At 40.5% G+C, this 72,089-nt stretch overlaps 1 protein-coding gene across 1 annotated transcript; it reads right to left on the bottom strand.

The window, feature by feature from the left end:
• Positions 1 to 17,626: 17,626 nt before the first annotated feature.
• Positions 17,627 to 64,329, bottom strand: LOC148011675 (E3 ubiquitin-protein ligase RGLG1-like). Its single transcript, XM_087670559.1, has 12 exons — positions 64,238 to 64,329; positions 37,593 to 37,677; positions 20,540 to 20,683; positions 20,325 to 20,438; positions 20,150 to 20,247; positions 19,991 to 20,070; positions 19,810 to 19,915; positions 19,597 to 19,724; positions 19,344 to 19,488; positions 19,157 to 19,216; positions 18,714 to 19,067; positions 17,627 to 18,600 (listed from the first exon to the last, which is right to left on the bottom strand). The coding sequence occupies exons 1-11, from the start codon at positions 64,289 to 64,291 to the stop codon at positions 18,987 to 18,989; spliced, it is 1,095 nt and encodes a 364-aa protein (XP_087526685.1). The 5' UTR covers positions 64,292 to 64,329; the 3' UTR covers positions 17,627 to 18,600; positions 18,714 to 18,986.
• Positions 64,330 to 72,089: the final 7,760 nt, after the last annotated feature.

The following is a 72,089-nucleotide window of genomic DNA, read 5'->3' as shown; positions in this document are numbered from 1 at the left end:
CAAGATAATCTATATTACTCTACACCACAATAAACATCAACAATAAATTACTGCACAATCATCATGCGACATGCATGCTTCGGTGTCTTCATGAACTTGCAGCCAAAATGCATAAAATTGTAGTTGAGCAACACAACCTTTTTTGGGCAATATATATGCATGCATTGAAACATTGATATAACTATAAGGAACTTTTGTAGGCCACCCATCATCACCTTTCGAAAAAGGGAGGACATACGATATTGGCATATATGCTCTATGTAAGTTTGAAATAAAAACATAATGACCATCTCGAGTATAAATATGAATATCTCTACGATCAAAAGCTTCCTCTGTTGGGATAAAGTCTGGATAAGATAAGGATATGCAAACACGTGGACAAAAAAGATCTCATAGTTATCCTCATCGTAAATATCCTAGATATTTAAAATAGGAGCTCACCTACCTTATTTAATCGTAAATCAACAACTATAGTTCACTCTACTTTCCACATCATCTCCATCTATCTTTCTCTCATTGTGCACATTGTCTTCTCATCTATGTATCCTCTAGTTCTTGCTTTTCACCACATGGTATCAGAGCCCCAGGTTCTAGATCTCTACCCTATCATATCTTCTCCAAAATCACAAATAATTTATCTTCCTTTATCTCATTACTCTAGTGGCTCTCATCAATGCCACTACCTCTTACAAATGGCACATTAAGATTGACAAACTCAATGGCAACAACTATCAAGTCTAGAAGTTGAGGATGGAACTATACCTACCCTAAGCTAACCTGTGGAACATCATCAATGGCAAGGAAGAATGCCCTAAACAAGAAGGAGTAGACAAGGAAGATTGGATGCAAAGAGATGTAGCTACAAGGATGGAGATTTTTATCCATTGTGGAGATCGACAAGTACAACTAGTAAGAACAATACCCACTTCAACAATACCTATGAGCACATAGATATTGTATATCAAATGATCATGTTTAAAAAGTTAGCTATTGCCACTATGCATGAATATGAAATGCTTGTACTTCTTAGAGTAGTGGCAGTACTTGCTAGATGATACCATAATATCTGGATAATTCATCTCTAAAGAAGTACAATCTATGTTTCCTCTTTCCTCTTTGCCTATATACAGGAGAGCCTTTATCATCACTCAAACCTCTATTGATAAATTCAAGCTTCAAGCTCTTATCAATAGAATCAAACAAGAGCAAGCCATGAGGGAAACACTTTTAACTTCTTCTACTCAAGAGTCCAAAGCCCTATTTGTAATTGCCTACAACCAAAAACATCTGCACAAAAGAGCTCACACCCTTCACCCAAAGTCTAAGTTTTCTCCTCGGTCCAAATTCAAAGGAATCTTTGGTAATTCTCATTACAAACCCAACTCTCATCAATCATTTCAATCGTTATCCATTTCGAGAAATCCTCATTACCATCTCATATGTAATGTTTGTAAAAGACAAGGTCATATAGAAAAGGATTGTTGGAAAAAAAATAGGTTCAACAAACATCACTCAAGGGGGCAAGCTCACAATGAACTCCATATCTTTCTGACCTCTTCAACCACCACAAACTCTCAATCTCTTACTCTCTATCCAATTGCACCCTTTGCAACCACATCTTTAAATTCATCCCATATCGCACACACCTCTAATGCTAGATCCACAACTTCAAGTTCATCCCCTGTAACACACACATCTCATTTCGAGTCCACATCTTCAAGTTCCTCTCTTGCCACTTACATCTCCAATGCTGTCTTGCCTCTTCTCCACATATTTTCCACTTTATACAACTTTCTACCCACTTGCCACATGGGACACCACTCTAAAACCCAAATAATTTAATATCCCTGATTCAATTACTACTTGCCAAAGATTATTCCCTTCTTTCTATAGCTCACGGCCATCACGACTCCTCCCCATTATCCTATTAATTAAGCAGGTCCACTCCACAAATCAATCAAGGTCACTAATGAATTGAATTAGGAGGAGATATCACAACAGATGGTGTCAATATTTTCACACTAGTAGGCCATGATGACAACTTGTTACACTCGTGCTACCCCAAATCTCTTCGTAGCTTCTATCTCATCCACTAATCCTTCCATAAATCCCTACCAAACCAAGTCATTACATGTACCTTCTTAGTTCCCTCCATTTCAGATTGCCCAAAGATGCTCAAACGCGAGCTATATTAGTAAACAATACTCAACACATAGTCATGCCAGACTTATCCACTCCAACATCACTACCTTCAATTACCTAGAAATATCCTCTATCATCTTCCACTCCTAAGTAGCTCCATTTAACCAAAATAGGAAATCCAAGAAGAAAAGTAACCTCCAACTCTACTCCCAATCTTTGTAGATTAGTAGAATAGTTGCCATGTCTTCAACTTCTAGTAACTCACCTCTTGCTACCCTCATTGTCACTACTCTCAAACCTCCATTTCCCATCTCCTCCTCCAAGCCCATAACTCTCTTCATCTCCAACTCTGAAGATGATGAAGTCATGTCCTTACCTACTCCATGCTACACAAGAGCTTGGATGACCTCTCTGTCCAAGCTAATATTGTAGTTGGAGAAGCCAAAAATCCACCTCATGACAGCATTCTTAAGCCACCGAATTGTCCCTCCATCACTCTACGGCCATGAAGCTCCTCATTGTTGGGTGGCAAGCTGCCATGCTTGAGGAATACAAGGCTCTTTTTCAAAACTGCACTTGGACATTGGTCCTTGAAAGGTGAGAAGGATTGAAACTTGCATGCGAGAGCTATGGCAGGAGAGCAAGAGCAAGAAAGAGAGAGACAAGAAATGGAAACTCCAACAACCACAATGTGTGGCCGGGTCTTCCTTTACTCAAACTGTCACTAAAATAATAAAGAATAAGTGACTGTGACGGGCGCTCGCCACCTGCAGTGTACAGTGGTGGGTACTGTTAGTGTAGTAATACACGTGCAGCTAGGCAGAGGCGTCTTTACCCCCAACAACCTCCCGCTTAAAGGTGAATTTGCCCTAGTGAGAGAAAAAAAAGAAAAGACAATACAACATGTGCACATGTACAACAAGATGATGTAAAAGATGTCATCTCATACAATGCCCATCAATCTCCTGAGGAAGGCAAAGCGCTTGGTAGTGAGGCTTTTCATGAGCAAGTCTGTAGGATTCTGCTCAGTCAGAATCTTGACAAGGTCAACAGACTTGTCCTCAAAGACCTCGCGAATAAAGTGATACCTCACCTCAATATGTCTCATCTTCGCATGGAAGACCGGATTCTTGGCCAACTGAATGGCACTCATAGAATTCGAATGCAGTGTAGGCATAGCATCTGCCATACCAAGGTATGCAATCAAACGGCCTAACCAGATGGCCTCCTTGCAAGCCTTTGTGGTTGCAATATACTCGGCCTCTGTAGTAGAAAGGGCCGTATACTTCTGCGCCCTGGACATCTAAGAGATAACCCCTCTAGATAAGTGAACACATAGCAAGAAGTGGACTTCCTACTATTTGCATGTCCTGCATAATCAGAGTCAGTGTACCCCACGACTCCTATATCCTGGCTACTATAACAAAGACACATATCTGCTGTGCCTTTCAGGTACCTCATGATACCCTTCACGGCATCCCAATGTTTCTTGCCAAGTGTAGCCATATAACGTGCCACAACCCCAACTGCAAAAGCAATATCTGGACGGGTGGCTATTATGGCATACATAAGACTACCCACGACTGATGCATAGGGAATCTCAGCCATCTCGGCCCTCTGCTCATCTATCTGTGGACAATCGGCCTGTGAAACCTTCACATGAGACGGTAATGGATAGCCAATAGACTTAACACCCTGCATGCGGAAGCGCTCAAGGACTTTATGTACGTACTCCCTCTGTGTGATAGATAGAGGAGTCCCTGAGATCTATCGTGTGTGATGCGCATACCAAGTATATGAGAGGCCTGTCCCAGATCTTTAATCTCAAAGCTCTTCTTGAGCTGAGCCTTAAGAGCATCGAGCTCCTCATGAGTTGTCCCTGCTAAAAGCATGCCATCCACATAGAGTACCAAAATCAGTAAAGAACTGTCACGGGCTTTCTTCATGTACAAGCACAGATTCATAGCACTACGACTGTAGCCCTGTGACTACATGAATGCATCAACTTATGGTACCATTCCCTAGGCTCTTGCTTTAAGCCATATAGACTCTTCTTTAGCTTGCACACTAGGTGTTCCCTACCAGGGTCTGCAAAGCCCTTAGGCTGCTCCATGTAAATCTCATCATGCAAGTCCCCATGTAAAAAAGCCGTCTTAACATCCATCTGGTACAAGTCTAGGTTAAGTTGTGCAACCAAGGCCAAGACTAAGCGTAGGGTGGTCATCTTGACCACAGGAGAAAAGACTTCATCAAAGTCAACACCATGCTCCTGCTTAAAACCCTTAGCAACCAATTGAACCTTGTATGCCAGTTTGGGGTGTCCAGGGGTACTTTTCAGCTTGTACACCCACTTGCATGGCAAAGCTTTCTTACCTTGAGGCAAGGAAACCAAATCCCAAGTCTTATTCTTATGCAATGAGTCAAGCTTAGACTACATAGCCCTCTCCCAAGAGTGACAATCACCCTTGTGCATAGCCTCATCATAAGTAAGAGGCTCTCGTGCATTTGTAACCAATACATAATCCATAGAGGCGCAAAACGGCCAGGAGGTCATCTATCTCTAGTAGAACGCCTCAACCCATGCTCTGCTGCCTGATCAACATCCTGTCTAGCATCAACATGTCTAGCATCTGGGCCATGAGCATTAGGTGATGCTGTGCGCTGTCTAGTTGGCCGCGGAGTGGGCTGAACGGGAGCAGGGGGATCCTCCTAAAGGATAACTCTGCGTACCTCAACCACTTTTTCAGGCTGTATATGTATTTTGTCCTCATGAAAGATGACATCATGGCTGTGGATCCCATAGATGGTAACCCATCTCTCATGCAACTCCATAGCCAATGAAAATGCATTTGACACTCTTAGGATCCAGCTTATTGTGTTTATCCTTGGGCACATGGTAGAATGCCTCACAGCCAAAGACACGCAAATGATCATAAGAGGGAGGCTTGCCTGCCCATACCTCCTATGCAACCTGAAAGTCAATGCCATTGCTAGGCGACCAGTTAATGAGATGCACTGCAGTAGTAACTGCCTCAGCCCAAAAGTGCTATGGTAAGCCAGTCTGGCTAAGCATGCTATGGACCCTTTCCTGAATAGTCTTGTTCATACGCTCAACCATACCATTCTAGGGTGGGGTGTAAGGGGCAGTCAACTAATGCTTAATACCCCCGCTCATCACAAAATTTCTCAAAAGCATGTGATACATACTCACTCCCATTATCTGACCTTAGGCATTTGGGCCTTTTCCTAGACTAGTTCTCTGCCAATGCAAACAAACACTGAAATGTGTCTAAGACATCTGATTTTCTCTTTATGGGATTATCCCAAATCTTACATGAGTAATCATCTATAAAAGTAACAAAGTACTTTGCCCCACCAGGTGACTGACAGGGCATGGGCTCACATACATTTGAGTGCACAAGAGCCAAGGGCTCACCCATGCATTTCTTACCATATTTTTTATGCGTATTTCTAGTCTGCCTGCCATACAAACAATGATCACAAGAATCAAAATGCGAAGAGTCAAAAGGCGGAAGATACTACAAAGCACGTAGAATTTTCATTCCTTTAAGAGACATATGCCCGAACGAGCATGCCAAAGGGATACTTGGGGAATAGAACCCACAGACAAAACATGATCCAATGTAGCTCCTGATACAAATAAGGAATAGAGGCTGCTAGACTTGGCACCTCTTGCAAGTACAAGTCTTCCATGAGTAATCTTCCATGCAGAGTCTCCAAAAGACACAAAATACACTGCATCATCAAGCTGTCCAGCTGACATAAGGCTACATGTCAACATAGGTACATGGCGTACATCATGTAAAACAAAAGAGCTGCCAGAAGGAAACTACAGCCTAATATCTCCAATGTCCACAATATCAAGAGACTTGTCATCACCAAGGCACACAGAGCTAGACATAGTACGATAGGTATAAAACCAATCTCTACAGGGTGTCACATGAAATGACGCACCCGAATCCAAGAGCCAACATTGCGCATACATAGAGTGTATCTCAGAAGTCTGTAAGGCATTGCATGAAGAAGCTGCAAGTATATAATCGTCATCTGAATCAGTGGCCTGAGTGACATTAACCTCTTCTATCTTCACACTAGACTTTGCGGGTACTATGCTGCGCTCAGAAGACTTTTCATGCACTTTATCTTTTTCCTTTTCATTGTGCTTATCATCGCGCATTTTATGCAACTGTGGCCTAATATGTACTGCTTTCCCACAATAATGACAGGTAAGATCAGACTTCCGTCCACAGGACTTACTGCAACCACGTGACTTAGACTTGGACTTCTAAGAGTCCATGCCCTTATGATCATTATCATGCCTGCCATTTCTGTCACCTCTAATGGTCAATGCATGTGAAGAGTAGGAAGCGTCATTGTTTCTCCTATTGATTTCCTTAGTCAATAAAGCGCTCTCAACATCTTTGATTTTCATCCCATCAAGCTTGTTCATGCATATGGCAGTACGGAATACATCCCATGATTCAGGAAGGGTGCCAAGCAGAAATAACGGGTGCAAGTTATCGTTGAACTCAATACCCTGTGACAACAAATTCTTCATGATAGAATGAAACTGACTGAAATGAGATGATAGGGATGACCCCTCCTTCATGCGAAGGTCCATTAACTGCTTCAACCAATACATCTGTGATGCAAGACTCTGCTGCGCATAAAGCTCCTGAATTTTCTCCCATAAGTCCCTTGCACTCTGAGTCTCATCTTTAACAACATTATGATGGACCTCTTCTGAGAGTGACAAAATAATGGTAGACTTGTATAGCTCATCAACTTCCATCCAAACATAATCATCCATATCCTCAGGTTTGACACCCTTGAAATGCAAGGGTTTAATCTGCAACTTCTGCACCAAAACTTGCCATATTTGGGACTTCCAATACCCATAGTTGGTACCATCCAACTTGGGAATGTTAAAGAGAGTTGTGTCTTTTAGATGACCAATCATACTGTCCAAAATCAATGCAAAAATGCAAAATTGTAGGTTGCTGTAATTAGCTGTTAAATTGACTGAAAGAGTGGATTTTACCGAGAGAAGCATGTGTCCACCAAATATGACCAAGATAACATCAAATAGTAAGCATTACCCTCAGAGAAGTGCTCAAAATTTGTAGATTTCAACTTGCTATAATAAATGACAAATTTTAGTAAATGAGAGCTAACTGTGTCAAAAGCACATCCCAAGTCAATCATATACTACTAAGACCATAACCAGTATCATGTAGGCATAACATAGGCATATGACAGTCGATAAGCATGAATCCAACACCCAAACATGTCATGAAATATCTGCCAGTGAGTAGACACACCCCCCAGTCAACGGAGCAAAGTGTGCCTGCCACTACCAAGACTTGACACAAGTAGGTGTCAGCTCACAAGAAAAGGGACCCAAGTCAAAGAGTCAGCTCATAAGCACCGGAAGGAACCAAGACATATGAACCATGCATCATCCCAAAGGATAAGAAATCCCAAATAGCATAGACCGCCTACTCAATGTCTGTCAAGCATCCAAAGATGCTCCCACTAGCACAAAGACCGTAAATATCAAGCAACAAAGCTTGAACAAAGCATGTACAAGCACCACTGACAAGTGTCCAAGATCAAGCATCAATGAGACATCCCGGACATGGAGATGGTGTGACATCCATATGTAGCATCCATAGACATCAAGTATATCGCAAAATAAACACTGAAAAGCTAATAAATCTCCAAAATATACTCCAAACAATCGAATGTCAAGCCCAAGTAAAGCTCCAATAGCATCCAAGCTCAAACAATGTAACTGACATAGGTAGGTGACATGAGCATAAGTGCATGTCCAAAGCGGTTAAGCATAGACCGATAAGTGCCAAGACACATCCAAGATAAATATCCAAATGCTATGGAAAGCAGAGCTCAAGCTTAACCAATGATTAAGAAGCAATGTCGAACTCTTTTCCAATCCCCGATGGTCAATACATCAATGTACATCTCCAAGACATGACCCGAATAGCATAGGCATAAGCATACATGAGTAGAATAGCTTTAGCCCAACTGTTTACAACAGACATTCACTGCTCCAGACTGAGTATTTCAGGCCTCAAAATTAGTACCAAAATGATGGCAATCCATTAACATAGCATCTCCATACATGTAGACATCATCCGAGCATCAATATGCATCAAGTGATCAATCCCGGTAAGCATAGACTTCAAGAGATAAGTGCTGCCCTGTTTTGGCCAGATTTGGGACTGCTCAAAAAAATCAATGGCTGAGCTAAATCAGCTCCAAATGCGTCTCACATAAGAGGCATAACATCCACAAGTGATCTGGTATCAATAGACATCAGTAGAAGCATCACATAAGCCATATGCATACAAATACATGCACTCTCACACCTGAAATCTATTGCAAAATATTATGTCATCAGAATTTGGTAAATCCGACATCACCATCGCATCCAAAGAGTGCCGAAATACCAACTTAGACTCTTACCTTGCCTGAATCGGGTTCCAAATGCCCGAGATATGACAAAGAGAGTGATTTTTGAGCCATTTTTGCAAACAGGCGCAAATAAAACGTGAGCATGCTATTGTACTTGAGGGGGCAAATCAGGGTGGGTAGGGGATAGGCAAGAGCCCAATGAAGGCCTACAATAGGCCTACACAAGCCTAGGACAAGTCCAAGCAAGAGGTGAAGAGAACACGCTTCAATGACGGAAGCTATGGCTGCCTCTTCATGAAACCTTGCTGTTCATGTCAAAGAATAGCTGAGAACTGAGTGAGAAGCAAGCTCTCATACCTCGTGCAGATGTCGAGGAAGGTCGGGAAGTGCTCGCGAAGGACCTGCTCTGATACTAGTTGAAAGGTGAGAAGGATCGAAGCTTGCTGCACGCGAGAGCTATGGCGGGAGAGCAAGAACAAGAAAGAGAGAGACAAGAAATGGGAATTCGAACAACCACAAGGTGTGACTGGGCCTTCCTTTACTCAATCTTTCACTAAAAGAATAAAGAATAAGTGACTGTGACGGGCGCCCGCCACCTGTAGTGTGGAGTAGTGGGTACTGTCAGTGTAGTAATACACGGGCGACTAGGCGGAGGTGCCTTTACCTCCAACAATCCCTCTTCCTCTTGGGCAATCATCAGGGTGCTTCAACAAAAGCTCAAACTAGATGGTACCGTTGACAAGTACAAAGCCCACGTGGTAAAGGCGCCTCCACTACAAAAGTACATTCTCTCCAGTACTCTCCATGACTTCCTTACGGGTATTAGTTTTCATGGCTGCTCATTTCAAACTACTTCTACATCATGTCAATGTCAAAATTGTCTTCTTGCATGGTCACTTAGATGAAGAAATTTTAATGTCCCGCCCTCCAAATTTGTGGATCCCAAATTTCCTACCCATGTTTATCTTTTACATAAATCTCTCTATGGCTTAAAACATGCACCAAAGCAATGGTACACTCGAATTCATACTCACTTAGTGTACCATGGCTCTTTAGAAGGTTGAATACAGATCATAACATCTATGTTCTCATTCAAGGCAACACTGTCATTATCCTAGGCCTCTAAGTTGATGACATTCCTATCCTAACTAACTCTTATTGTGCAAGGTCAAATCCACTGTGGATAGAATATGTATTGTGGGTTGTAAGATGAATATCCATTGTGGATAAAGTATGTAGAATGCAAAAAAATTCTCCATATCAGGGATTAAAAATTAGAGCATTATTATCATTTAAGTCACCAATCATTGGATTTTCTAAACTTTGGTAATTTTGAGCATTGCTACCTACCATTAACAATGAAGGTTATTGTATGAGTATAGTTGGTTCAGTGTTCCTATTTTAAATTTCAAGATGAGAATACATATTTTGAATAGTAAATGGCATCATATAAATCAATCTATCATGTCTCATTAGAGCGGCGTACAATGTTATAAATACCAACTTTTGCATGAGAAGTCATATTTTGCATAGCAAAAGGCATAATGTCAAACAACCTATCATGTCTTATCAAAGAGACTCCTTTCCTATGTGGAATATTGAGAAATTGATGTTATGTTTGCAATTGAACCATTTGAGCCCTAACTCTAGCAATTTGTCTCCATCCATACCTTATAAAGTTCAGCATGTGCCTATGCATAGCACATTGTCTCTACTGGTTTTTGGATATATCAATCCCATATTTATTACAATTTAAGATAATCTAGTATCAAGAGATAATTACATAATTGAGTAAATTTTCCATTGAAATCATCTATTTATTCCAATTTAATTGGTATCAATAGATAATTGCATAAACAAGTAATTGTTCCATTGAAGTCATCTATTAATATCTATAGACTATCTAGTACTATCATTCATAGGCTTTCATTTTATACATACATACATACATACATACATACATACATACATACATACATACATACATACATACATACATACATACATACATACATACATACATACATACATACATACATACATACATACATACATACATACATACATACATACATACATACATACATACATACATACATACATACATACATACATAATCAATTTGATAAAACATGTATAGTTAAAATCTTTTCATATTTTCTATCTCTGGATAGCAAAAAGAATACAACCTAATTTTTAAAAAAGTACAACTTGATTTGAAGTTATGATTCTAGTGACTACTACTATTATCAAATTTGTCCCACTTTATTGATATATGAATATTTCTACATCCTTAAATTTCTCAATGTGTGAGACAATTATCCTTATGGCCTCTTGGGAAACAATGTGGAGAGGTACTCTAATTCCTTCCTAATCACAAATGAAACCACCACATCTTGTAGTATGTCCATCTCCAATTGTTTCTAAGAAATCTAATAAGACGAGGCATGTTTTAGTGATATCTTCCATAATAGTAGTAAGAGCCCACACTAATTCGATTGACACTAGTCATAATGGCTACTATAGGTGACTAGGTCATTTTCTTACAATTTGGATCCACTAATGCACGATGCTAATCTCTATTAATAAGCCATGCTAATCTCTAGTAATCACCCATACTAGGGATGATAAATCTCCCTAGCTTCTGTCCTCTCGATGTGGCCTCTTCACTCATTATCTTTTGGATAGTCTTTGATCACAACCCATGATCTCTTGTAGCAAGGCTTGCAAGCAAGTCTTAGATTATTGTGAAGGTAGGATAATGAGTGTCCTCTCTTTGATCACAACCTTAAGTGTCCTCTCGATGTGGCCTCCTCACTCATTATCTTTTGGATAGTCTTTGATCACAACCCATGATCCCTTGTAGCAAGGCTTGCAAGCAAGTCTTAGATTCTTGTGAAGGTAGGATAATCCATTTACAAGAAGTACATGGAAAGAGGATATGTTTACTTTGCCTCTTTAAAGTTTTTTTGTGAGGGGCTTTAGGGGTGGTGAATAATAGGAATCTGCCAACACAATTTGCACACCATAAAAGGATACACAATCCTAGCATTACATTACATGACTATATCTTCCATTTTGTCCAAAATGTATGCTATGTATCCTCTATAGAATGTGAAAAACATAGAACTAGTTGTAAATCTACATTCCCAAGAATGGGAGAAACACTTGTGAATAAAGAAAAGCATCTTTAGGTATGTTTCACAACTATGGAAAACCAAATAAGTATTTGCTTATGCTATTATGAGATCAAGAATTGGTATCCAAAATATAGTATACAAAATAATGTACTTGCAATATAAAAGGTGTAGTTAGAAAGTTGGGATAGTTGCAAAATCTCTCCCCTAAACAAGTTCAAGGTGAGCACATCATTAAATTGGTAATGTGTGCACAACTTTCTCTAATACCATGTGAAACAAAATGAATTTATGATACAATTTTATATTGAAATTATCATTGACAAACAACGATGGGAAAATAGGACAACATTGTCCCATTGATCTAAAAGGAGTAATACCACCACACAATCAAGTCATATTTTCAAAGAGAAACATGGGCACCCTCAAAAAGCATAGTAATAAATTTGGATACTCTTGAATTAATCCCAAGTCTCTCCATAGCTTTGAAGCTTTAGCTCAACAAGCAACTTATATTTCTAAGCATAAAATGCAACATCAACTCCAAGCAAAAAACTCAAGATAGATCAAAAGCCCTTATTTATCTGACAAACACATTCCCTTGGATAGATCTTGTTTGTCTGAAAAGAATTGCTCGAGTCCTTAACATCTTATATGTAGCAACCATTACAAGTGATAGAAAGGCCCCAACTTTTTAGAAAAAACCATGCAAGATGCTTTGAAATGAACTTGATAAGGCCCTCCTTGAGGAAACTAGGTTAGTCACCTCAACACATATCTTAGAAGTAGTGGATCTTAACAAGTCGAGTTACTTGAGTACTCTTGCAAGTTAGATGAAGGACTCTTCCTCAAACAAACATCTATACATGTAAGGATTGTGTCAACATGGCATACCTCTCTTTGATCTATCTTCAATGACACTAAAAAAGAGAGAAGTATCTTTAGTTGCTAACTCAAAAAAAGAGAGGAGTATCTATAGTTGCAATAGTCTAAGATCATCTATAGTTGCAATTGATAAGCCACACAACAAAATGATCTCCAAAGGCATGAACATGTGTTGAAATTTTAACGACAATGAGAACCTATAATCTATGTTTCTAAGCGTAAAATCTTGAATGGATTTGGCAAACAAATAATCGATCACATATTCAATTTGAACCTTGAACAAAATTGGTCATTTACAATGAGTTGACTTACCTTCCTAATTGAACAAGCAAGAAGAATTGGTAAATACTCACAGACACTCAAAACATTCTCCTATGGTGAACGCACTTAGACATGTTCATAAGTGTATTCAAGATATTCCAACACTAAGTAAATCATGTGAAAACAAGGAATAGCTCATGCAAGACAATGAAATATAAATCTAGGTGCAAAGATATGCTCACCAAGCAATTGTTGGCTCCAAAAACCTCCTTCTTAGGTGGGGTCTATGAGTGTTGGGATGGTCTATGCTATCCTATACCATTCCAAGGCTTCATGTCTATTGGGATTGGGATGATATACAATAGCATAGACCATCCTAGCTCTCCTAGATCACACCTAGTGTAGACCATGCATGTCTGATAAATCCCCTTTGGACCATCCCAATGCTGCTAGACCATGCCTTGGAAAGTGTTTGGCACAACAAGGTGTGGCAAGAAGAGTTTGAGAAGGAAGCAACATATTATTGGGAGGATTCGATGAAGAGTGATGGATTTGCTTCACATCATGACAAGCACGGTGATGACAGAGGTGCACCAACTAGCATGACAAGCTTCATTGCAACCTCGAAAGGTCAAAGACACACATGCACATTGAGATAGAGTTTAAATAACTTAATTTAGATCAAGCAACCTTATATAACTTTGTTTAATATGAACAATAGAAATACAAAGAGAACTTACAAAATTTACATTAGATAATAGAGAGAGAGAGAGAGAGAGAGAGAGAGAGAGAGAGAGAGAGAGAGAGAGAGAGAGAGAGAGAGAGAGAGAGAGAGAGAGAGAGAGAGAGAGAGAGAGAGAGAGAGAGAGAGAGAGAGAGAGAGAGAGAGAGAGAGAGAGAGAGAGAGAGAGAGAGAGAGAGAGAGAGAGAACCTTAAAACAACTAGCACCACTCTATCATTTACTTCATTATGTCTATTTGTTAATATTGAGGCATCCACATTTTTAAATGAGAAATAACACAACTATCCCAATTGGTCCAATCATCATAGGCTAGCACAATGCAATTAAGTGCCATGGGGGCATCCCATAATTCCTTGTCGCATTGTGTTAGTTCGGTATTGAATTAGACCAACACAAAGTAGTTAAGGTCATGAACCAAACCCGATCATCATGTGATGTCTATCCAATTGTCCAAATCACCTCTTGGTCTTGACATGATATGATTTAGAGCCATATACATGTTCCACAATCTCTTAACTCGTTGTGTTGGTCTAGTCTTGGATTAGACCAACACAATGGGATTAGGGGCGCACAAAAGCCAAACACATTATTACATTATGTTGGTCTAATTTTTTTAGTTACACCTTGCACCAACATATAGTAGCAAGTAGAGGCTATAGGGACCACTCCCTTATCGTGTTGTGTTGGTCCATTTTTCGATTAGACAAAATAATGTGATTAAGGGCCACAATATGTTTGTCTCAAGTCTCAAACTGGTTAATGTGATTAGAAGCCATGGGAATGTCCTACACTTATTTGTCACATTGTATTAGCCTAGATCTTGATATGATTGTCCATGTCTACTTATAGATGGATTACATTGACATGAAAAAATTTGAGCCTCAACAACTCCTAATGCAAGATCGGATTACAATCAATGCACATACTTTCAAAAGCGTAAGTATACATGTGAGGAGCTTATATAAGTGTCTAGTATGCACATGCTTATAATATTATCATTAGAAAGACTCTAAAAAGGAGGTTCAATCCTAACAACTCTAAAAGTTTTGAAAAATATGAAGTTAGAATTTGATTGCCCTATGCATAATAAAAAATGTATTCCATCGATTATTATTGAAGGGAAAGAGCCAAAAAAAAAAGAAACATTATTAGTTTTATATATTCAATGGAAGACTTCCTATAAGGTTTGAACCTTCTCTCATCATGTTCAAACTTTACATTATCACTGTGTAAACCAATGTCTCGTAAAGTATTTTCTAACATCTTGATTGCTTGACATTTACTAAGTTATGATAGAGTCCATGCAAAACATTTATTTAGATCAATAGTTTCCCAATGATTCTGCACCTCTAATGGACTTGAAATTTAAGTCTTTCAGGTATCTATCGAACTCCTCCTTCCATACCTTATCAAGCATTTTGCATTGCACATCCAATGAATGCATGGGCTTTAAATTTTCACCCTTTAAAGTCTTGCATATATATGTCAAGGTTTTTAGACCACTTGCTAAATTATATTCCACTGTCTTATGTGTCTTTATACAAAACCAAACATAGAATTTCAAAATCTAGGATGACTTACGATGCACACATCATAAACATGCATTAGTCCTTATCTAGCATAATTGAACCTTTTATGCAAGCAAGTTCAACAAATAAACTTTTTTGCTAAGATCCCAAAGGTATATGTTTTTTAAATATTAGATACTAGACTATTTGACATTATCTTTTGTGATAGATTAGTCAAATGTATTGTTCATCAATATAATGGTAGCATGTATGATCTTCTATGTATCATTGTATCACAATTTTATGTCACCAAATGTCCCAAAGCTTTTCGTCGCATGTGCAAATCCCTAATACTTTTTATTCGAGCCTTAAATTGATTCCTTTGTTTCTCAAGCTTTGGGATAGTCTCTGTGTTTTGCAATAACTCCTATGTACATTGCACCATGCTTTGTCACAAATAGTTACTTTCTCAAGAGAATCTCTAATTTAGACATATTATCAATTGTGTCTAGATATTATATGTATCCTAAGAGTATTGTTTATCAAGATAATGGTAGCATGTATGATCTTCTATATACCACTATATCACAATTTTATATCATAAATATCCCAAAGATGTTCATCATCTTGAATATCTAAACTACCCATACATTGAAATTCTTCAATATCTTGATCATAGGGATTCTTATGCTATTTAGGATCAAACTATATAGCTCCAAAATTTTGAAATAATCTATTTAATTATGTCATTGCACTTTTCTGAATTTCACATTAAGCTCAATTTGAAGGTAATATATATCCTTTTTTTTTGTGTTTCTAATTTTTTCTTCCAAAAAACGAGATATCAAAACATAACTTACCTCCTACATTATTTTTTCGCTCAATCTTTAATAAACACAATGTACATTATTTGAGATTGATCTAAATACAAAACAATAAATTTTGAGTATTGATGATTCTACTTTTAATTAAAGGTTATCGATAACTTAGAGCTTGTTGCTACTTTATGTTTTTTTAAAGAGGGAAAATCAATAATCCTTTTTTATACCTCATGTTGAGATGGAATATCTTAGAGAGCACAAAAGTGAGTGTAACTTTTGCCTAACAAAAACTCATTATGTAGCATAGACTTACGACACATCACACAACAAGAGAACAAGACAACAAAAGTGGATACTATAACACAATAGGCCTTGATAAAAAAAAGTGATGACACAAAGATAATGTGCATAAAAACATCCTATCCATGTACATTATACTTGGATGGTTAAGCAGTCGCATCGCTCATTGAAGTCAGTTGCATCGCTCATAGAAGTAACCTCTTCTATTGCAAGTAAATATAATTCATGTGATCCCATTGATTGCTATACATAGGTCTTCTGAGTTGCCTTGCATCTACTTACAACCCATAAGTAATGTTGTTTAGATGCCACAAAGCCCCAAAGCATGAACCCTACAAAACACATGCATAGATTATTGCTAGTCAATGAGAGCTTTAAGAATTTAGCTAGTCATGCATATTCATCAAACATGGCTAATTCTTGCTTCAAAGCGCAAAACACCATGTATGTGTACTCAGTGAGCATCTTAGACCAAAATGATATCCTTACAAGATTTCATTTGATACTACATGAGAAACTAACACACATTAACATTTGGAGATCTTGGCATGGATAGAAGTACAGATAGTAAGAACAAAAGCAACCCACATATCAATTGTTGGACAAAGTAGCAACATCCTCAATTTGTCATCATAATTAATTTGGCTTTATTTTGATTGAGAATAGGTTAAATTAATAATTAGACTTATTGTGAATTTTTATTCTATTTTTTTTTTTCATAAGAATGGCATATTGCATGTATAAAGATCTAGTACCAATCACATTATGCTAGGCAAATGGCTAAGAATTCAAGATGTTTTGCATCTTTGGAGAGCATATTGCTAGGGCAAAGAAACAAAGATTAAGTGAACTTTAAACTCGAGGGGAGTGCTTTTGAAGACCACGTTGGATACTCTTATTGCACAGTGTATTATTTACTAGTGGGTTTATACATAAAGCCATTAAATACTTTTGTAAACTTTATTTGATAGCCTTAGGGTTGGAGATTTATTTCATTAAGTTAGATATTATTTAAAATTGAGGATTTGATCTAGACATTAGGACAAGCAAGAGTATTCCAACAAAGGAGCACGACGTGGATGCAATACTCTATTTTATGTACACAAGTTCTTGGAAATACATTAAATATATGCATGATGGAGATGCTCACACATGCATGGAGGAGATTGATTGTGTCTTGCTCTTGTGTCTCTCTTGATCTCTCAATCTCTCTGGTACTCATTTCAATTACTTGTGTGCTATCAATTTGTGGTTACGATTAGTAATTCATGGTGGAAGGCTCAAACACAATTAGAGAGATTGATTGTTAAGCATAGCATCAATAAAACCTTCTGAGCAATACACAAGACTCAATGGGGGTGCAGACTCCGGAGTCAAGTGTATGGGACTAATTTGAGATCAAATCAAATGTAACAAAGCCAATACAAAATTATGCACAAGGTGTGGAAGCTCCAAGTTGCTTCTCCAAAAGACCACAACCAAGGAAAGGTGGCCTGAAGGCACAAATTATCTGGTTCGTCAAGGTGATGTTACACCTTCATTATATGGACAAGAATATCATGTATACTCCAATACCCCTTTGGTGTGGACGATAAAAGCACGCACAAACGTCACCCATAAACACAACACGCAGCTTGATCAATGCCGAGTTCATGATGTTAACAATCACAAAGAGTGGTGCATGTGGCTGGAGATGTGGCTACTGCTGATGTCACCATCTCTGAACCCACCACCCTGGATGAACAATTCTTGCAGCCCTCCTATCAACAAGGTCTACGAAAGTGGCAGCATGGGGTCTCAATAGAGAGCCCAAAGAATTGTAAGTGCACAAAGTATAGTTGCAACTAAATACAGTTACCATTAAACTCCTGGAGGATAACCTGTTCCATGTGGCCACGAATAGCAGCAAGATGTATGAGATGCATATTAAAGCGGACTCTTCTTCCACTTTCCCTACTCTTCAACAACACAGGGATGCTCAAAAGCCTTACCTAGCATGCAAACATGTCTAGTTTGTATTTATGTGTGTTTTGGGCTGTCATTGAAAAAAAACATAAGCTCATGCACCAACCCAAACTTTCTTGCGGAGATGTATCAACCATACTTCAATGACCCAGATTGCATCCATAGCTTCAATCCTACAAGCCTTTTGTTTGGCCTAGACTTATTTTGCCAATTGCTTGGTTCCCATGTTGGACCTCCCTATGCATTCATTGCAATGTGTCTGGCCTTGCATTTTCTTTCTGTGTGACATCCATACCGTCTGTGACTCCCACTTGTTGTAATGATGGGATAATGTCCAATAAATAGTGCGCTCCTTAATCCAACTGAGAGAGTGAAAGCCCACCTGAAATTAAGGGTATGCCAAAAAAGCTTGCCTAAGAATTGTCACCCCCCAAAAAAGACAAGTTACTGAATGTACACACTATCACACATACAAAGGCATATCCACATATGCACCTGCACACACACATAAGTCCTTGGATTTATGAAAGCACTGCTGCAAGGCCACAGTTTCATCTGATGATACCCAGTTGCCTGACTTCAAGTTGTGGCCTTTAATCATGTTTACTTTGTATAGATTATGCTGGCATCAGGGCAACACAGGCACAGAACAGTTTCAAGTTGTACAGGAAAAATTATATACAGACTGCAATCTGTACTTAAATTACATGTTCCTGTGATGTAAAGCAGCTTAATTAATAAAGGGTGTCCCAATTGCAGTATATACAGCTAATATAATCTGATCCTAATGCTTATAGGCTGTCGACATAGTGGGCAATCTGTCAAGTTTCCCGCACATTCCCTACAGGTCTGCCAAATAACTGAAAATCTTAGTGCAAATTATTTAAAAAATATATTTCCCAGTGATGGTGCTGAAAGCATAATATGGTTATACGTACCTGGTGACCACAACCAAATGCCATGTCCTTCGGTCGAGTGAGACACACTGGGCAGGATTGCTGCAGATGGGAAAAGAAGGGAATCCTTACCCAAAATTTTGCAGGACACTATAATTCTAAATTGCAGCACATAAGGTACAAAATAACCTGACATTTATGATAAAAGAGAGTACACAAATGTATGCACCTCATCTTTACTGCGGCCAGAATCAATTATGGTAGGTTCATTGGAGCTAGATACACGTGGGACTCCTGACATGCTCCTGTCATGTTGGAGGACAGTGGAAGGAGGATCTCGAACAACACCTCTAAGTTCTCTTGTGGACCTCTGACTGCACAAGGAACCAAAAGGCATTCACTAAACCAATGCAGTGCATGTGAAAGCTTCGACCTCATGTCCCTCACAAATGACAGCAAGAGGAAGGTTAAATGCTTCTTACTTGAGAATACCCAGCTCTACAGTCGCCCTGTATTGTGTTGGTATCTCCATAAGTGCAGCAACTGCAAAAGCTGCCTCCTTTTGCTCTGTGGGTGTGTTTTGTGACATGATGGAAGTGAAATTCACAAACTGCATGCAGAGAGGGTCAAAATATAATTATTCCTCAGAACTAACAAAAGAAACTTCAAACATATGACATATTCCAAGAAACCACCTGAAAATTGTCGAAGGTACGGCGTGGGATATTGTCATCAAATTGCTTCATTGTATCCCACGGACCATCACCAACTCCCACCAATACAATTGACAATGCATACTCACTACAGCCATTAATCAAATGCTAATGCATAGATGTTTAAACTACAGGTATACGGTTTGTATATAGAGCTTTATACCTTGCTTCTACTATAGCATTTATTGTGCTTTGCTCCTGAGGACTCAGATTCCCAGAACTAGTTTGAATACTTCGAGTCACCTGTGGAAGCCATTAGCTCATTGACAGTTCAAAAGAAGTACAGCAGTTTCCCAGACAAGGCTAAAATTTGTTCCTCAACCTGTCCATCTGCTATGATTACGAGAACATGATACTGGCCCCCACTCTTGTTTACAATATCAACGGCTGCTTGTATAACTGGTCCATATGAAGTTGGACCTGCTCATGCACTATGTGAGCTAAAATGTTTTCAAAGATGCACAATGATTGCAATGATGCCTGTCAAAAGTTCAAACCTGCAAGACGTATATGTGGAGCTATTTCTCTGTACCGAGCCAAAACTCCTTCAAAACCTTCACATGGGTGTCCACCAGGGTAGAAGTTGAAGACACATTGATCATTTGTCGATACTGTTGGGGGTACAAATATCTTAAACTTAGTTCCTGTATTTTAAAGAGCATAGCAAGACAACATGAAATAGGATGATCTAGAAAGATAAGGGCCAACAAACCATCTCCAAACCCAAAACAAGGAATGAGGTTATCATCATCAAATGGTGATAAGGTCCTTCCAATTATAGAAATAGCTTGCTCATAGGGATTTGGTAAGTTACTATTGACTGCATGAAGACTTCGTCCATTAAAAGAAATTTTCCCTGTCAAACACCAAAATGAGCAACAATGTTCAAATGCATGGACGAAAATCAGGTCTCAGGCTATAATGTCTTCCTACTGTGTTAATTGCATGCATATAGAAGAATGATTTCATTGACCTACAAAAAGTTTTTACCAAATGCAATCTCCTTTTTGGAAGACGGTGATTTTATAAGAAATAACCTTGTGCAACTCTCCTTCCCTGTCCCATCCCCCTTCTGTCCCATTCCTGATTCCTCTCCTTCTCTCTCTTGTGAGGCACATGGGTTGAAACACACCATTAAGTAGAGGACATGGGGCAACGCATTGAGACGGCCAAGACAAAGCCCACCAAACTTAAGCATTATGAATGACATAGTTTTTAAAGCCTCCCTGGATAACGCCCATCTATCAGAATCAGTAGGTGATTCTATTTCTTGATGGAACAAATCTTTTTCCTGCAGGGACTTCTCTCATAAGCTTGACCCAAGGAACAACTCAGGCCTTACAGAACCACCCGAAAAACAGCTGCAAGATTCATGGATGGAAGTGTTGAAGTGTGATGGACTTAGGAGAGGTTGGGAGAGAAACAGAGAGTATGTGTTTACAGCAATACAAGATCGTCTGCTAAGTTATGTGATGAGTGAGCAACAATGAGTAAATCAACCAGTGTGGGACAACAAATAGGGTCCCTCTACATACAGCACAAGTAATACGAAACTCAAGGGAGTTGGCATGGATGAGCTAAGAGGACTTGCTATGAGTGCATCCCTAGAGGAACACCAAAAGACACTTTGCACAGTAGCACATATGTTCTAAACCAAGATTGAATTTAAGAGTGGGTACCATAAGATGCACAATAGACCAAAGAATGTTCTTGGTAATCCCATTTGAATCTACAAATATCCTATAACTTTAAGAATGATGGATAGAATCCTTCAAAATCATAGGTCCTTTGTAAGTACCTTCTTTGATGACATGATTGTGCATTCAAAGAATGACGTAGAACATAAAAAACATTTGGCTATACTACTTGCAAACCTCAAAAAAAGGCATAGGCTGGTTGTTAATTGCAAAAAGAATAAATTTTGCTCATCACAGATTCACTTTTCAAGGCACAGTGTGTCTAAAGACAATGTACCATAGATCCTGTTGAGGAATAAGGAATTCACAGCTGGTCTCATTTGAGAACCTTGCATAGCGTATGCCATTTTTTCAGGTTACAATTCTATAACAAGAGGTTCATTTGTCACTTTGCTAAAATTGCTTCGCTCCACATGGGCTGATCAGAACATTGCAGCATTCAATAAGCTGAGAAAAAAAACCTTAGTTCAGATCCCATGTTGATCTTGCTAGATCTCCAAAAAGCTTTTCTTGTGTCAGTTTGATACATATGGAAACAACAATGGTGCAATTCTGATGCAAGATGGATTAGTGGTAGCCCATGAAAGTAACGTTTTGCAAGGTGTTAGAGAGTTCGTGGTTGTCATACATGCTCTTTCTATGTGGAAACACTACTTCCTCAGTTGTCTCAGAAGAATATGAGATAGGCCAACTTTTTATCCATGTTTCACTTTCAGATAGTGCAAGTTGAGGGTAAAAAGATTGTAGTGATTAGTATGTCTAAGAGAAGATTGATAGACAATCAACTAGCCAATTGGAACAGGCAGATTGAGGATACATATGGCTAGCAGCTTGGAGAGCACAATTACACTTGGTGCGCAGCTTGTGGCTATCCTTGCATGTATTATCAAAGTTTGGAGGGACACCTACTAGCTGACAAATGAGGCAATGGCTATGAGAAGCAAAAGAGGGATGGGGGGTTGTGATTGATGTTGCAATCCCTCACAAGTGGTTTATTCCCCCCTTGTTGATACACTTGGGTAGCCCAATTTGATAGAATTGGATGCAATGATGGAAGCGTGGAAAACTGTTGTAATAGACTGCTAAACACGAGATAAGGGAAAAGAGAAACAATGCACAAAGAACTCAAAAGCAAGGAGATGCTCGGGAAATGGAATCCATATACCAAGATATGAGACAACACAGATCCAATGTGAGTCATTGGCTGTCAAGGCACCAACACTTGCTCCTTCTCTCCACCATAATCTAAAGGTGAATGACAATTGACTAAGGAGGAGGAGGAGCTCCTACCTCCACCAGAACCTAAAGAAGGTGAATGACAATGACTGAGGAGGAGGAGCTGCTATATATAGGCATAAAATATGCCTCAAATGAAGGCTGGTCGGCCAGCATTAATGTTGATTGACTGGCATTAAAAATGCCAAACTGACATGAAATGTCCACCAGAAAAAAATGCCTAAAATAACTACAATCTGCCCAGCCCTAAATGGCATGCACAAACTCACATATGAATTGTGAAGGGAGTGAGCCCTACAGTGGAAGCACAAAGCGGAAGCAAGAGCTATGGGGGGAGGAGCAAAAGCAAGAGAGAGAAAGAGACAAAAGATGTGGGAACTCCAACAATTACAATGTATAACTGGCCTTCCCTTTATTCAGATGTCATTGAAAGAATAAAGAATGAAGTGACAGTAATGAGTATCTGTCACTTGTAGTGTACACGTGTGAGAGTGTGTGGATATTATCAGTGTAACTAATACACGAGTGGCTAGGCATAGGTACCTTTACCCCCAACAATCTTCCACTTAAAGGAAAATGTGTCCCTAGTGAAGAGCGAACAAGAAAAAACATGACAAAGTACACATGTACATAAGTACAACAGGATGAGGAAAGACTTCATTTCATCCAACGCCCATTAACTTCCTAAGGAAGGCAAAATACTCCGCTGAGAGACTTGTAGTGAGCAGATCTATAGGATTTTTGTCAATTGAGATCTTGACAAGCTCAATGGACTTGTCCTCGACCACAACATACTCTACCTCTATAGAAGATAGAGCCGTGCATTTTTTGTACCTTGGACATCCAAGAAACAGCACCTCCAACAAAGATGAAGACATAGCCATAGGTGGTTGAACTTCTGCATGTCCTGCATAATCAGAGTAAGTGTATCCCACGACTCATATCCTGGCCACCATAACATATGCACATAGCTATTGTGCCCTTCAGATACCTCATGATACCCTTGATGACATCCCAATGCCGTTTGCTAGGTGTAGCCATATAATGCACCACAATACCCATTGCAAATGCTATGTCAGGACGAGTGGCTATCATGGCATACATCAAACTACCCACTGTAGATGCATAAAGGATCGTAGCCATCACAGCCTTCTGCTCATCATACTACGGATAATCGGTCGAACCAACCTTCATGTGAGAAGGTAAAGGGCAGCCAATAGACTTGACATCCTCCAGATAAAACCGCTCAAGGACCTTCTAGATATACTTCTTCTCCGACAAGTAGAGGAGCCCCTTAGAGCGATCGCGTGCAATGTGTATCCCAAGAATATGTGAGGCCTATCCCATGCCCTTCATCTCAAAGCTCTGCTTGAGCTAACCTTTAAGGCATTCAACTCATCATGAGCACTCCCAACAATCAACATATCATCCACATAGAGGATCAAAATCATAAGGCTACCATCACGAGATTTCTTCGTATATAAACATGGATCCATATCACTGCGGAAATATCCCTGTGAATGCATAAAGACATCAAACTTGTGGTATCATTCCCTAGGTGTCTACTTAAGGCCATAAAGGCTCTTCCTCAATTTACACACTAGGTGGTTCCTACTAGGTTCTACCAAGCCCTTAGACTACTCCATGTAAATCTCATCATGCAAGTCCCTATAAAGAAAAGCTATCTTGACATCCATCTGATAAAGATCCAAGTCAAGTTGAGCAACCAAAGCCAATAGCAAGCGTAGGGCAATCATCTTCACAACGGGAGAAAAGACTTCATCAATGTCCACACCATGTTCTTGCTTGAAATCCTTAGCAACCAATCTAGCCTTGTATCTCGGCTTGGGGCGTCTAGGGGTACTTTTCAACTTATACACCCACTTGTATGGCAAAGCACGCTTGCCACTAAGCAAAGGAACCAAATCCCACGTATGATTTTTTTACACTGTCATACTCTGATTGCATGGCCCTCTCCCAAGAGTGATTATTACCTCTGCGCATAGCCTTATCATAAGTAACAGGCTCACTAACATCTTTCACTATAACATAATCCATAGAGGGCTCCAACTGCGCACATTGCCGTCTATCTCTAGTAGATCGCCTTAAAGCTAACTGTGAAGCCTATACATCCTGTGGGGCATCAAGGACCTAGGCCATGGGAGCATCAGCTATTGCCGTAGGCTATCTAGCTGGTTGTACAGTAGCAAGAGGCTCCTCTTGAAATATTACCTTGCATATCTCAACAACATGCTAAGGCTGCTTCTGCATTTTCTCCTCATGGAAAACAACATCATGGTTGCAGATAACCTTCTAAGCATGTAGATCCCATAGGCGATAGCCCATCTCACTTGCATCCCTATAACTAAGAAGGATGCATTTCCTAGACTTAGAATCCAGCTTATTGCGCTTGTCCTTGAGTACATGGCAAAAAGCCTCACAACCAAAGACACACAAATGAGCATATGAGAGAGGTTTTCCAAACCATACCTCCTTTGTAACTTGATAGTCAAGAGCAGTATATGGGAACCGATTGAACAAGTGTACAGTAGTAGTAACTGCCTCGGCCTAGAAATATTATGGTAAGTTTGCTTGGCTAAGCATATTGCGAACTCGCTCCAAAATTATTCTATTCATACGCTGTCATACCATTCAAGAGTGGGATGTATGGGGCTGGTCAACTGACGCTTAATACCCCTTGTCGCAAAACTGCTCAAAGGCTTTAGGGACATACTCATCCCTATTATCTAACCTTAGGCATTTCAACCTATACCCAAATTGGTTCTCAACCAAAGCAAGCTAACATTGAAAGATAGCTAAGACTTCCAATTTCTACTTAATAGGATATTCCCAAATCTTATACATATAGTTTTCAATGAACATAATGAGATACTTCATGCCACCTAACAACTTGTAGAGTATGAAACCACATACATCTAAATGAACAAGAGCCAATGGCTCACCCATGCGTATCATGGTAGACTTTTATGTGTATTGTGTGTCTGCCTACCATATAAACAATGATCATAAGACTCAAAGCACTTACAGTCAAGGGACGAAAGATACGCAAACGAATAAGCACTTTCATTCCTTTCAAGGACATGTACCCAAGGTGATGATGCTACAAAGATACAACTGGAATTGCATCCACTGCCAAAGTATTGGACTTACTACCATGTGCAATGACAAGATTCCCACAGGTAATCTTCTATGAGGAATCACCAAAAGAAACGACATAACCTGCATCATCCAAAGTGCCAGCAGAGATAAGGCTCTTCATGAGAACCGATACATGACATACATAATGAAGAGTAAACATGCAACCGGAACCAAACTGTAGCTCGACATCACCAATACCAACTATCGCCAATGCCAGGTCATTTACCCAAGCGGACAGATCCAATCATACTACGATAGGAGTACAATCACTCTCTATGAGGAGTCACATAAAAGAAAGCCCTTGAATCAATCAACCAACACTTAGTATACCCTGACAAAGCATCAATCGATTGTGAAGCAGCAAGAGAAGAAGCTGCAAGTATAAAACCATCATCAGATAAGTCTGCACAACATTAATCTCTTCAATCTTAACCCTTGACTTGCTATGGACAATGTTGTGATTATCATTGTTGTCATGCACTTTACCCTTGCCCTTTTCTTGCGCTTGACTTACTATGGACAACATTAATCTCTTCAATCTTAACCCTTAACTTGCTATGGACAATGTTGTGATTATCATTGTTGTCATGCACTTTACTCTTGCCCTTTTCTTGCGCTTGTCTTCACGCATTTTATGGCACTATGGCTGAATATGTCTTGCTTTTCTATAATAATGACAAGTCAATGAGGACTATCGGCCATGGGACTTATTGTGAGATTGTCCAAGTAACTAAGAGCGAGATTGTTGAGAGTCTCTTCCATGGCGTCATTACCGCCTTTGTCATTATTGCCTCTTAACTGTCAAAGCATGAGAGGTGCGGGAAGCATCAACATTCCTTTTGTTAACCTTTGTTGGGTATTTCACTTATGCCTCACTTACGCCTACGCTCACATAGGAGTGTCCGTGATCAGTAGGACACTCGGGCACTTTTCACTCTCGATAGGAGAGGTTTTTTCCCCCAGACTTATGGTATTATTTCGTATGTACTTATGACACACTTACGGGCACTTATCATGTTCGGGTATGAACGCCCCCCTACAACCCTAAGGTTTAAGGGTTGTTCCTTGTACTTTTAGTTTACACTCTTTCAATCTATAGTATTGGGTGTCGTGCTTCACTCTCATACTGTCTATTGATTTCTGTGTTGAGGTTCGGTCCTGCCTTCATCTCACATTTGGTATTAGAGCAGCATTGGCTCTGTTCAGTTGAAGCTCAGGTTCTCCTTAGCTCCACTCAGACTTTGGGAGCTTCTGGCTCAGTTCAACTCCAGGTTCCACAGTAGCCACCAGCACATGCAGATCGTTTTGCTCGCACCAGCGGACTGCCTCCTTTCCGCCCCTGTGCTGCGCCACCCGCCAGATATTACACCCTCTGTGCAATCCACTAGACGTCACGCCCGTCAGTCACGTCCTCTGCGCCGCCCGTCTCTAGAGACACCGTCTGTGGTATTGCTCGCCATGTCAGTCTCACAGAAGGCAGTCGCCACGCCACGCTCTGCAGCTCGAAGCATGCTCAGGCCGCCCGTTCGGCATCTGCCACGCCAGACTGCTGCGCCACCCGCCCTACTGCGACTGATGAAACTGCACCAGCTCGCCTGTCCATGTGCCTGTGTCAACTGTCATTTCTAATGTTTTTTTTTTAAATTTTAATTCCAAAATAAATTTCCGGAAGAGGGGATTTCTGCACAAGCAGGAGACTTCCGAATACGTGTCTGGGACACGGTGGATGCAAATTTTTGGGCACATTCATCAAAAAATTTGGGGCTTTTATGTTTTTTAAGGACATTGGCAAATGTACTGCAATTATAGTCATTGATAGACTGTTTTGAACAAATTTGGGGCAAGAAATTTTGGGGATTTTGTTGATACAGTGTTGCTGAACACTAATTGCACCTTGGATTCGTACATTAAAGACAATTTTGATAGAGTGCACCTCTATATACTAATTGCAGAAAGTTATTTCCTGCAATTTTTGAAAATTTTCAGATTTCCAGTCTGGTTCCGCTTCAACATTGCTCTTTTGCCTCTTTTGGTAATTGATTATCATGGCAAATCAGGGAGGAGATGTCTTCACCTATGTATCCAAAGAGGACAGATTGGATGGAAATAACTATTCACTTTGGTCCTTCATGATGAAGAATGTACTTGTGGGCAAAAATCTTTGGGATTATGTCAATGGAGAATAAGCTAGACCTGGAGTTGTGGCTCCAGCTACTCCTCCAGGAGGACGTGCACAATGGGCACCTAAGCCTGCTCAACTTCAGGCACTTTCACAAAGATCAATAGCTCAAAAAGCATGGGATACACGGGATGCATAGGCGTTGTCATTGATTGCATTGGCAGTTCAGCGGTCAATCATCCCCCACATTCATTCAACAACTTCTTCACGAGAAGATTGGCTAACTTTGAAGCAGATGTTTCCAGGCAAGAATGAAACTCGCATCTCTTTCTTAAAGACAGAGCTAGAGACATTGAAAATGGATGAAGGTGATTCTATTCAGGATCACTTAAACAAAATTCAAGACTTGCGTAAGCAACTCATGAATGTTGATGAGTACTATTCGGATGCACAGATGCTATCTACCACTTTGAACTCATCACCTCCTTCGTCCTTGGCTTTCCAAACGGCCTTAAACCTCACCATGAGGATTGCTGCACAGCCAATCACTTTTCTTCAGTTAGTCAGTTTGCTTCTAGAGGAGGAGCAAACAAGAAGAAATAGTGGTGTGGATGCCATAGCCTCTGAGTAGGCTTTTATGACTAGACAGAAAAGCAAAGGTAGCCAAGTAAAAAATGCTCCGCACAGTTCTGGGACTTCTGGCACATCACAGGCAAGTAAAAAACAAGGGGTGCAAGCCAAAAAGGGCAATTGCCATTATTGCAAGAAGTCAGACCACTACATCACTCAGTACAGAAAGTGCATCGCCAAGGAGGAGAAGGAGTCAGGAATGTCTATTTCTAATGCTCCTTCACTACTACTGAGTCTGCATCCTTTGTTGCAGACAGGGACTATTGCTTTTACACATGCAGTTATGAAACTTCTAGGGCTGATCAAGCATTTAGCTCTACTGAGAATGCAGACACTTGGTTTTTTAACAATGGTGCTTCTAGACATATTACATCTCGCAGAGATTTATTTACTTTTGTTGGTGCAGCTCCAATTGGCAAGTCTGTACAGTGTGCCAACAATGCATCATACCCTATTAGAGGTATTGGGGAGATTGTGCTCACAACCATTGATGGCTCTATTCTCCACCTACAGGATGCTTTGTTTGTGCCAGGCATAAAGAAGAATCTGCTCTCTATTTTCTTTGGCACGTTGTGGATTGCAGGTTACATTTGATGATGATAGATGCATGGTGAGAGACAAAGAACACATCACTTTGGTCTTGACAGGCACTTTATGTCATGGGTTATACGAGTTAGATGCACTTTCAGTTGATAAGTCAACGTACTTGGCATCCAATCTTACTCCTGCTATGATAGAGGCAGAGTTATGGCATGCTAGGATGGGGAATGCAAACTTTGGCAGCTTGATGCTCTTACAGCGTACACAGATGCTAGATGGATTACCTCTACTAGAGAGACCTCCTGAGTACTTGTGCGAAGGATGTATTTTGGAAAAAATGCATCGTTTTTCATTTCCCCGTGATGTTGCTTTTAGAGCAACAACCAGGTTGCACTTAGTGCATTCAGATGTATGTGGGCCTATGCAGACAAAGTCATTGGAATATTACTATTTTGTGACTTTTATTGATGACTTTACTCGATTTTGTTGGATCTACTCTTTGGTCAAAAAGTCAAAAGTGTATGATGCCTTCTTGGCTTTTATTGCACTTGTTGAAAACCAATCTGGTTCTAAAATAAGGACTCTCCATTCGGACCGAGGGGGGAAATACATGTCCTCTATGCTGAATTTCTTTTTGAAGCAAAAGGGCATTGTCCATCAGAGCACTACTCCTTATACTCCACAGTAGAATGGGATTGCACAGAGGAAGAATTAGTCACTCATGGAGATGGCCAGATGTATGCTGAAAGCAAAGAGCTTGCCACATAGTTTTTGGATGGAAGCCGTCGTGTGCGTGCCATGTTCTAAACGGATGCCCCACCAAAGCATTGAAGAAAATTACACCTTTTGAGGCTTGGAACGGCCGGAAACCTTCTATTGGACAATTTCGTACCTTTGAGTGCCTTGCATATGCACACATTCCAAAGGTACTCAAAAAAAAGTTGGATAACAAGGTTGTCAAATGCATTTTTGTGGGATATAGCAATGAGAGCAAAGGCTACAGACTCTATGATTCTGTTTCTAAAAAGGTGTTTGTCAGTAGGGATGTACTATTTGATGAAAAATCAGAATTGTCCCTGGATGGTTTAGACACATATCAGGCTGCCCATGATGTATTTGAAGGGCTGCTGCCCATTACATTTGGTGATTCAGCTGGAGTTTCAGCAAGTGAACTCGATGTTTAGTCAATTGCTCCTTTGGAAAATGCAAAAAATCAGCCATTGGCTGATCTGAATATTCAGCAAAATGCTGAAACTGAAATTCAGTAAGAGCTTATGCAGAGTCAGGAGGCAAGACAAATGCCTAGATGGTATTTACAAACTATGAAAGATAGTCATCTGGATGCACCCATGGCTGGTCATACTAGAAGGCAAGCTTGTATGCATAATACTGCACATACCATGGAGTTTGTTATGGCAGCAAGCACCCTTGATGATGAGGAACCTGAATGTTTTGAAGATGCACAACAAAGTGTGCATTGGATGGCAGCAATGCAAGCTGAATTGGATTCTATCACTATGAATCAAACATGGGATTTAGTGTCTTTGCATTTGGGAAGAAAGCCATTGGAAAAAAATGGGTCTACAAGCTGAAACAGAATGCAGATGGATCCATTGACAAATACAAGGCAAGGCTTGTAGCTAAAGGCTATGCACAGAAGAAAGGCATTGAGTATGAGGAGACATTTGCTCCTACTTCCCGCATGACAACCATCAGGTCTACGATTGCTTTGACTGCCCATTATGGATGGACTGTGCATCAGTTGGATATTAAAACTGCATTTTTACATGGGGAACTTCATGAGGAAATATATGTATAGAAGCCCATTGCTTTTGCAGTTGAGGGCTCGGAACACTTGGTTTGCAAGCTGAAAAAAGCTTTATATGGCTTGAAACAAGCTCTTAGAGCTTGGTATGCAAAGATAGATGCTTTTTTGCTTAGCCAAGGGTTCATAAACAGCTCATCTAAGTCTACCCTTTACGTATGTAAAGAGGGGGGATCCATGCTGATCATTTGTCTTTATGTTGATGATCTCTTGCTTATAGGGACACATGCTGATCAGATTTCAGCATTTAAACAAAATTTGCAACAAACTTTTGACATGTCAGACTTGGGGTCTTTGCATTATCACTTGGGCATTCAGTTCATACATGATGCTAGAGGTATGTATTTATCACAGTCAAGATACATTGGTAAACTTCTTGAGAAGTTTGGCTTACAGAATTGCAAGCCAGTCTGTAAACCAATGGAACTTGGACTAAACCTGTCATTACATGATGATAGTGATTTGTTTGATATACACACATATGCTCCAGCAGTTGGATGTCTTATTTACTTATACAACACTAGGCCGGACATACAGTTTGCAGTTTCAGCCCTAAGCAAATATATGCATCAGCCACACATGTCACATTGGCAAGCTGTTGAGCGTGTCTTTCATTACTTGCAGGGTACTAGATCTCTTGGATTGCTTTATGCCAAGGGGGGACCACTGCAGTTACATGCTTACAGTGATTCTAATTGGGCTGGTGATTATTATTTACGTCACTCCACTAGTGGCAATTGTTTCTTTCTTGGCTCGTCTTGCATATCTTGGCTTAGCAAGAAACAGTCCACTGTTGCCACATCGTCATGTAAAGCTGAATACAAGGCAGCTTTCACTACCACAGTTGAATGCGTATGGATTAGACACTTGCTAGCTAATCTAGATGTATCTGTTGTGGAGCCTACTTCTTTGTTTACTGACAATGAGAGTGCCATTGCACTGGCATGGAACCCAGTGTTTCATGCACGCATGAAACACATTTAGATACATTATCACTTTGTCATAGAGAGGCTACATGCGAGTGATATCCGCCTTGTCTATTGTCCTACCACTAGTAATGTGGCAGACATCTTCACCAAAGCTCTTCCTCGTGACAAATTTGAAGCATTTCGCATTGCTTTAAATTTGATCTCCTTTGATAGTGGATGATCCTTGTACTCTTGATCACTCTTCACTCTAGGGGGGTTTGTTGTGTAGTCACATAGGAGTGTCGGTGATCAGTAAGACACTGGGACACTTTACCCCCCAAATTTATGGTATTATTTCGTATGTGCTTATGACACACACTTACGGGCACTTATCGTGTTTGGGTGTGAACACCCCTTAAAATATGCTGACATAGAAGTGTCTCTCTCCATGTGAAGGTCCATGAGTTGCATTGGCTAATATATCTGAGAAGCAAGACTCTACTCGTTATAGATATTGCGAGTATTTTTCCATTAGTCCCACAAGGACTGCCCATTAGAGACATCATAGAACATCTACTTAGAGAGGGACAAATGAATCCACGGCTACCATTGAAATTGTGAACTAGAGCTTTTTTCCACAAGTTGAAGCAATATCGGGTCCAACTTTAGCTCTCGTAGAAGATGGCTCTGATACCAGTTCAAGGGAGTGAGCCTTGAAGTGGAAGCACGGAGCGGAAGCAAGAGCTATGGTGGAAGGAGCAAGAGCAAGAGAGAGAGACACACAAGATGTGGAAACTCCAACAGTCAACGTGTGACCGGTCTTCCCTTTATTCAAATGTCATTGAAAGAATAAAGAATGAAGTGACAATGATGGGCGCCCACCACTTGTAGTATACAAGTGTGCAGGTACGCAGGTATTGTCAGTGTAACTAGTACACAAGCGGCTTTATCCCTAACAAATTGACATATCCGCTAACACCCTCTCTTAGATCATGGGTAATCTCATACAATATAATGATACAATGATAAGAGCCCATCATAGTCCATACAACAATACCCACCAAAAGAGAACCATGGATATCTAGATAGGGAGTGGCCAGCCCACCACCAAGATGTCTCAGAGAGAATCTAAGGTCGAATTTGATCCTACCACCTCCTGAAAATAAAGAAGATTCATAGCAACTCTCAATTACTCTCAACAGTGTCTTGCAATAGCATATAAGACCATCTTGTCAAAAATGCCTCTGAACATGTGTAACCATATATTCCTTGCCTTTGGCCAAACTACCAAAGTGTCCCCTCATGTGAACTTGGACTAGGAGCCAAGCCCACTCTCCATAAAACAGCTCATCATCAACTTGGATGTCAATCCTAACTCGAAGATTTAAACCTCCAAGACTTAAATCAATACATCAAGGGCGTTCCTCTCTAGAACATGTACACCTGTATACCTGTATAGATGAGACACAATTGCCTCGCCTCACTATCCTCTTATATTCCCTCTCTAGAAATGGAGAGTTGTGAGGGATGACCACATCACCTGCACTAGCAACCTGAAAGGGAGGCCCTTGTAGCCAACGTCAAGGCCACATAACTAGAGTCTAAACCTGGACTTGGAAATGAGAAAGACGCGCCAAGAGAGTCATCACCCTCCATCACCATTTGTGCCTACTCTTGCCATAAAGCTAGTAATGTCCTACAATCCTTCTAAAGGTGTCCCTTCTTGCCACAATAATAGCACTAAGACTTCTTCTTCTTCTACCATATAGCACTCCTCTCCAAAACTAGAACATCTGAAGCACCAAGAGATAGCATCCTCACGGAAACCTAAAGTTGAACACAACAAGTTTTCAACATACCACTTGTGGATGAGTAAAAAATATTTCCATGCTGACCATCAAGAGATTCACAGAAGATGAAGAAAGACAAGGGATCTATAGGGAAAGGAGGCAGCAAAAAATACACTCACAAGGATTGCAGGAGTTCAAAGTAGTCAAGAAAGCACACAAAGAAAAGATCAACAGTAACTAGAATGTAGTGATGAGAACACAACCACCAGATTCACACCAACCCTCTCTAAAGCTAAGTAGTGTATCACAAAGTAAAAAAATGGACCAAACCCAACCAAAACCAGCCTGAAATATTGCCGCCCAGCCCTACACAGAAGCAAAAGAGTAAAACACAGAGACAAAGCAGTAAAATTTAAAACGCTGGAAATAACTGCATTAAAGCCAGTCCATTTGAAAAAAAAAAAGGTCACCTCAGTCTGTTGTCCCCAAAATGCAAAAGAGTAAGGGTCAAAATCAAGTCCCCAACCCTGAAACAACCCAAAAAACTGTAAACAGAGAGGGCAGACAGCAAAACGCTGATGGAAACAGGCCGAAATTTAACAAAGGATGGTCACCCATGCTGGAGAGCAGTAGCAGCAGCCAAGAACAAGTCCAATCAGCAGCAGAAAAGTCAAAACACAGACCTACACCAGCATAAAGCAGCAGCAGCAACTGTGATCCTGAAATCTGATACCATGTCAAAAGTGGATGCAATGATGGAAGCGTGGAAAATTGCTGCAACAGACTGCTGAAAACAAGAGACAAGGGAAAACAGAAACATTGCAAAAGAAAAAAACACCGCACAAAGAACTTAAAAGCAAGGAGATACTCGGGAAATGGAATCCATATATCAAGATATGAGACGGTACAAATCCAACATGAGTCACTAGCTATCAAGGCACCAACACCTACTCCCTCTCTCCACCAAAACTTGAAGGAGGTGAATGACAACGATTGAGGAGAAGGAGCCCCTATATATACACATAAAATATGCCTCAAATAAAGGCTGGTTGGCCAGCATTCATGCTGGCCGACTAGCATAAAAAATACCAAACTAACATGAAATGTCCGTAAGAAAAAATGCCAAAAATAACTACAATGTACCCAGCCCTAAATGGTGTGCATAGACTCACACATGAACTGACATATCTGCTAACACAATTCTCATTCTAATATACGTGGCACTTTTGTTCTTCACCTCCAATTACCTTCTTCATTGTACAAGAGGATGACATAAGATGAATGCTCGTAACCAATTGTTTTGGTTTAGTAATCCTAAAAAACTCATATTCATGCCATTGACATTTACTAAGGTCTCACCCACCTTGATCTTCCTAGAAAAGGATGCATGTACTTGGGTTGCAATAGAAGCCTTGGAAGATGGACCCATGCAGTGCCTTGAAGGAGATTCATGAGTGGAGACTTTTGATGTGGGAGGGTCAGATGCCTGGGATTGAGATTGAAGACAATAGATTTTGCCAACCTTTTTAGCTTTGCAATATTTCGTGAGCTTATTCCTTTACATATCATAGATCGGTAGATACATTCTATATAGAACAATGATGAGACTCGATGCTCTCCCATAGGCGGCACTATGTACGACAGCACACCGTCTAGCATCCTCGTCGCATTCAAGAAGCACCCTTGGAATAGCTAGTGTCCAAGGAAGATCTCCTACTTGTGGTTGGTTGCCCTTAGGGGTCTTGCAAGAGGTAGTTGGTGAGCACATATGAAAGAAGATGGGGAATGCAATTGCCATCCGTGGACTGCATAGACACTTTGAAGCTCTCCCTTTGGTCGCACGAAGTAGTCCAATTGGTGTGGCGAGAGACTTGGAGGATTGTACTAGCCTGTATATCACCTTGGAGGCCTTCTACTAGCAATTAATTAGCCGATGTCTGCAGTTGCTCTATTAGGCTGATATGCAAGAGATGATCTTCACCATTAAGGCTAGATCTTGTGCAGTGGTAAGCGTAGAGATACTGCCCAATTTGTATGTGCTAGAGCCCTTGGCATTGAGATCGGATGTCTTGGAGCTCATTGAGACACTTGCACAGTTGCATGATGAAAGATTCACTGCCGGCTAGTACTCTTCAGTGATGAGAGTTCTTCAATATACACCATCTTGGTAGAGTTTTGGCCCTCCATTATACACCCCTCTTGCGGGCATTAGGAGCAACTCAACCAAGACACTCAGCATTGGTAGGAAGCCCCTGTATTTCCATCCTTGTTTGAGTACGAGTAAAAGCAGCATTCTTATTTCAATAAAGTTTTGCCAGGCAAGGCATTAACATACAATCTATTAGAATAAAGGCATTGCCCAGTTGGCACGTGCTAGAGCCCTCAGCATCAGGATCAGAGATCTTGGAGCTCATTGAGACCTTTGCCAGTTACATATCTGGAAGGCTTGCTTCTTTGGCTATAAGAGTCCTTCAATGTACACCACCTTGGCATAGCTGTGGTCTTCCATTATACACCCCTCTTGGGGGCATTGGAAGCAACTCAATGAAACTCTCACCATGGCAAGAAGCCCGTGTATTTCATTCCTTCTTTGACTATAAGTAATAATCATGCCATTTTATTTATTTTTCCAAAAGAGAATAGGATCTTCCCATTAGACCATCTCTACAAAGCTACACTGACGTTTGAAGGATAGCTTTGAGATCTGAACTGACATTCTTACCAGTGAGCTTTTGACAAGCAAGGTATTGACAGACAGCCTAGAGACATTGGCCAATTGGCATGTTGTGCTAGAGAACTCGGCATCAGGACTGGATATCTTGGAGTTCATTGAGACCTTTGCACGGTTGCATATCTAAAAGACTCGCTGCCAGCTAGTCTTCCATAGCCAAAGTCCTTCAATGTACACCACCTTGGCACATGTCACGGGCCAGCCAAGGATCAAATTGGAGAAGAAGTCCTGGGTGAAACAAGGGGCAAATGACCTAAAAGGCTTGCTGGACATTTATAACAGCAAGAGCAATTGGTTAGCAGGAGGAGATTGAAGAATCTCAAGTTGTACTCTTTCCAATTGAATGAAAGCTAAAGAAATACCGCAAGGGGCGCCAATTTTGGGGCCAACAGGGTGTCTACTGTCCAAGAATGTTATGGTAAAGTGTGTATTTCATTTTATGTGTATTTATTTATTGCTATAATTAACTCTTAAATCAGGTTATCACCACCCATTCCAAGAAGGAAGGCTGGTTTTAGCACAGCTCTGGTCCTCCATTATACACACCTCTTATGGGTGCATGGAGCAACATGGAGACTCTCAGCGTCAGTGGGAAGCCCATGTATTTGCTTGTTTGACCATGAGTAATAAAATCAGCCACACTTACATTTCACCAAAAAAGTAAAAGAATCTTCCCATTAGACGATCTCTATGAAGCAACATAGACGTTTGAAGGATAACTTTGACATCTGAACAGGCTTTAGCAGCATTCTTACTTTCAGACAATTTTTGCCAAGCAAGGTATTAACAGATTAGCTTTCCAGCCTTTATAGACCCCTTTTTTGGTGCTACTTAATCCCTGTCATTCCATTTGAATTCTATTCATGGGACATGTGACCGGCAATATTTAGAGAACAAATCTGGAACTACAGCCTTGGATGATCATATGCGACTCTTAACGTTGTGCTATGCATGCAAGGCAAACGAAAGAGTTGATTTAGCCAAAATTGAACCTTATAGAGTCACAATATTTGTTTGCATAGTTATTCACATTTTTGGAAACAATGCACAGACAGCTCGCATCATTCATTTGTAGACTACTACTGAAACAATTTTCCAAAATGAAAGCAAAAAGACAACATGCACCTTACCAGTCCACTCATTGCTCTTAGTAAAATCAATGCCCACAATTAAGTTTGATGACTCAAGACCAGCAGCTCTAAGCGCTTCAGTGACCTGCACCACAATTCTCAACAGAACGTGAGAAAAAGGTAGCTTGAAATATAAAGATTTAGTTAGCCAACTAAACATGAAAGGAAAAAAGAGAGGTACTCTTGGTGCTAAACACACAGAGGATCTAACTAGATAACTATGTCAGGGATGTACAATTAAGTCAAAGCTCTCCTCCCACCCTTCCTCCCTTTCTCCCTCATGGTAATGAACAATCAGTGTGTGTCGCTAAATAGAAAGCTATAGTAGGGAAACCCCTGTATAACTCACTGTGGTGGCTGCAGGGGCATTTGGTTTTTTTTTGGGGGGAGAGAGAGAGAGGCTGTTAGCACAACTGGGTCACCCACAATGCCTTCATCTTCAATTCCGCCTCCAGGGTTCAAAGTCATTTTGCTAGACTCAAGGTCTTCCCCATTGGCAGTTGGATCTTATTCAGCATGCTGGGCCCTGGCCTTTTCCCTAGGGAGGATTTAGTTTCTTCGCATATGGCAGCTTCTTTTGCTACTTTGCCATGACTCTTGTATTTCTCTTGTGATTAATATAATACTCATTATGGGGGGCGTGGTAACATGACTGATAAGTACTGAGGCTAAGCAATGAAAAGGCCCTAACTTCGCCCAGACATTTATGTATACAGTGAATCCTTGAATCATTGGAGGACAGCTTTGATCACTACTATGAATAAATCAGGGATGGTATATCCATAGTGGGCTGGGATAAGTATCTCTATAAGTAGCCCATCATGATGAGGCCAAAATATCTAGAAAGCCCGAATATTGTTGGGAGAGGCCCAAGCCATCTCTCAGTGAGTTGTTTTATGCTATAACTGCTCATCTATTGTTGTTCTTACACCTTCCTAGGAGCTCACCCATCTCATTTTGTTTTAACTGCTGCACACTTAACAAGGCACAATCTATATCAATCAGCCAATCAAAGCAGATTGGGACAGCATGCATGTGGAAAATGCAATCATGGACATATCTTCTCTTGTGCCATAGACCATTAAAAGACAAGATTGTGACACAATCTTGTCTCCATGCAAAGGCCAAAAGCTCTCATGTCCAAGTCTCCACAAAAATCTAGAAGTCATCATAACAGTTCTAGTATTGTCTAGAACTTATCAAAAACTCAAGATTTTCTAGAGCTTTCTGGAACTTCACAGAAAACCTTGTATAATAGATATTGCATTTCAGTGATACAAACACTGTATATGAACGAAATGCTTGTGCTTTCTACTCCTAAACTGACAGGATGCTGGGCCAGGAGCACCCGTTGCAGGAGTTATACAATTATATGTTTCCATATTCTGGAAGTTATATGTGCAAACACACACACACCAACCTGGGCCCTTTTCTGTCTTCAAGTCCTTTTCTTAGTGCATCGATGCATGCCCAGCTAGGGCTAGTTCATCTCGTGTACTTGAAACACTTAGTGACACTCATCTTTGTGGTTGTGTTTTAGGGTTTCTGACCGCAGTCAGCCCATTTCAGCAGTGGGCAGCCTTCTTGCTCCTGTGGCCGAACAACACCTTTGCTGGGCAGTCCATTCTGGGGCATGCAATACACTTTCAAGCGCTGCATTTTTTCTCCAGCAGGTCACCCCACTTTCCAGCCCACTCTAGGTTTCTGACTTTTGCCAGCCTCTAGGGCAGCATTAACTGCCGTTGGCTGCAGGCAGCAATGCCGTGAGGGACAACACCTTTGCTGGGCAGTCCATTCTGGGGCATGCAATACACTTTCAAGCGCTGCATTTTTTCTCCAGCAGGTCACCCCACTTTCCAGCCCACTCTAGGTTTCTGACTTTTGCCAGCCTCTAGGGCAGCATTAACTGCCGTTGGCTGCAGGCAGCAATGCCGTGAGGGACTGCATATGTCAAAGTTGGCGATGGAACCAATGCAGTACTGCTGGCAAGGCCAGCACAATGGCTCTGACACCGCTATTAGATCAAATGTGCAACTCAATAGATAGGAAGTGAAGTAGAATGTGAGAGTGAGAATAGACACACAAAGAAGCATGCAAGAGTACCTCCACTATAATGAATCACAAGATAATGAAAGTACAAGATACAACCCTAAGGTCATATAGATCTACACACTACAGTGTGTTCACACACGGAAAATACCCCTCCCATTAAAGGGTAAAAAGTGCCCCTGGATAGGGTACATTCAATTCACACTAGAACAACTCTGAGGAAAATACAAGATATATTTAACTACGCATTTCCCACACACTTGCCCTCCTCTCACACCTCTGAGCAAGAATGTCCCACAAAATGGCTGGTACAATGAGGAATGTCAAGAAACTCATGCTTGCCTCTAGTAGGAAGAAGCATGAGGTACCTATATACATGGCCAAGCACACATGATCTTTCACCACCTAGTGTGAAGGAAGAAGAGGGCATACTTGGCCAAGTTAAGAGCATGATATTTGTTAGTTATTCTTTAGGCAAGACAGCAAGGTGGCATGGGAGGCATTTCAAGAGCCATGGTCCCATTAAAGGGTAAAAAGTGCCCCTGGATAGGGCACATTCACACTAGAACAACTCTTAAGGAAAATACAAGGTATATTTAACAACTACACATTTCCCACACACTTGCCCTCCTCTCACACCTCTGAGCAAGAATGTCCCACAAAATGGCTGGTACAATGAGGAATGTCAGGAAACTCGTGCTTGCCTCTAGTAGGAGGAAGCAGGAGGTACCTATATACATGGCCAAGCACACATGATCTTTCACCACCTAGTGTGAAGGAAGAAGAGGGCATACTTGGCCAAGTTAAGAGCATGATATTTGTTAGTTATTCTTTAGGCAACACAGCAAGGTGGCATGGGAGGCATTTCAAGAGCCACGGTCCCATTAAAGGGTAAAAAGTGCCCCTGGATAGGGCACATTCACACTAGAACAACTCTTAAGGAAAATACAAGGTATATTTAACAACTACACATTTCCCACACACTTGCCCTCCTCTCACACCTCTGAGCAAGAATGTCCCACAAAATGGCTGGTACAATGAGGAATGTCAGGAAACTCGTGCTTGCCTCTAGTAGGAGGAAGCAGGAGGTACCTATATACATGGCCAAGCACACATGATCTTTCACCACCTAGTGTGAAGGAAGAAGAGGGCATACTTGGCCAAGTTAAGAGCATGATATTTGTTAGTTATTCTTTAGGCAACACAGCAAGGTGGCATGGGAGGCATTTCAAGAGCCATGGTCCCATACAACTATTTCCTCTCTGGAGCTATGGCACACAAATACTACCTCACTCTACGAAGTGCCTAGATAGCCTCCTCTCCCCCAATCATCGGAGAGAAAACCCACCTCCTCCACCTTCAACATAGCTATGGTACAAGATGCCAGCCACAAACTCTAGAATGGTTGAGCACAAGACCATGATGGATTGGTAGCAAAGCATCTCTCATATGCTAGATACAAGTTGTCTAGACTCCTAGCCCATCTGTTCAACAAGGTCCTTCACAAAGGCTTCCATGCCAGTTGGTCAACTAAGACTACAATACCAATCTTCTTTAAGGCCAAAGATCTTTAGCTATAGAATCATCCTAGATGCCTTCTACTAGCCAAGCTTTATGGATCCATACTAGAGCCTCAACTGAGCAAATGGACAAAGATGCACAGAAATGTGGACATTGAAGGTTCAAGAGGGAATATTCCACACTTGACCACATCTTGATACTTCGAGCTATCATTGAGGAGGGTAGAGCACAAGGGAAACGGATCTATTGCTAGCTGGCTGACTTCCGCAAAGCATTTGATATAGTGACATGAGTCAAGCTCATGCAAAGACTACGAGAGTTGGGAGTCTATACTAAGGTGTGATGTGGTGTCTTGGCATTATATGAGTCAATCATTGGACAAATTCAAGCTATAGGAGGGATGTCAAAGGAGATCATCACATAGTCACAAATAACGGTCATTTTTGGACTTGAAAATTGTGGGACAAAAGCTTCTTTGCGTCCCACATTCCATTCCATATCACTATATAGTGACAAGTGACAATGATTCCTACCTATTCCCCATTCCCGTCTCATTTTGCGTCATTTGTGACCTCTCTCTCTCTCTCTCTCTCTCAAAAACGTCTTTTCAACTTGCAACGTCAAGTTTTGCCAAGTGGTAGCCTTCTAATCCCATTTTCCAACATTATCCAACTTATTGAATTACTTTTTTGAATATTCATTCTAAAGATAATTTAATATTTATATTTTATCTTCAAAATATTAATTTCACTAATCAATAATCAAAATTGGGTAAACCAATTTGTCTCCCAAGTGCCTTGAGCAGTTATTGTCCCCTAGACTGGCATTAATTAATTAATTGATGCCTAGTCTCTAATGTCACCACTCGTATTACCTGCTACCTGCTGTCGTGGCTGTCTGAGGGGTTGTCTTGGACCCCCCCTGCCATCACCCTCTCTGTCTCTCTATACCCGTGTAAAGCCGTCCGCGTTCACCTGTGGACCTGTCGGCATAGCCGCCTTAGCTCTGAAGCGCATGCACTCTGCTGCCTGGTGCCCAAAGTCATGGCAACGCAGGCACTGCCCTGGCTGCCCAATCACAATGACCTGGTACCTAAAGAAATGTCCATTTGCCTCGATTCCTAGAAACTGTGGTATATTCTTTGTCTCTTTCATTGCCACCCGTACCTTTGGGACTCCTGCAGCTGTCACTACGTCCGCGAAAGAGGCGGGAAGGACAATACTGAAGAGCTGTCCAAATTCTTCCACCAACTGGCGATACTCTATCATCAGTCCGAGAAAGAGAAGGGTGACGGGGTGTCTAAGGAATCTATTGTGGAGCGCGAATGCCTCCACTGTGAAGCCACTGTACCAAAGGACCATGTAAATGACCCCCTTAATGGAAGCATAGGGTGCACTAACCAATAGCTCATGGGCTGCATCTGAGATAAGCCATACCATGAAGATCCCTTGGCCCATTAGAACCACCTCCACGATCTGCACTGTGCCGATGCGTAGCGTGGAGTGAAGCCAATCCCCAAGCTGGGCCCTGGATGGGGAATGTCCTACTACCTGACCAAAGATCGATGTTTCTTTTAGCTCCAACTCCGTGGCATAGATGGCTAAGAGCTGTTCCTCAAAGAAAACGACACGCAAGGTGTTTGATTGGGGGGCACTTGCAGAATGCACCGACATCTAACCAGAGGTTTCCATTGCACATCCATGCTGAGAACCTACCAACCACGCTGCAGTATTGCTGGTGGGGAGGTGTTACTGCAAAAGAAGGGAGCAACGGGGGGAGATATGGAAGTCTGTTTTCTTACGGTGGGTAAAGAATTGGTCTCCATTAATGGCTTGATCCCACGGGTGGGGGCCTGGCGGGGCTAAGCCACAAGGCGAGGGATACAGAGGCAGCATGGGGGGGGAGGAAGAGTTCCAGGCGTGAGCCGCGCAGGGGGCTTCCTAGCTACCACCATGGCCAGGGAGGGGAGGGGAGGTTCTGTTTTCCTGCGATGGATAAAGTGTTGGTCTCCATTGGTGGCCTGATCCCACGAGTGAGAGTCTAACGGGGCTAAGCCACAAGGCGAGGGATATGGGGGCAACGTGGGGGGGGGGGGGGGGGGGGGAACAGCCTCTCACGATAATGGAGCCGCGCGCTACAAGGGCAGGCACCAAGGTGAACATGTGGGAAGAGAGAGACGTAGTGGCACGCAGAAAGGAGGGGGTGGAGCATGATGGCTGCCGAGAGGAGACAGGAAGGTGGAAAGTAGAAGGCGCAGTGGCGGCCAGGAAAAGAGGAGGGGCGCGGTGGCTACCGGGAGGGAGGGGAGCGTGAAGGCGGCCAGACGGTACGAAGGAGACACATTGGCAGCCAGGGAGGAGGACGCGATGACGGCCAGAGAAGGGAGAAGGCGCTATAGCAGCAAGCGAGATGGGAAAGGCGCGATGGCGAGCACGCAGCGTATCACTAAGAAGCTTTCATGTGAATATGGTGACACCACAGACTAGGCATTAATTAATTGATTAATGCATATCTAAGAGCTAATAACTGCTCAGCGATACTTGGAAGACAAATTGGCCTAGTTAATTTGATAATTGACTCGTGAAATCAATTTTTTTAACACTAGATTAATTACTAAATTAATTTTTCAAATAATATTTTATAGATTATTATTTTAAAATTTATTTTAATAAGCTGGATAATTCTGGAAAAATGGAATTAGAGGCTGCCAGTTGGCAGAACTTGCCCATATAAGTGGGAAAAACGTTTCTAAGGGCTAGTGGAAGTTTATTCTAGCCATTGTAAGAGAGAAGAAGGCTATTAGAGAGCAAGGAGAGGCTACTAATGTGATTTGCAACCGCCAAGGATCAATCCTACAACATGTGATACTAATTTGAAGCCCTCTAGGTGATAGCAACCCAAGATCCTTCTAATACAGATGACAACATACAAGAGAGGAAGTAGTCTTTTTGGTGATCCTAAGCTGTAGCTGACAACTTCCATGGCTATTTTAGCAGGGCAGCAGCAGTTTCTCAGTTTTCCTCGCGATAAAACTTTAAAATTTCTCTCTCATCCCCCAACCATCTATCATGTTATCTCAACATTTTCTAGCAGTTTGAGCCATCAAAGGAAGAGATTTCAATCAATCTCTACCGTAAACCCTATTTTATAGCAAAAATTAGGATTTTAACTGCCGCCTTAGGATACGTGCTTATAATTCAAGGCCTAGGACTTAAATTCCAACAACTAAAATTGAACAATTTCAGGGAGATTCAAGAGGCCAGCTAGCCAATATTAGATTTGGGACTGAATTTGTCTTTCAAAGAGTAGGATAAAGGCCAATCCCGAAGTAAACCAAGAGGCAATTTGGTCTAGAGGCTTGTTGGTTAGTTTTGACAACAAGAGGCGCTTGGATTAGCAAAGAAGATCATAGGATCTCAGTTGTACTCCATCCATTTGCAAATATAGTTAAAGAAATACCGCAAGGGGCACCAGTCTTGGGGCCAATAGGCTGTCCAATGTTCAAGATTGTATGGTAAAGTGTGCATTTAAGTTTTGTGAATTTGTTAATTTCTGAAATTAAGTGCTTAATTAGGTTATTTACCACCCTATCTAAGAAGGAAGGCTAGTTTCAAGGTTCCATCGCCAGGATATACCATCAATTCCCTCGAATTAGTGGGCCCAAGACACTTGATTCAAGGTCAGAAGCTTTGCTCTAGTGCTGATTGTATTCACCTGATCATTACAACAAGAATGTCTTCAAATAGTGAGATGGGATCAAGCAGGGATGATGCCTCTCAATCTAAAAATTCACATAAGTGTTGGGAAAAATGCAATGCCGGATCTTGGACAAGGCACGCAGCATGGAAAGCAAGCTAAGAATGAGGGAATTTGACAAGAGATGGGTCCTTCTGAGCCTCTTGAAGCTGATGAGTAGCAAGAGGAAGAGAAATTCAATGAACAATGTAAAAATTAGTTGAGAACAGCAACTGAAATGTTTATGCAATCAGCAAATGATCCTCAGTTCATGCGCTTTTTGAACCCTTTAAAATAAGGCAACAAAGGCAAGAAGACAAAATAGTCTTCCAACACTTCGGGACAGCAAGATGCACCAAGGGAAGAGCCAATACAGCAGCATGATGTTCCAAATGCGAGTAGTGAGCATAAGCAAATGATGCCAATGGGGCGATTGATGCATATGCAAGGTCAACGTGGAAGTGCCAGCAATCCAATGCTTTTTGGACAGCAAGGCATATATGCAATGATAGGGCACCAGGGTACTTTGGTAGTGGCACAAGTTTCCATGCTATGGTGGGTCAAGGATAGTATATGGGAATGTATGACGCAACTCCTTATCATATGTAGCAACCAATACGTGGTGCACAAGGCCCAATGTATCCGGGTATGGCTGGTAATATGCACAACCCCATGTAGAGCAATGTTGACATGATGTTAGGACACAAAGTGGCCTGCAACCTAGTGGAGGTTTGAGGCAAGTAAAGTTAGAGGTAGAACATTGTTTCACCAATAGATGCAAAGTGGAAGGAAGAGGATGACTTGGCATGCCATCCTCAGTTGTTGCAGCTTCACCTAGATGCCTTTCAATTACAGCCAACTTTAATTCGGACTCAATCAGGTTCAGCAGAGCAAAGGTCCAAAGCATTGCCTAATGCTCAAGGGGGAGATAGCACTTCCGCTTCGCCAATTGTGGACAACTCTTATATGTAGTGGATCTCGAATGTATTCAACATACATCCAAGGTACTATCCTGGCAGTATGTTTGCCATAGGGCCACTACTCAATGTACTAGTCACTATGAGAAATATGTAGATGAGTATGGTTGTTACTACGGCTCTGAGACTATATTTTTGCATTAGTTTGGGATCGGTTCATGATCACTTGGGCATGATCTTTTCCCTCAGTTTTGAGGCAAAATTTCTAATCAGATTCAGCTTAGTTGTTGATCAATTTGAGAACCGTCACTTTTGAGATCAATTTTGCATTACTTACTAATCGGTTTTGCAATGTGATCACTTCTCAAATCAGAAAATGATTAGGTAATACTCAATTTTCAACGGTTTACAATTGGTTCCATGGATAGTAGCTGTTAGTAAATACCATTGTCAGTTTCAGCCATGGTTTATGCTGAAAATATACTTTATTATGGTTCTAAAGCCAAAATAGTTGAGAAACATGAGTTATGGATATATCCAATGGGTTTCTAGCAACAGCTTCGGATTGTTTTTCAGATTTACCTGATGTTTATGCTACCTGGAAATTTTCAGCAAGGTTTAGTGGATGTGGCATGGTTGGACAACAATGGGTAATGTTGTGACTATGATGCCGTATGGAAATTCCAGTGTAGTATGCTTTTTCTTTGGCACAATGTAGTGCAATCGAGGATGATTGCAAGGATTTCAAGGGGAAGACCTGTCACAGGTACGTGAAATTTTGAGATGCTCTAATCTTGCTGATAACATTTGATTAAGATATCAATCAAATGTGCAAGGTTGTTTAGCACATGTGATGCACATCACAGTTCTTTCATAGTAATAGGCCAAGGACCACAAGGATGCAATGGATGTGAAAGCAAAAAGTTGTAATAAGTTATGCCTAACACGTACTAGATGGTAGTCGATGTCAAATTTTGGCCTGGACCAATTTATTAGCCACTAATGTCAATGGCGACACTAAAGACTAGGTATTCATTAATTAATTAATACCTATTTAAGGGCTAATAACTACTCAAGGATAGTTGAAAGACGAATTGGCCTAGTTAATTTAATTATTGACTAGTGAAAATAATTTTTAAAGCACTATAGTAATTATTAAATTAATTTACAAAAATAATATTCTAAAAAGTAAATTAATAAGCTGGATAATGCTGAAAAATGAGATTAGAAGGCTGCCACTTGGCAAAACTTACCTATGCAAGTGAAAAAAACGTTTACACGGGTTGATGGAAGTCTATTCTAGCCATTGTGAGAGAGAATGAGGCTATTAGAGAGCAAGGAGAGACTGCTAATGTGATTTGCAACCACCAAGGATCAGTCCTATAGCATGACAATAGTTTGGAGCTCTCCAGGAGCAAGTAACAACAGCCCAAGGTCCTTCTAATACAAATGAAAGTGATAACCCTAGGTCCTAAAGCATGTGATAGTAGTTTGGAACCCTCCAGGAGCAAGTGACAGCAACCAAAGGTCCTTCTAGTACAGATGAAAGTACACAGCAAGGGGCAAAAGTCTTTTTGGTGGTCCTAAGCTGTAGGTGACAGCTTTCATGGCTGTTTGAGCAAGGCGACAACAATTTTTCAACTTTCCTCACAATGAAACTCCAAATTTTCTCTCTATACAACACTCTCTCTCATCCCCTAACTATCTCTTAAGTTATCTCATCATTTCCTAGCAATTTAAGCCATCAAAGGAAGAGATTTCAATCAATCTCTACTGTAAACCCTAATTTATAGCAATCAAAGAAAGCACTTCAATCAATCTCTGCTATAAACCCTAATTTATAGCAAAAATTAGGGTTTTGACTACAGTCTTAGGATACATGCTTAAAATTTAGAGCCTAGGACTTCAATTCCAGCAACTGAAATTGAGAAATTTTAGGGAGATTCAAAAGGCCAACCAACCAATATCAAATTTCGGGATGAATTTGTCTTTCAAGAAGCAGGGTGAAGGCCAATTCCCAAACAAACCAAGGGGCAAATTGATCTGGAGGCTTACTGGTTAGATTTGACACCAAGAGACACTTAGATTAGTAGAGGAGGTCAAAGCATCTCAGTTGTTCTCCATCTCTTTGTAATAAAAGTTAAAGAAATACCACAAGCAGTGCCAATCTTGGGGCCAACAAGCTATCCAATGTCCAAGATTGTATGGTAGGATATGTATTTCAGTTTTGTGAATCTATCAATTCTTGTAATTAAGGGCTTAACTAGGTTATTTGTCACCCTTTCTGAAAAGAAAAGCTAGTTTTATCTCTCCACTTTCTTAGAAGCATGAATCTTTTCTACATAGCAATGTAGTGCAATCGAGGACAATTGCAAGGATTTCAAGGGGTGGTTTGTTACAAGGACGTGAAATTTTATTGTTTTGCTTAGCATTTGATTAAAAGTTAACCAAATGTGTATATGTGACTTGCACGTGTGAGGTACGCATCAATTATTCTACAATTTGGGACCTAAGATTCCCAAATATCAGTTGGTGCCAAAGATAAAAGTTATAATAAGTTATGCATGACAAGTACTAGATAGTAGTGGGTGTCAAAACTTTGTCTAGAACATTTAATTAGCCATTTATATCAATGGTGAAACTAGAAAATTAACATTAATTAATTAACTAATACTAATTCCAAGCTAAAGAGTACTCAACTTCACTTGCAATAAATTGGTCTTGTCAATATAGTTGTTGGCCAGTTAGATTATTTTTCTTGGCACAGAAATAATTATTAAATTAATGGACTAGATAATTCTCAGAATTCAATTTAGAAGGTTGCCACTTGGCAAAACTCGCCCATGAAAGTTTGAAAAAGCTGAATTTAAGCTGAAGGGAGGGGGAAATCTCATTTTTGCATTTTGGAGCCATTGGGATGAGCGGTTGGGCTACTACTACCAACTTTTGGATCCATTTCTTAATCATTGGAGACCATTTTAGTAAAGGAGGTTGCATATTCCTAACTAGAAAAAGCTGGTGATCGCAGCTGATGCGCTTTCTCTTGAAGATTGTAGCCTTTGATACTCCCTTTACTAAGGTGAATCCATTGGGATTGGAAAACTGGGTCAACAACTCAATTTCACCAAGTTTTTGCGATAAATATCTGAATTTTCTCTCTCTACCACATTCTCTCTTTTTCTCTAGCCATTTCCCACCTTTGCTCCAAGTTTTACAGTAATTGTGGCATTCCTTGAATTCTCAAAGCTGAAATCAATGTATTTCAGGAGGGTTCAAGAGGCCAACTAGCCAACAAGTAATGTGAAGGCCAATTCCAAAGAAAGAGGCACTTCCATTAGTAGAGGAGGTTGAAGAATTTCAGTTGTGCTTCATCCATTTGCAATACAAGTCAAAGAAATACCGCAACAAGTGCCAAGTTTTGGGGGCTAACAGGCTGTCCAATGTCCAAGATTAAGTGGTAACATTTGCATTTCCAGCTTATGTGAATTTTATACTTTCTATAATCAGAGTTAAATCAGGTTACTACCACCCTATCCGAGGAGGAAGGCTCGTTTCATGGTTTACTTAGTGTAATTATTATTAAATCAAGTCATTACCATCCTATCCAAGGAGAAAGGCTGGTTTCATGGTTCCATTGCCACTACTAGAAATACATACCAGCCATTGTAATCATGATCATGCCCTATGCATGTGAAATTCTAGTCACTTAAACTAGTTATAATCCTCACACATAGGTCATAACCATTGTCAAAACCATAAGGGATGCATCCACGTGCCAAAGCCCAACAATGTTCTAACCACTAAGACATTGTAATGCATAAACTGAGTATAAGCTACACCTCATAGCAATGATGTAGCACATGATAGCCATGTAAAGCATACATCAATTAAAAACCACATGTAACTTTCGCAAATTTTATTTTATTTTATTTTATTTTTTTTGCATTACCTCTAAATATACACCGCATAACATTCAAGTATCCCATACATGCCTTGCAAATGTATATCACATCAAAATGTACATTTCATATATTCCATACATGCTAGCAACCTTGCACATGTAAAGTTTCAAAGCCTAGGTGAAAATCATATCATATGCATACCAACTCATAGTAACTAGTACACTGAATAGTGATCCCAATGGCAAAAATGTTGTCAAACATACAGTAACCTGAATACAAACCAAATACATCCGAGATCCACTACATAATCAAGCTGTCCATCACTAGGAGAGTGGAGATGCAACCTCCCCCTTGAGCATCAAGCAACACTCTAGACCTATACACTGCTAAGCTTGAAAGAAAAAAATCCAAAATCGTCTCTAACTGAAACACATCAAGATAAAATGCATCATTGAGGATGATCTGCTCGATCACCCTCCATCTGAATGCAAACCAAATACATCTGAGATCCACTACATAATCAAGCTGTCCATCACTAGGAGAATGGAGGTGCAACCTCCCCCTTGAGCATCAAGCAACACTCTAGACCTTCTATACACTGCTAAGCTTGAAAGAAACAAATCCAAAATCGTCTCTAATTAAAACACATCAAGATAAAATGCATCACTGAGGATGAACTGCCGGATCACCCTCCATCTAGTTGTATTCTTTTATATGTGAAACAATGTTGAAGCTTCACCATGAAGCACATGGAAGCTTTATCTCTAATTGCCTCAAAACCCCTACTAGATTCTAGGTATTTTAACCTCTTAAGCATTGCAATGCTTTATACTTTCACATTGCTGCAATTCCAACTTACCTAATATGCAATATTGCATCCAGTTGACTAGCCTCTCATGTATACCTGACATGCTAAGAGCACCAAATGCATTAGGAAACATTCTTGTTTGCATACTTTGGACTATTGTAATGTGATTGTGCATGGAAATTTGCATACTACCAACCATACCAAGATACATTTTCAATACATTGTATGTATTAATAGCCACATTTCCATCATGACCAACACTATATGGAGCATTTGCATGACCAGCATTAATACCATGAGTTTCAAACATAGTGGGTTGCATATATGCATTGTCAAACTTACCACTTTGTGCCCTAGCATCACGCTAACATTATTATACACGGGGTTATGCATACATACGCAGATACATTGAGCCTTGCACACCACGCATTGGTTGTTGTATATCATAAGGAGTCGTGTCATACATCCTTGCTTAGGGTGCTTGACCCACCATAGCATGGAAACTAGTATCATCAACAAAGTACCTTGGTTGCCCCATAATTGCATGCACGCCCTACTGTCCAAAAAGCATTGGATTGGCACTTCCAAGTTGGCCTTGCATATGTATCAATTGCCCCCTTGGCATCATTTGCTTATGCTCACCACCCACATTTGGGACATCATGCTGCGATATTGGCTCTTCCTTCGGTGTATCTTGCTATCTCGAAGCTCTCAAAGACGATTTCCTCTTCTTACCTTTGTGCGCTCCTTCAAGGGGTTCAAAAAGCGCATGAACTAAGGATCATTTGCCAATTGAACAAACATTTCAGCTGTTATCCCTAGCTGATCTTTATACTGGTCATCAAATTCCTCTTCCTCTTGTTGGTCATCGACCTCAAGAGACCGAGAAGGACCCACATTTTAGCCTGAACGAACATTATCAGCTTGCAGCCCATATTGTGTGCCTTGTTTAAGATCAAACATTGGATTTTTCCTAGCACTTTTTGAATTTTCAGAAAAAGAGGCATCATAGCAAAGGTTCTAACCTTCAATCAAGTGCCTTGGGCCCACCAATTCAAGGGAGTTGATGATATTCCAGCAATGGAACCTTGAAACCAACCTTTCTTCTTGGAGAGGGTGGTAATGAACTGATTAATCAACAATTACAGCAAGCATAAAATTCATATAAACTAAAAATGCACACTTTACCACTTTAATCTTGGACAATGGACAGCCTGTTGGTCCCAAAATAGGTGCCCCTTTCGGTATTTCTTTATCTTCTATTGCAAATGGATGGAGTCTCTGCCATCCAAGTGCTACTAGCTGTCATTAATGACCAACAGACCTTCAAACCAATTTGCCCCTTAGTTTCTTGGAGAATTGGCCTTCACCCCGCTCCTTGTGAGACAAATTTAGCCCCAAATTGAAATTCACTAGTTGGCTTCTTGAATCTCCTTGAAATTCTAAAACTTCAACAACTAAAATTCAAGTCCTAGACCTTTAATTCTGAGCACGCATCCCAAGGTGGTTGTCAAATACTGATTTCGAGATTGACTAAAATATCTTCCTTTGAACACTGACACTTCCATTGCGAGAAAATGCAAGAAATCAGTTGTTGTCCTATCTAGACAGCCATGAAAGCTATCTTCACAAATAAAAAACCCCGAATATGGTGTTGCCTAGCTAAAACATAGTTGTCATTAACAAAAAGTACGATACAGTATGGTATGATAAAATACAGTACTAAATGGTACCTTAAGATTTTACAAGGTACTGTACAATATTATTTGGACTAAAGATAATAAAATAAATGTTTCAAGTCTAACTAGCAATGCTATTAGAGTATATAAGATGAATACTCGAGGGTCACATGCCAAAACCTCATACTGCATACACAACATGTACTACTATTGCCTACAACTTACAACTACATAGATGGGAGTAGATACGTCATACATGAATGATCATACAAATAAGAGAAGTGTGGGCTTGAAAGAAAAGATTTAGAGAGAGGAAGAGGCTAGAGAGAGAGAGAGAGAGAGACTTGAGAGAAAAAGAGGATATGAGAGGCTTGAGAGAGAGAGAGAGAGAAGCTTGGGGAGAGAGAAACAAGAAAGAAATAAGACGAAAAAAGAAAGTTGTAGGCTTGAAGGAGAGTGGCCAAAAAGTGTCTTTTTTTGTACAAATATATATTTTCCACTTGCAAGGGCAAGTTTTGCCGAGTGACAACCTTCTACCTATTATTGCTGAGGCTCTTTTCTAAACACTAATTTTTATGCACAAGCCTTGGCGCCTCTTGAGATATGGATACTCTAGACTTACTCTAGAGTCAAATTCTAAACAACTAGCACTGCAAGGTGACACTATGTATTGGTATGCTCAGATAGGCACATGGTTGCAACTACATGGGGTATATATGAATCCCTTTGCATCTCCATAGTACAAATCGGATTCCCCTTTCTTCGATCTCAGCCAAGAGGAGCTCAACAAAATCATGATTCATTACGATGAAAATTATTAGCTACATATAGCAAGGACTAGGTTGACACTTAACCACGATTTGGGAACAAGAATTACTTTCTACTGAAAGTATATTGTACATGTATCTCTAGATGGTTTTGTGATCCGATCAAGATACATGGACACACACCTATCCCATGAAGTACAGTGAACCATTGGTCAGCTCCGCACATCCTCATACCACTAATAGATAGAGACCAATAGCTTTGGAGCAAATTCCCTTCCCCTCGAGGGTCAGATCTACTAGCTTTGCCAACTTGAGTCGAAGACTGAGGAGCACTACATATATAGGTGCCAGTACCCTATGAGATCAAAGGGCCACTTCCACTATCTATTTCAAGAGAGATTCCAACCACTATCTAGGTTGATGGACTTCCCAAATCAGGGTTGCCTTACACTCTTCCTTTTGGAGTTGCTGAAACTAGTCTTCCTTCCATAGATGGGTGGTAAATCCCTGATTACAACTTAATAACAGCAGCAAACAAAAAAATGCAAATCTGAAAATACAAATTTACCTACTAATCTTGGACAATCCACACCCGATTGGTCCCAAAATTGACGCCCCTTTCGGTATTTCTTTAGCTTTATTGAAGAAGAAGTTGATTTACAGTGGGATTCTCTCGATCCCCTTCGCAATCCAAACTTCCCTTGCTGTCCAAAGTGACCAACAAGTCTTCAATTTGCTTTGCCCCTTGATTCGGGCACTTAATTGGCCTTTACCCACTTCATAGATGATGGAAATGCCCCAAATTCAATGGCTGGCTAACCTCCACCTGAATTTAGCTGAATTTTACCTTCAGCCCTGAAAAATCCAAGTGCTTCCAATTTTTTGACATGCTTCCCAAGGCTGCTGCTAAACCCTAATTTTTGCTGTAAATAAGGGTTTATAGCAAAGAAATTTGCAATTTCTCAATCTCCAAGGATCCAAATGTTGAGATCTTCAGAGCAAGGCTGTGAAATGGCTGGGAGATAAGAGAGAAAGCTGTAGATAGAGAAAATTCAAAATTTTGTCGTGAAGAAAAATCAGTCAAATGCAGCTGCTGCCCTACCACAACAGCATTAAATGCTATCGCCTACAGTTAAGATATCCAAATCAGCTGCCACCTTGCACCTAGATGCAATCATCAAGCTGTGGAGGGTCCGAATCAGCAATCACCTCCTCAAAACTCACTCGTGGCTAGCTGCAATTGGCTGAAAATAGGCTGACCATGGCTACTCACAACTCTCCCACATTTGCTACAGCAAGAATGATCTCATTTTTCCTCTCCTTTAGCCCTTTACCAGTCTATATGGGCAAGTTTGCCAAATGGCAACCTTCCCTCATTTTTCCAACATTATCCATAATTAAATATTAATTACTAAAAATTAATCTAATAATTATTTCGGTGCCCATAAAAATAATCTGACTGGCCAATAATTAAATTGGCTAGGCATCTTCCACTCGCGAGTCTCTCTGTGCCATCTTTGACCATTAGATCGGCATTAGGTACGCCATATCTCTATTGTCACCAACTAACACTTATGGCCAAATGAATGACCTAGACCAAGAATTAACATCTAACACCACCAAATACCTGTGTAACATAACTTATAGCAACTTTTACCTTTGACATCCCGTGATTTTCTCGGGTCTTGGGCTCGTAAATTAAAAATTTACTCTAACCCCAGTTGCACCTCACATGTGCAACATTTACTTAATCATGTGATTAAAAATCAATCCACATGTTAAGTGAGGTTTCAAAAATACATGTCCTCATGACAGTTGCATCAACATAAAGAATACTTCTAACAATCTTGAGGAAGCTACCCTAGGGTTTCATGCTAGCACACCCTTACTAACTTTTTCAATGCTACAACTACACCTGATACATTAGAGCATACCCAAGACCGACTCATGGTTCCATTGCAAGGAGTCACCTTAGGCAAATCGATCGAGAGATGCACAGCACTCTACCGATCGACTATTGATCCACATCTGTCATGAGAACGTGAAGTTTTAACTTAATACTCTTTGGATACCTTAGTTGGAACAATTAAGTTCTACACATATGAGGTGCAAATGTGAGATTAAGTTATATGTGTGTCACAGTGACTATAATGCTAGCCTTTGCAAGGGGAACATTGGTAGAAGTTCTGATGGACAGGTGCCGATGGGGCACCTGGGTTAGATCTTAGTCAAGAACATTGAATTTCCCTTTGGAAATGACTTTTGGTGTTATGAAGGTGAGAGATTTAAATTATTTAATTTTCTAGACTAAGACTCAACTATTTAAGAGTGGACAGCAGTGTTTATGCTACCAAACCCCTAATTTACAGTAGAAATTAGGGCTTCTCAACACCTCAAAGTGCATGCCCATGAAATAGAAACCCAAAGATTAGAGTGACTCCTGGAAATGATGTATTTATAGCAGACCTCATGGATATTGAACATGCATTTTGAAATTGATCCACAAGCAAGATTCAATTTGTACCCAAATTGTGTCAAAATCAAGAGAAATTGGATCTTGTTGTAGTTGGTCATTAGTGAAAGCCAAACATATTTGGATTTATAGAGAGATCTGTCTATATCCCAATGTACTACGAATTCTAGCAATATAAGTTAAAGAAATACTGCAAGGGATACAATTTTGGGGCCAAGCGGGTATCGATTGTTTGAAATTAACGTGCTAATGTATTTTACATTTGTCAATTTATTTGTCTGTTGTAATTAGTGTATAACCAGGTCATTTACCACCCTTTCAGAGAAGGAAGGTTGGTTTATGCTCCCATCGGTGTGATGCACTAACTCCTTTGAGTAGGTGAGCCCGAGGCACTTGAGTGCAAGTCAGTACATTTGCTCATTGTTGAATTTGTGATCAGTTGAGTGCATTTCAACAAGCATATTATCATACTCTAGTGAAATGGATCCAAAACATGATGATGCTTCACAGTCCGAAAGGTTCACAAAGTATTGGGGAAAATGCAATACTTGATCTTGGAATGGGCAAGAGGCATGGACAACATGCTGAGAATGTGAGATTTGGACAAGTGGCAGGTCCTTCAAGGCCTCAAATGCTAGTAATTAGAAAGAAAAAGAAGAGGAAGATGATCAGTTTAAGGCTCTAGTAAGGACAACAATTGATCCCTTTGCATAGCTAGCAAGGAATCCTCAATTTGTGCAACTCTTGAATGCTCCTTTGAAGGACAGCAAAAGCAACAAGAAGTCATCTTCTAGAGCATTGGGAGAGCATGAGCTTCCAAAAGAAGAGCCACCACAACCACAAGATGTACACAATGTTGGTGATGAAAAAAGCAAACCATGCCAGTGGGGGCATGTATTGCAACTGCAAGGCCAACTTGGTAGTACCAACCCAGTGAGTTTCGAGCAGCAAGGTATGCATGCTAATTGTGGGGCACCTGGCATACTTTGCAAGTGGATCTATTTTCCATGCAATGGCTGGTCAAGGACTATCTGCAGGTACATATGGCATGAATCCTTATGGTATGCAGCAAGCAATGCATGAAATCCAAGGCCCAATGTATCCATGTATGGTAACTGAAATGCAAAATTCTATGTAAAGTAATGTTGGTATGATGCTTGGGGCACATAGTGGCATGTTTGGTTTAGCATTTACTAAACCCGACGTGTCTGGGTCTCATAGTATCAATGCTAGTCATGCAAATGCTCCATATAGTGCTGGTCATGAGGGAAATGCAGCCAATGTACCATTTTTGGCAGCAATATAAAAGTTCCAAGGATTTGTGAGGTCTAGAGGAATGAAGGTCTAAAACCTAGTGGAGGTTTCAAGGCAAGTGAAGCTAGAGGTAAACTTTCCATCTAGTACTTGTAGTGATTTTTAGGATTGTTTCATATATGAATTGATGTAACGGATGGAGGGTGACTTGGCAAATCATCCTTAGTGTTTCACTTTACCTTGACATGTTTCAATTAGATTCAACTTTGGATCGGGCTCATTTAGATTCAACTCTAGGGTATTGTATACTGATAGTATTTCTACCAATGGGATCACTATTCACTGTACTAGTCACTGCAACTATATATGGTTTGCACCTAGGCTCTAAAACTATACACTTGCAAGGCTACTAGTACATATTGAGTACACGGAATACATGGAATGTACAGCTTGATGTGATGTACATTTGTAAGGCATGTATGGGACACATGGATGGTATGCAATGTACATTTGCAAGTAATGGAAGAGAAGTACATTTGCATAGTTACATGTGCCTTTGGAAATCATGTATGTTTTACATGAGTATCATGTGGCACATCATTGCTACGAAGCACTCTTTATGCAAAATATATGCATTACTTTGCCTTGGTAGCCAACAGAACAATGCTAGGTTTTGGCATGTGGATGTATCCCTTATGATTCTAACAATAGTTATGATTCATGTGGGTGGATCATAATTGGTTTAAGTGACCGGAATTTTAGACATGCTAAGGCCATGAGCATGGTTAAGCAGTAAGTACACATGTTTGACTAAGATAGTTGCATGTACTTCTAATAGTAATTGATGCCTTTGTGTCACGCCACTGCAATGCAATTGAGGGAGACGATTGCAAGGATTTAAGGGGAAGGTCTACCAGGAGGACATGAATATTTAACTTAATTCTCTTTGGATAATCAAGTTATGCACATGTGAGGTGCAAATGTGAGATTAAGTTAAATGTGTGTCATAGTGACATATAATCCTAGCCATTGCAATAGCCAACATTGATAGAAATCTGATGGATAGGTACCAATGGGGTGCCTTAGTTAGATCTTAGTCAAGGACATTGAATTTCCCTTTGGAAATGACTTTTAGTATCATGGGGGTTAGAGATTTAAATGATTTGATATCCTAGCCTAAAGCTTGTGGAAAGTTTCAACACTTTCAAGTTCAAAGAGGTTAGGATTTAAAATTGAGGTTAGGCAACCTTTAATGTTATTTTAATGATGGCAGATCCAAAGAGCTAGGCAACTCATTTTTGCATGTGAAGGCCCCAATGAAAATGGAAATTTGCCGAACATAGTATGGATCGGTTTTGGGCTGCATGCAAGTACATCTTCCATGTTGGGCTGTTTTAGTCTCATTCTAGGCTATTTGGAAGAATGAAGACTCAATTGTAAGTAGGGAGACAGCTGCTAAAGCTTTAGTACAATAGGACAACCTGATCTGGAGCAGATTCTGGGGCTGTAAACAGCAGGAAACCCTGAAAATGAGGTCATTGACAGTTGCTGGTGCACAAAGTAGGGTTCCATACAACAGTAAAACCCTAATAACCGACACATACCTGATTCTCTCTCTCTAAAAGAGGAGTGGATTGCTCTAAAAGCAGCACGTTGTTGGCATCATATTAAAGATTTCTCTCTCATCTGCTGTACTTCTCCCTCATCTCAGCAAATTTGAAAATATTCAGCACAGTTTTGCTGAGTTTATACCTAGTTACTACTATAATTAGGGTTTATCTATAGACTCTGCGCTTTTGCTGCTGCCCCTTCCATAGAGCTGCCAACCATCAACATCAGCCTCCAGCTGCAGCATTTTGTAATAGTTGCTGCCTGCTGGTTGTGATCATCTTAGAGCTGTTTGGCTACCTTGGACACCTCCCACATAGTCAAGGAACCACCGCATGTGGTGATACTGCCATCATACCTACATGGTATTGAGCTAAAAATGCATTACAAACTTATTTGCTCTCTTAAACGGCCAGCATGGCTGATCAAGCAACATTAATGAGGCTTGGGACAGCAGACCACACCGTTCTCAGCATTCACTCACCTTCTCCAGCTTTTGCTCAATCATGCTCAACATCTCTCAGCCTTTTGATGTAGATCTTGGCCAAATTTGGTGGGCAGCAAGAGAATTTCTGCTAAACCCTAATTTTTGCAAAAAATTAGGGTTTAGCAACCACCTTGGGATCCGTGCCATCAATCAAGAGCATTGTACATTGAAATCAGCACCTAAAATTCAAGGAATTGTCAAGGATTTCAAATGCCAGCTCATCCATTGTGAATTGGGGTAGCATTTGGCCAATTGGGGTTTCCATTTGTGCAAGTCATAGATGAAAATCAAGGGGCAATTGGCCCAAAGTGCTTGCTGATTGTTTGTATGACAAGGGGCTTTTGGACCAGCAAAGGAGATTGTGGAATCTTAACTTGTACTCAATCCATTAGGGTTTACCAACCACCTTGGGACCCGTGCCATCAATCAAGGGCATCGTACACTGAAATCAACACCTGAAATTCAAGGAATTGTCAAGGATTTCAAATACCAGCTCATCCATTGTGAATTGGGATAGCATTTGGCCAATTGGGGTTTCCATTTGTACAAGTCCTAGGTGAAAATCAAGGGGCGATTGGCCCAAAGTGCTTGTTGCTGATTGTTTGTATAGCAAGGGGCTTTTGGACCAACAAAGGAGATTGTGGAATCTCAACTTGTACTCAATCCATTAGCAATTCAAGTTAAAGAAATACTACAAGGGGCGCCACTTTTGGGGCCAACAAGGTGTCCAATGTCCAAGATTGTTAAGGTAAAGTATGCATTTCAGCTTATGTTCTTTTATTAAGAGTTGTAATTAAGTGCTTGATTAGGTATTACCACCCTATCCAAGAAGGAAGGCTAGTTACAGTGAGCCTGGCCAGCTCTTCAATCAAGGAGAGCATATGGCACTTGGAACAACTAACGATCCATCTTTTTCATCATAGCCAAGCCCTGTGTCAGGTTTGTCTAACCCGTTTGAGTTATTTAAATTAAAACCCTCCCCTATTTTTCCTTTTAGTATGCAAGATCCAGTTTGAGTATATAAATATTAATCAAGAAGGCTATTGAAGCAAATGTACTTCCACAGGAATATATGACACTTTTATTCATTTGAGCATGCTATTGATAGTCGCTTTTCTCAAACTCCTTCAATCCCTCCATATTTTGGTCAAAACATAGATTTTCTTTCTTTTGCTTTCAAAAACTTAGGATTGCACTCTACATCTGTATCCAACACACTAGGACTTGGATCATCTATTTCAGTTCCTAGAACCCTTTTATTTTTCATCACCACATGTTAGCTATGCATAAGAAAGCCACTTTGCACCCTGATACATCATTAGCAAGAATTCCACCTTTTAACAATGTACCTTACACCCACCCACAACTGAGCACATCTATCTATCATTGAACAACTATGATGGGTATTCTCCTCACTACTCCTAGACATTCAACCTCCCATCCATCATCCTCTCAAAGACACGGATTTCCATTCTAAATATGATGCACCATCCTTCACTCCATGGGTCACTCCTACACATGGATTTTCATCCTCTATCTACCGTGCCCCCATCCCTCCTCCTTGGGCTACACATGTGGCTACCATGCCCATGCCCAATCAGCCCATACCCACTTTTGGATCCACTATGCACACATCCCGTATGCATGGTGGGCACTCTAGGGTTATTTCCCAAGTGTATTCCACTCCCCTACCATACCACTCCTATTGCTATGGCCAAGAATACCTTCATCGATACAACTCGTTTTCAACGGGTCAAATTTCACTATTTAGTCTAACTTCAAGCAACAAAATCTTGAATCTCAGGGTTTTTTGGACCTAGTCATTGGTCACGACTGGCTCACCTTGTCACATCGATTAGTGGAGAGTTGAAATGCCACTATCACTATCGAGTTAATGCACGGATTTCTTCCTAAGTTCCATTCTCAATTACAGCACTTTCCCCTCACATGTGAGTGTTGGAGTCATCTCCTTGACCGCTGTGTGTTGAGAGATCAAACCCGACGTATTAGTCTCCACTTTGAGCTTCAAGAGTTTTCTATAAATGAAGGGCCTAGCCTAAAAATCGAGTTGATTGAATATAGGTGGTTACTCACTAAGTTCGCCACTACTAGCTCACCAAAGCCAAATGACAACCAAGTCACATTCTTTTTAGACAAGCTGCCTGATAAATACTTCTACTTTATCCAGCACATCATTTCGTTGCCTCGCTTGCCAATCTTCTATGAGTTTGATAGTTAGTTATTGCATTACATGAGGCTACATGATCAAGTCCACAAGAAGTCCTCCCCACATTTTTATTTAGAGAGGGGTCCAGTTGCCTCTTCTTCGCAAGGGAAAAACAAAGGTGACAAGAACTCTCAAGATGCGAAGGCCATGCAAAAGAAGGGCAACATCCCTTCCTAAAACAGAAACAAAGAAAAGAATAGGTTTTGCACACATTGCTAAAGATCAATCCATGTAGACGAGGAGTATTGTACTAAGGTCTAGATTCTCCCAGCTACAAAACCACTACAAGCAGTGACTATATCCACTTCCCCTAGATAGTAGAGTGGAGTTACACCTCCCACTACTATCCCATTTGCTCCTCCGGCACACATGTCACTCAACATATGGCACATGAACAACCTCACCCACCCTTACCTTACAGTACTCCTAAAGGTATGGGAGACCAGATCTACTAGTACCACTCCATTAGATTTCTCACTAGTAACACTTTTTGCATCCATTCCAGATCCCCCCCTTACACCCCTAATGAGAATCATTTCCCACCTCAACATGAGTTTTATTAGCAAAGACCTGCTCATGGCCATAAGTAATGATGGCCACACACTTAGACTAGCACTCTTTGGATACACTACACTAGTCTCATACTACTTAGCACTCTTAGTTCTTTAGGGTAATGAGTCGGACCCATAGGTTACTTTGTCCTTAAACTTTCTTTCTTTTGTCTTCCATTGCATTCACTTATTCACACATTCATTCACTTTCTTTTTGCTTTACTTTTTCCTTGTTTTGTTTTGAAGCATCTCACTATTAACCTCTATTTTGCAGATTCTCATCTCTTTTGCGAGTTTTGTATTTCAATCCGGAACTAACATATAGGTTTGCACCAATCCTTCTTAGATTCGAGACATCGGAACTGTTCCTTTGTGGTTTCATTTTCCTTGGAGACTTGTTCTTCTACCAACAAGGAGAATTCCCCTCCCAAGGTGGATCTTGCAACATCTCTTGATGCTATCACCACACAAAGATAGACATCAAGTTCCTCCTCCTTTAGCATCAATATCCATGGTTGAGAGAGGATTCCTACCTTTCTTGGTATTCTACAAGTTTCAACATTTGTCATCCACATCAACCTCCCTTTCTTGTTGTACCTTTCCTTTGTATTATATGATCATCATCATCTTTATAAAAGGACACTCGAGCAAGTGAACAATTTTGTGTGACCCGTCTCCAAAGCAAGATGCAATGTTTGTGATTCCCTGCAAGGCAATGCATTTGTCCCACTCACAGGGGAGGCCTCAATAAACTTGGAGCACTTGACAACTGGCTCAGTATGTTCAGTATCATAATTCAGAACCATTTTGTTCTCATCCATATCCAGCCCCAAGGCACCTACCACCGCACCACTGAAAGCTGTATCAGGCATAGGAGAGCAGGTGTCCTTTTTTCAGTCCTGTCTCAGTCTACACTGTGCTGTACAGCCTTGTTGCTAGAGGTCAGGGGACCAGCAGGCAACCTGTGTAGGGCTGCACAGCTTGCATAGACTCTCTCTCTCTCCCCCCCCGTAAAGAGTAATTGTATTAATTGCTGTAAAAGTTACAATAAAAACAAGGTGCAAAGTAAGGGCAAATGAATGCAAGAAAATGACAAGAATAAGCAAGGCTCCCAGGCTGTAAATCGCACATAAAAAATACAGAAGATTGATCTTTAATATGTACAACTAAGGTGACCTGTAAACAGGCCAGAACAAGAAACTGGCCACCCTGATCCTAAGACAAAAAGTGGATGACCTCCTGGAGGACCAAGCTGGTCCAACGTAAATGTAACACATAGTGAAAACTGTGTGCCTAAAAGTCTGGCACAAATTGCCCACAATCTGAAATTGGACAATGACTCTCACCCCCCTCTCAATGACATATCAAGGAATAAGAACCTGAATGCTTCAAGTTCAATACCAACATGATAGAAAAGATCTCAAAGGCTGCTGACAGGTAATGCCTTAGTGAAAACATCTACTGAAAATACAGGACTTCAAGTTTCAGAGATGGGCCACTGGACTCTCACATCAGGAAGAGATTTCAGAGGACAGTTCAAACAATACTACACATTTGTGGAATCCTAGGGAGGACAATTTGAATGACATTTTAGTCTCCATTCCAACTCAAAAGGAGCTCATTTCCATCCTAGAGGGGAACATATAGGTTCTTGCAAGAGACACGCCATCATAGTTTGACATGACACTACCTCACATTTTTTTAAAGACATAGCTGAGATTGATACTCTAGTCCAAGTTCCAACTTCCATGGCCCAGGATAGAAGTACCAAGTCATCAGCACACACATACTATATCTTTTGAGGGGGGCACTTCCCCTCCCTCCATGCTCTGTTTTTCAGAGCACCTAACAGCAGATCTTCAGCACTTAGGCATTTATTTAATCCTCATTCACTTGTGTACTTTTGGGACATATCCCTCCAGCTTCATGTGGATTTCTTCATCTTCAAAACATTGCTAAGAAGATGTATTGAGATAGCATCCAACTCCATTTTGGGCACACTCATCTTTTATCTCGGATACCTCATACTTTAGACACTTTGGCGCAGACCATCAAGTACAGTCCTCCCACACAAAGCAATAGCACACAACACACTTCACTCAATTACGATCAATGGATGCTTCATTTTATATATTCATTTTTTCCTTCAATCTTTGTGTGTTGAGTGTGAATGCTCCCGTAGTCAATTTTCTTTCAACCACTTGCCTTTTCCATCTTCTCAATCCTTGCCATCTGTATATTTAGCAAAGCATTGTTCCAGTGTTCATGCATGTTCATGTGTCAATGCATTTGAAAAATGTTTGACAGCTTAACGTAGTCTTCAACCATAGTATCAGAACCAGCTTCAAACTAGAAGCCGAATAGTTTGTGTGTGAATAATTTACTCCATTTAAGTGGTTTTTGTTGTTATCTATATCTAACAATGCAGATTCCTCGTGTTCCCCTTCCACAACAACTGGTTTTATCTCCAAAACATTAAGCATGCCCTTAGCGCTCAGTAAATTTATGTTCTGCAAGAACTTTTGAAGCAAAAAAGGCAAGTTGCAGTGTTGCACAAGTCTTAACAATTCAAGCTTATACTACTGAAAAACTTTATTGGTTTTGTTTAAGGTTTACACCTCCAATATTTTTATACTAAAAACTTCCTTGGTTTTGTTTAAGGGTTACCTCTCCAATATTCTTGTATTGATCACCAATAAAAGAATACTTTTTTGAAGCCATTGTCTGAGGCTGATTACTAGGTTGTGTTGCTGAGGCTCCTGCAAAATTTGAAGTCTTACCAAGAATACCTCCCATTATATTCACCTAAAGTCAACCTTCCAAGCAAGAGAACCAAAAGGAATCAGTGCAGGGATCAAAGCACACAAGCAAATTACCAAATTCCAGAATGCTAAGAAAATGTATGGTAAAGGTGCAGTATAGAATGTACCTAAGGATGTTTTAAACTCGGTAGATTTATCAAATCTGTGCATATCTATGTGGCTATGAAAAGACGACCATTTTAAACAGGCAGTAAAACAATCAAAGTTAACCATTATAGCATCATCATGCACTTCAATGGAGAACACAAAATGTCAAATTAGGAGAATTTGCAGTTTTAGGAAGAAAGAAGACTTTTGTGGAATTGTTGCTCCCTCTTCCACCCTACTTGCCCATAGACCCTCCTGCTTCCTAGCCCCAGCTCTCCTTGCTATTGCTGCCCTCTTCTGTCTCCCTCTTTCTGCCACCCTGCCCTCCCTTACTTTCATTCCCAAGCACAAAACGTGACTCAATCACACCTTCAAGTTGGCTCATTATCATAATCATTGCTTCCTCATAACCAGTCATTTTATGCACTAATGAGCTCATGACCATCAAAGCCGCCTTCCACAATGACATTTGGAGAAAATAAAATCTTGCATTTACATCCCTCCTGTTATGTCTCTGGACATCTCAAGGGTACAACTGCCTAGGCGGGGGCCACTACCTCCCCAAACACCACCATAGACATTGAGGATGAGGTTGAGCTCATTATCGACAGCAAGCTTGTCCTCCGTCAGAACCGGTGGATGTTGAGGAGCTGAGGAGGAGGCAAAGGCGTAGGGAAGTGAGGGAGAGGAGGGTACTATGGTGGCTACTTGGGGGGCTGTAGCATGGGTTACACAGAGAGGCCCAACATGCGGCTATGGGGATGTTCAGGGGAGCTACTCTTTACTCATCATTGGATAGCATCTGAGCACGATTCTCACTCTAGATTACTCACCAGCACAATGGACTTGGGGACACCGCCACAAATGGGAAGTGATTGCCAGTTATCATAGCCTGGTATATTTAGACTACAAAATGCAGCAACGCTAGTAGCACTGGTCACAATGGTCATGAAGTGACTTAGTGTGAATGCACTAAAGGCACTTCGGAGTTAGGGCACTCAAGTCCTATTTATAGGACTCAAGGCCCTATTGTGCACATTGATTGTGTGATCACTACTCTTGGACACTTGGAGGTGGTGGTGGTGGTGGTGTGTGCATGGGTGGGTGTGTGGGCCATTTGGGGCGCCGGGGGGAGGGGGGGGTTTGTGAGCTTGAAGGCAGTCCCGCTCCCTATCAAGTAACAACCCATCGTGAACCCAGATGTCAATCCCAACTCTAGGATAACATGCCAGACTTCAATCAATATGAAACCAACCTTCCTTCTTGGATAGGGTGGTAATCCCCTAATCAAGCACTTAATTACAACAATCAGCAAGTAAACATAAATAGAAATTCTTGGACAATCAAAACCCTATTGGCCCCAAAACTAGCGCCCCTTTCGGTATTTCTTTACCTTCAATTGCTAATGGATTGATTAAAGCCGAGATTCCACAATCTCCTTGGCTAATCCAAAAGCCCCTTGTTGCTCCAACAATCAGTAAACAAATTGGGCAATTTTCCCCTTGATTTTTAACCTAGGACTTGCTCCAATTGGAAGCCAATTGGCCAAATGCTGCCCTAAATTTTACAATGGATGGCTTGGCATATCCGGAATCCTTGACAATTTCACATGCTGATTTCAATGTATGATGCCTTCTCATGATGGCATGGGTCCCAAGGTGGCTGGTAAACCCTAATTTATTGCTTGTAAATTAGGGCTTATGGCAAAAATCCTCCTACTAACCACCAAATTTGGCTGATATTTGCTCCAAATGATTGAGATAAGCTGAGATCTCCAGAGAACGGGTTGGAATAGGTGAGAGAATGCCAGAGAGAGAAAATGCAGAGTTTTCTCGTAAGAAAACCCCTAAATCTGCCTGCAGCCTCCACCAATCAGCATTAATGTCGTCGCCTGTTGTCTGGAGCCTCCAAGATGCTGTTGCCTATTGCTGAATGTTGTCACCTGCTCTAGATGATGGTCTTCCAGCTATTGCTAGCTCCAAACTGCCTCTTGTTTGCTGTCCCAGCCTCCAATGGCTATGCTCTCTACAAAAGTTGCACGAGTAGCCCCTTCTCTCTCTCTCTCTCTCTCTCTCTCTCTCTCTCTCTCTCTCTCGCGCTGAAAAACTGATCTAAATGCCCTCCAACATCCCAAAAACGTCTCCTCAATTTGCATAGGTATTTGTGCCAAGTGGCAATCCTCTTAACCCATTTTTCAAGATTATCCATCCATTAAATTATTTTTCGAAATTAAATAATTTTAAAAATTAATTTCAGCCCTTCTAGCCTTGCCCAAAATAAAATGTATATATCCATAATTAAATTGGCTAGGCCATTTGCAACTTGGAGTGGTCCCCAACCTCTTTTGACTCGTAGACTGGCATCAATTAATTAATTAATTAATTAATGCTAGTCCCTAGTGTCACCACTAACATTTATTGGCCAAACAACTATCGTAGGATCAAAACTAGCCCCAACTAACCACCAAAACCCAATTGGCATAACTTATCACAACTTTTACCTTTGACACCAACTGCATCCTCGAGATCCTTGGTCTCTTACCATGAAATACTGCCATGTGCATCACATGTGCTAAACAACCTTGCACATTTGATTAGTAACTTAATCAAATGTTATCGGCAAGATTAAAGCATCTCAAAATTTCACGTCCCCCCTGCACAATACGTCAGGAACATCCCTCTTTGGAACCTATGCACCAATATACTTGTATAGATAAAGCTCAATTGCCCCATCTCACCACCCTCTCACACTTCCTTTGTGGCACTAGAGAGTCATGAGAGAGGACCACATCACCTGCACTAGAAAGCAAGAGGGGATACCAAGCCCTTCCCGTAATTTGAAGAAGATGACCCTATCCACACCTTGGCCTTGGACAAAGGATCCGAGTTGGAGTCTAAGGAAGAGGATGTCTTAACAGAAGAATTTGGATCCTACTTCTTCTTTTTCTCCTTCTTCTTCCTCGAAGCTGCCAACTCTTTGCAATGCTTGCACAAATATCCATTCTTCCCACAGTGATAACATTAGGCCTTTGACTTTGTCTTCATGTCGCCTCTCTCTAAAGCTGTAAAGGCCTCTCATTGGAACCACCAAACTGCGATGTAAGGCACCCCTATGACTGCAAAGATGTCTTATGCAACATTGAGCACATCTGTAGAAAACTAATGGGTGTCGACGTGAGCCCGCAAAGCATTGGCTACTCCATCAAACTCCAAAGGGAGCTTGTAGAGGACAGTCCCCACAAGATAAGCCTCTAGAAGGAAAGATTGCATGTACCAAAGCTAGTCCTGTACCTGTGTGACACAAAGTAAGAAAAATTGAATAGTGTCCTTTGACTCGAACTTCATCTGCTAGAGCTCGCCATAAAGGGTGACGGCATGCATAGGCGTAGGAGCCTCATACAACATCTTAAGTTTCGCCCAAATCGAGGAAGAAGTCTTGCAAGCAGTGATTGTCGAAGAACCTCTTTGGAGATGCAACGAAGAAGGGAAGAATATGCAGTATGTAGAGCATCATCAGTATCCCATGTAAGCATAGCTTCTTCATAGTTATTCTTGTTGAAATCTGCTGGAAGAGAAGTAGGACGAACAAGATGCTCACAAGCTCTAGATACAACAAACCATAACTGCTTTTGCACAAACCAAGCTTTCATAAGAGCACTCCATGTGTGATAATCAAGGATATGTAATTTGTCATCGGTGAAACAACAAGGAGGAACCATTTAGAGAGGTTAGGAATAGATCAACAACACAAATTGCTTAAAAACAGAGTTCACCAGCAGTGGACACAAGCTAATCACAAAAATCGACTGCAAAAGATGGAATACAACCAACAAACACTATCAAATAGCAGAAGATGTCACCCAGTCTTGAGAAGTATTAAATGTTGTAAACGCAGCAGTTGTCCATGAAATACAGATTAATCATCAAAGAACAAAAAATTGGGAAACACAGACACCTGAGACCAAAATGCAGCCTCTAGAAGGTAGGGAATAGGGCGATGATAGCAAATATAGTCACTAGATCAGTAGAGGGTTTGCTAAAGAACTGAAATCAGCAGAAAAATACAACAGGAGCATAGATATTGAAATCCCATACCATGTCAGAAGAAGTGGATGCAGCAATGGAAGCATAAACAAATATTGTAATAAATTGTTGAACACAAGGACACGAGAAAAACACAAAAGAACACTGCAAAGAAGAAATTCAGAATAATACTCAAGAAATGGAATCCATATACCAAAAACGAGAATGACACATACAACAATGAGTCATTGGCTGGTAGGCCCTAGCACCAACTTCTCTCCCCAACACAGCTCCAAGTCATAACTAAACTAGCCGAGGAGGAGGAGCATAGAATATATAGTCTATAAACATGCCCTAAATAACAGCTGGTCGGCCCTAAAAATGCCTAAAATATTTGACATGTGCTTAACCCAATCTAGCATACAGAGACCCACACAAGAGCTAACATACTGCTAATAGGAGATTGATAACACTCTTTAAAGGCAAGCTGCATTTTCCTCATGATCCTAAACATTAGAAACTAAGATTTCTCACAATTGAGCCATCGTAGAGTCTAAACGACCATCAAGTATCCCAGACATTTTTTAGCATTTCAAGATTTTATTTGCTAACCCCTACTTAAAACCTTGTCAATTCCGTTTGGACATGGCGACCTTTTCAAGTCTACAAAATTTCACGTCAAAGCACTTACCAAGTATTTTTCCATAGGATTTCAGCTAGTGTTGGTTATATAAAGAGACTGTCTTGAACACTTTTGAATCAGCCAAATGCTTGTTTGCCCTCTTGTGCATGCATGTGTGAATGTGTCTCAAAATGTGAGTTCTTTTGCATTCACTATCATCCACATATCCATGATGCTAAACAAGCACATGTGGAAAGTGATGCAGTTCTAGAGTCTCTATTCATGAAGGCATCCTTGTGTGTCAACCTTCTAATATGCCACTTTTTATTGTCTACACAAGCCGAGTAATGGACAGCTTCCGAAATTTTCAACTTGCTATATTTTCTACTCTAAAACACCTAGGTATCATTCTTTCATAACATTTTGAAGCATGAGTGCTATCATCGTCTCCCTCCTCGGAGACACTATAGCTGCCCTTTTCACTTTAAGAGCTTGTAACAAACCTTTTGTATATCAATTGTTACAAAGACATATTGACTCAATGATTCGAAATTAATTTTATACTCGTGTATTTTGAAAAGTGACTTGTATTATTTAAGTATTTCAAAATATGATTAAATGTTTATCTTTCTATGTAAGGGTGGTCAATGGACACCACACCCTATAATTATACTTGGGGCGTCATTGATAAGATACCCAAGAGAAATTAAAAGTTTAGTCGAGCGGTCAGATTGACAAGAAAGCTCAGATGACTAAGACTTTTACACTCAAACAGTCACATTAACTAAAAGTCCATATAATGAGTGGTTTTAGAAAGTGAAACTAAATGCTCATGATTGAATAAACAAACCATGAACCGATGAACTTATGTAATGAAACTCTCCAAAAGCTAAATTTGACAACTCCTAAAATTTAGGAGATTACTATTTTTAAAAGTTGTTCAAATTAAAATTATATTCACATCATAGGCTCCGGAATTTCACAAGGAACAACTTTGCCTTCAACAGCTATCTCAAATTCTTAACCATTTGAGAGATTTTTTAAGTAGAAGATTTGGAAGCTAGTGGCGTGGCATCTAGAATAGAACATGTATCATTTTGAAGAGACAAGTGTCCCTACACCTGTCATTTTCAACAAATCAAGTTGAAATAAGTTGTCCTGCTAAAATTTCAGTCACGTGCTTTGTACTCTCCTAGCTATCTCTCATCCAAGAAGTACTTTCTACTTCGCTTGATCTAATATAAAAGAATAAAATCAACTTGCTACTCGAAGTTCGCAAAAATTAGGATTTCAAAATCCTACACTTCAAAATTACAACAAATCCACCCTTTTATATATGGTTCAAGCATTTGGTACCATGGTTTTGTTTCAATAAATTCTTGTAAAGAGAAAGAAGCCGATTCCCCTCTCAATGTGGCATCGACTCTCTCTCTCTCTCTCTCTCTCTCTCTCTCTCTCTCTCTCTCACACATTTTCATGGTGAAAATTGATCGAGTTGGTTAAGTTGAAAGTATTATCATTATTGCGTTTGTCTCAACACTTACATTTGTATTAGAGCAAGGACTTCTTCTTTGCAAGAACTTTTTTGGATGATGATCTTTAGGCCTAACTTTCTCACCATGTCACAAGGCGAACAGGGGAATTTCAAAAACAATTTGAAGGCTCTTGAGACTCTGTATCAGTATGCTTCTCTGATTATGAGAAGATACAAAGATACAAGCAGTTGGAACCCGATCCAAAAATTCAAGCTTTGATGGAGAGGACTAAAGCACGAGCTAAAGTGAAGGTCTTTGAAGATTTCCTTATTGAGAAGGCTCTTCAGACAGATGGTATTACGGCTGCAAAGACCCGTCTCAGCATAAAAGGTATCAATGTTACTGATGCAATTAAGTATATGAAAGGTAACACATTATCTTTCATTCGAGGATCCACCCAAGCGATCACTTCAAAGTCTCATCATATACAAGCTGCTTCCTCTTATCCCAAGAATCCCTCCATGGAGAAGGGCAAGGAAAAAGTCAAAGAGCCGGCCATTTTCATGGTAGTTGAATCTCCAAAGATGCTTTTAGCAAAGGAAAATAATGCTAAAAGAGATTTTAAGCCTGAAGAGAAGAGCAACAAGTCTGACATTTTCTATGGTAAGAGAAACTCTCAAAGAATTGTCTCCTTTACTAGACAATTTGATGCTGCTTTTAGTGGTGAAGGGTAAAATGCATCTGAAGGATGCCGCTTTGAATTAGTGGCTCAAAGTTATTCAAGAGAGAAATGAACCCAAGTCTTGAAAAGAGTTTAAGTAGATGCTTAACAAAATGTTTCTACCTCTATCCTTTGAAGCCGATATGTAACAAGAATGGGATGAGCTGAAGCAAAGTCATGGAGATAATGTTAAAACATATATCAACAAGTTTGCAGTTGTTTCTCTTAAATTTACATCTCTTAATGAAGTTTCTTCCAATATGGAGATGAGAAAGTTTATCAATGGATTACACCCAACAGTACAGTGAGCTGTAAAGATGACAAAGCCTCATACTTTGGAAGCATCCCAAGATGCAACCTTAAAAGCTAAAGGACTACATATGCCGTGGATACTTGGTAAAGCCTCAAAAGAAGAACCGCAAAGAAAGAAGACCAAGATGTTTGACCAAAAGAAGTCAGATAAACAAAAATCAAAGCATAAGGATCGATGTGCATCACCTTTGCCATCCAAAAAAAAGCTAACATATCAGCAGTTAGCAGAATATACAAGAGAAGGACGATGTTTTTCTTGTGGAGAAAAAGGTTACATAGTTTGTCAATGTCCTAATAAGACAAAGAAAAAAAACCAGCCCCAAAAGACATCTCAAGCAAATGTTATACCTAAGAAATCCTTACAATAGGATGAAACTCTATCAGAGAAAAGAAAGCTTTTTATAGCTTGGGGTAAGATTGCTAATCAACCTGTTATCATTCATTTTGATTCAAGGGCT

This window comes from Lygodium microphyllum, chromosome 28 (assembly GCF_053477565.2).
Source record: "Lygodium microphyllum isolate KBCC chromosome 28, Lygodium_microphyllum_v1.1.10, whole genome shotgun sequence".
NCBI lineage: Eukaryota > Viridiplantae > Streptophyta > Polypodiopsida > Schizaeales > Lygodiaceae > Lygodium > Lygodium microphyllum.
Note: the sequence above shows the minus strand (reverse complement) of the source record. Positions and strands in the feature narration are given on the sequence as shown.

Excerpts from the sequence above, each read along its gene's own strand:
- LOC148011675 (XM_087670559.1), bottom strand. The coding sequence starts at position 64,291 with ATGGCTTCAAAAAAGTATTCTTTTATTGGTGATCAATACAAGAATATT. Across the intron at positions 20,071-20,149 it reads TAATCATAGCAGATGGACAG|GTGACTCGAAGTATTCAAAC; the intron begins GTTGAGGAACAA and ends TGGCTTCCACAG. Across the intron at positions 19,068-19,156 it reads CATTTGGTTGTGGTCACCAG|ACCTGTAGGGAATGTGCGGG; the intron begins GTACGTATAACC and ends GTTATTTGGCAG.